The following is a 72,089-nucleotide window of genomic DNA, read 5'->3' on the forward strand; positions in this document are numbered from 1 at the left end:
GCTGCCATCCTGCGCCCGTTCTGTCATGTGCTGCTGCCATCCTGCGCCCGTTCTGTCATGTGCTGCTGCCATCCTGCGCCCGTTCTGTCATGTGCTGCTGCCATCCTGCGCCCGTTCTGTCATGTGCTGCTGCCATCCTGCGCCCGTTCTGTCATGTGCTGCTGCCATCCTGCGGCCGTTCTGTCATGTGCTGCTGCCATCCTGCGCCCGTTCTGTCATGTGCTGCTGCCATCCTGCGCCCGTTCTGTCATGTGCTGCTGCCATCCTGCGGCCGTTCTGTCATGTGCTGCTGCCATCCTGCGCCCGTTCTGTCATGTGCTGCTGCCATCCTGCGCCCGTTCTGTCATGTGCTGCTGCCATCCTGCGCCCGTTCTGTCATGTGCTGCTCCCATCCTGCGCCCGTTCTGTCATGTGCTGCTGCCATCCTGCGCCCGTTCTGTCATGTGCTGCTGCCATCCTGCGCCCGTTCTGTCATGTGCTGCTGCCATCCTGCGCCCGTTCTGTCATGTGCTGCTGCCATCCTTCGCCCGTTCTGTCATGTGCTGCGGCCATCCTGCGCCCGTTCTGTCATGTGTTGCGGCCATCCTGCGCTCGTTCTATCATGTGCTGCTGCCATCCTGCGCCCGTTCTGTCATGTGCTGCGGCCATCCTGCGCCCGTTCTGACATGTGCTGCTGCCATCCTGCGCCCGTTCTGTCATGTGCTGCTGCCATCCTGCGCCCGTTCTGTCATGTGCTGCTGCCATCCTGCGCCCGTTCTGTCATGTGCTGCTGCCATCCTGCGCCCGTTCTGTCATGTGCTGCTGCCATCCTGCGCCCGTTCTGTCATGTGCTGCTGCCATCCTGCGCCCGTTCTGTCATGTGCTGCTGCCATCCTGCGCCCGTTCTGTCATGTGCTGCTGCCATCCTGCGCCCGTTCTGACATGTGCTGCTGCCATCCTGCGCCCGTTCTGTCATGTGCTGCTGCCATCCTGCGCCCGTTCTGTCATGTGCTGCTGCCATCCTGCGCCCGTTCTGTCATGTGCTGCTGCCATCCTGCGCCCGTTCTGTCATGTGCTGCGGCCATCCTCCGCCCGTTCTGACATGTGCTGCGGCCATCCTGCGCCCGTTCTGTCATGTGCTGGTGCCATCCTGCGCCCGTTCTGTCATGTGCTGCTGCCATCCTGCGCCCGTTCTGTCATGTGCTGCGGCCATCCTGCGCCCGTTCTGTCATGTGCTGCTGCCATCCTGCGCCCGTTCTGTCATGTGCTGCGGCCATCCTGCGCCCGTTCTGACACGGGCTGCGGCCATCCTGCGCCCGTTCTGTCATGTGCTGCTGCCATCCTGCGCCCGTTCTGTCATGTGCTGCTGCCATCCTGCGCCCGTTCTGTCATGTGCTGCTGCCATCCTGCGCCCGTTCTGTCATGTGCTGCGGCCATCCTGCGCCCGTTCTGTCATGTGCTGCGGCCATCCTGCGCCCGTTCTGTCATGTGCTGCGGCCATCCTGCGCCCGTTCTGTCATGTGCTGCGGCCATCCTGCGCCCGTTCTGTCATGTGCTGCGGCCATCCTGCGCCCGTTCTGTCATGTGCTGCTGCCATCCTGCGCCCGTTCTGTCATGTGCTGCTCCCATCCTGCGCCACCATTGTATTATATGCCCCCGAATGCTGCTGCCATATAAAAAAAAAAAAAATACCATACTCACCTATCGTCCGGCTCCACTGCAGGTATGTCTTCAAGAAAATGGCGCCGGAAAGCGGGGACTGCGCAGGCACCGATTCCGGCAGCAGGAATCAGCGCCTGCGCAGTCCGCGCTTTCCGGCGCCATTTTCTTGAAGACACACCTGCAGTGGAGCCGGAGTGTGTCTTCAAGAAAATGGCGCCGGAAAGCGCGGACTGCGCAGGCGCCGATTCCGGCAGCAGGAATCGGCGCCTGCGCAGTCCGCGCCCTCCGGAGCCGGGAGCAGAGGAGCCGGGAGACGGAGCCGCAAGCAGCGCTGGAACCGGGAAAGGTGAGTATACTTACCCTCCCTCCTGGCGGTCCCTGACTCTCCGGTGGAGATCGCGGTATGCGTTCAGTGCTTACGCATACCGCGATCTCCCGGGAGCGTCGCTCTGTGAGGCCCAGACTGCGCCGGCGCTTGCGCTTGCGCAGTCTATAGAGGCTTCGGACAGAGTGACGCTCCCAGCGTTATATTATAGATATACAGTGGGGCAAAAAAGTATTTAGTCAGTCAGCAATAGTGCAAGTTCCACCACTTAAAAAGATGAGAGGCGTCTGTAATTTACATCATAGGTAGACCTCAACTATGGGAGACAAACTGAGAAAAAAAAATCCAGAAAATCACATTGCCTGTTTTTTTAACATTTTATTTGCATATTATGGTGGAAAATAAGTATTTGGTCAGAAACAAAATTTCATCTCAAAACTTTGTAATATATCCTTTGTTGGCAATGACAGAGGTCAAACGTTTTCTGTAAGTCTTCACAAGGTTGCCACACACTGTTGTTGGTATGTTGGCCCATTCCTCCATGCAGATCTCCTCTAGAGCAGTGATGTTTTTGGCTTTTCGCTTGGCAACACGGACTTTCAACTCCCTCCAAAGGTTTTCTACAGGGTTGAGATCTGGAGACTGGCTAGGCCACTCCAGGACCTTGAAATGCTTCTTACGAAGCCACTCCTTCGTTGCCCTGGCGGTGTGCTTTGGATCATTGTCATGTTGAAAGACCCAGCCACGTTTCATCTTCAATGCCCTTGCTGATGGAAGGAGGTTTGCACTCAAAATCTCACGATACATGGCCCCATTCATTCTTTCATGTACCCGGATCAGTGATCCTGGCCCCTTTGCAGAGAAACAGCCCCAAAGCATGATGTTTCCACCACCATGCTTTACAGTAGGTATGGTGTTTGATGGATGCAACTCAGTATTCTTTTTCCTCCAAACACGACAAGTTGTGTTTCTACCAAAAAGTTCCAGTTTGGTTTCATCAGACCATAGGACATTCTCCCAAAACTCCTCTGGATCATCCAAATGCTCTCTAGCAAACTTCAGACGGGCCCAGACATGAACTGGCTTAAGCAGTGGGACACGTCTGGCACTGCAGGATCTGAGTCCATGGTGGCATAGTGTGTTACTTATGGTAGGCCTTGTTACATTGGTCCCAGCTCTCTGCAGTTCATTCACTAGGTCCCCCTGCATGGTTCTGGGATTTTTGCTCACCGTTCTTGTGATCATTCTGACCCCACGGGGTGGGATTTTGCGTGGAGCCCCAGATCGAGGGAGATTATCAGTGGTCTTGCATGTCTTCCATTTTCTAATTATTGCTCCCACTGTTGATTTCTTCACTCCAAGCTGGTTGGCTATTGCAGATTCAGTCTTCCCAGCCTGGTGCAGGGCTACAATTTTGTTTCTGGTGTCCTTTGACAGCTCTTTGGTCTTCACCATAGTGGAGTTTGGAGTCAGACTGTTTGAGGGTGTGCACAGGTGTCTTTTTATACTGATAACAAGTTTAAACAGGTGCCATTACTACAGGTAATGAGTGGAGGAAAGAGGAGACTCTTAAAGAAGAAGTTACAGGTCTGTGAGAGCCAGAAATCTTGATTGTTTGTTTCTGACCAAATACTTATTTTCCACCATAATATGCAAATAAAATGTTAAAAAAACAGACAATGTGATTTTCTGGATTTTTTTTTTCTCAGTTTGTCTCCGATAGTTGAGGTCTACCTATGATGTAAATTACAGACGCCTCTCATCTTTTTAAGTGGTGGAACTTGCACTATTGCTGACTGACTAAATACTTTTTTGCCCCACTGTATATATATATACGTATATATATATATATATATATACGTATATATATATATACGAAGACACAAAAGAGAATAGTAAAACCAAAAACACTCAGTTTGAAAAAAATTGCAGTAATCCGCAAGTGCTAGTAAAAGATGTAAAAAACAGGGTATTTGGTTGATACGTTTTTTGCAAAAAATGTATACTAAGCTGCTCTACCAATCTTCACGGTATACCCTTATCAGAGCAGTCCTAACTAGTGTATGCAATCCCTATCTGATGTATTTAAAAACCTGATCATCTGTATATTACCTGTGTGAACAGGGTTCAGAGAGGAAAAGTCCATGTGTGCATACAGAGTAGAACAGCTTATGTGCAGATAGCCCAGGAGGAGTGGTGGGTACCTCCCCAGTCTTGTAGACACAAGAGAACAATTATGGAAACAGGAACACATGGGCTACTTGCACAGTGAACAAGTCTGTAGAATCATGTTCACACACCACCAAGAAACCTGAAGACACAAAAGAGAATAGTAAAACCAAAAACACTCAGTTTGAAAAAAATTGCAGTAATCCGCAAGTGCTAGTAAAAGATGTAAAAAACAGGGTATTTGGTTGATACGTTTTTTGCAAAAAATGTATACTAAGCTGCTCTACCAATCTTCACGGTATACCCTTATCAGAGCAGTCCTAACTAGTGTATGCAATCCCTATCTGATGTATTTAAAAACCTGATCATCTGTATATTACCTGTGTGAACAGGGTTCAGAGAGGAAAAGTCCATGTGTGCATACAGAGTAGAACAGCTTATGTGCAGATAGCCCAGGAGGAGTGGTGGGTACCTCCCCAGTCTTGTAGACACAAGAGAACAATTATGGAAACAGGAACACATGGGCTACTTGCACAGTGAACAAGTCTGTAGAATCATGTTGCAAAAAACGTATCAACCAAATACCCTGTTTTTTACATCTTTTACTAGCACTTGCGGATTACTGCAATTTTTTTCAAACTGAGTGTTTTTGGTTTTACTATTCTCTTTTGTGTCTTCAGGTTTCTTGGTGGTGTGTGAACATGATTCTACAGACTTGTTCACTGTGCAAGTAGCCCATGTGTTCCTGTTTTCCATAATTGTTCTCTTGTGTCTACAAGACTGGGGAGGTACCCACCACTCCTCCCGGGCTATATGCACATAAGCTGTTCTACTCTGTATGCACACATGGACTTTTCCTCTCTGAACCCTGTTCACACAGGTAATATACAGATGATCAGGTTTTTAAATACATCAGATAGGGATTGCATACACTAGTTAGGACTGCTCTGATAAGGGTATACCGTGAAGATTGGTAGAGCAGCTTAGTATACATTTTTTGCAAAAAACGTATCAACCAAATACCCTGTTTTTTACATCTTTTACTAGCACTTGCGGATTACTGCAATTTTTTTCAAACTGAGTGTTTTTGGTTTTACTATTCTCTTTTGTGTCTTCAGGTTTCTTGGTGGTGTGTGAACATGATTCTACAGACTTGTTCACTGTGCAAGTAGCCCATGTGTTCCTGTTTCCATAATTGTTCTCTTGTGTCTACAAGACTGGGGAGGTACCCACCACTCCTCCTGGGCTATCTGCACATAAGCTGTTCTACTCTGTATGCACACATGGACTTTTCCTCTCTGAACCCTGTTCACACAGGTAATATACAGATGATCAGGTTTTTAAATACATCAGATAGGGATTGCATACACTAGTTAGGACTGCTCTGATAAGGGTATACCGTGAAGATTGGTAGAGCAGCTTAGTATACATTTTTTGCAAAAAACGTATCAACCAAATACACACTTCTAAACCCTTCATCCAATTGTAATGTGAATACCCTCAAATGAAAGCTGAAAGTCTGAACTTCAACTGCATCTGAATTGTTTTGTTTAAAATTCATTGTGGTAATGTCTATAACCAAAACTAGAAAACTGTTGTCTCTGTCCAAATATATATGGACATAACTGTATTAATAGCCTAGAACAGGACCATGGTTATTAGCCCCCCCTCGGCTAAAAACATCTGCCCCCAGCCACCCCAGAAAAGGCGCATATCTATAAAACGCACCAATTCTGGCACTTAGCCTCTCTCTTCCCACTGCCCAACATATGGGGTAATAAGGGGTTAATGTCACCTTTGTATTGTAAGGTGACATTAAGCCCATTAGTAATGGAGAGGTGCAAATAAGACACCTGTCCATTACTAATCCTAAAGTTTGTAAAGGGTTAAATAAACACACACACATGCAGAATAAAGTATTTTAATGAAATGAAAGACCACACAGTTTTGCCATCTTTATACTTCTGCCATTCCAAATGAAGCCCTCGATCTCCTGTAATAAATGAAAAAATAACAAACCAATAATATACCCATACCTGTCCGGCACATAGTCCCACGCCATAATCCATATCTGGGGTATATACAGTTTACAACCGGGAGCGCTGCTAATGCAACCGTCCTGGTTGTAAACTACTGGGGAAAGAATGAAATGCTGGGAGCGGAGCTTCAGAGACGAGCGGTGAAGTCACCGAAGCTGCGCTTCCTGCCGACATGAACTTAAATGAACTCTTGAGCGGGGGAAAATGCCAGCTGATTTTCTCAAGCTGAAGAGTTCATCTCTGGTGCAGAAAATTGCGCGGGAGCCCACGCCAGTTTTTTCCGTGAATACATTCTTTTAGTAAATACATACAGGTCCAAAATTTTACCCACTCATAGTACTAACAGCATTAGACACTGACATATATAAGTCTAGCTGTTCTGCAATGATTTACTGTATGAAAACCATGTCTCTTATCCTGTCGGCTTCTGCAATTATTTCACAGAAGCCGACAAATTAATTACCAGCTTTTCTGCTATCTATCTCTCTTTGAAATATAAAGACATCTATATATATATATATATATGTAGATATATATATATATATATCTGTGTCACTGACATAAATATATATATATATATGTATATACATCTATTCTATGTGTATATATTCTATCTATTCTATTGTAAGCTGTCAGTGTGATTTTACTGTACACTGCACTGATTTGCCGGCTTTTCAAAGGACACTGATGAGTAATTCTCGCAAGTCACACTGATGGTCCGTGTGGTGTGCAAGTTTTTCTCGCACGCATAGACTTGCATTGGCGAGTCTTGGCCGATATATGGTGCAAATCGTAGCATGCTGCGATTTCGTACGCACGTATAATACGGCCGAGCAAAAAACGGATGATGGGAGCTGCCCCATAGATTAACATTGGTCCCAGTGCTATGCGATTTTTTCTCGCATAGCATTCGTCCGTGTTCCTCTCTAGTGTGACTCCAGCCTTATAGGGATACTAGTCAGATTTTAAAAATTTAGCCTGGTCGTTAAGGTCAAAATTGGCTCGTTCACTAAGGGGTTTAATATGTGTTACGGCTGCATTTAAAGTAAGAAAATTGTGACATGAAAATATTCTGTCATTTACATGGTCAGAAAGACATTTTCGTGGTATAAACCCTGTAGAGAACGGAAAATACTAATTTCACAGATATCATTACAGTCTATGTTGGAGGAATATGTTGCCAATCCTGTCGCCATATGTGGCTTTCTTTAATGAATATGATAAGCAAGAGGAACAAATTGAGCAAGTATATAATATAATTGTGAATATTTATGGAAGTTTAACAGATTTCTGACTGTATTAAATAGGTCAGCGACTCCGCTGTAAATACGAAAGGAAATTTGTATAAACTGCTATTTGGTGGACTAACATAACATCAATCTCTAAAACTATCTGCCACTGAGGCTTCTATTTAAACCTCTTTCATTTCCATAATTTACAGTTTCATTTTCTCTACTTAGAATATAGGCAGAGTGAGATACACCAAGATAAATGATGTCATTTGCTGCATTATCTTTTTGGGAACGGAAGGGAAAAAAAAAAATCAAATCTCCATAAATGACAATCAAGGTAAAACCACAGCTCATAAATTAGATCATCTGAAGCTGAAATAAGATTTCTATCAAATACTCTGCAAGTTTGATTTTATAATTAGTCAAGCTTGAACAACTTTAATTGCAGCGGAGATAAAGTTTTCCCTCAAAAGTGACCACAGTGATATTAGTTTTTTTTTTAAATTTAATTTACATTTAGTGTCTGCACCATGGAGGATGCACAGAAGAGGCAATTCATTATTCTGACAAAACATATTCAGATCAGTGTTCTAGCTATAATAAAGGAAATTCCATACAATGTTCTGGTGTAAAATTATAAAAGTTCTCATAATTATGCGCTTTGAAAGGAAATCTGTTATTACCAGGTTTTTTTGCTAGCTAATCTGAGACTAGCATAATGTAGAGGCAGAAACCCGTTTCCAGTGATGTGTCACTTATTGGGCTGCTTGGTGCAGCTTTTATAAAAATCATTGCTTTATCAGCAGGAGATTATCATTAAAGGACTAGTAATCCTGCTGCCAGGGAGATCAACCCCGCCCCCCACCACTGATTGGCAGCTTTCTTCCTATGCACAGTGATCACAGACAGGAGTCAATCAGTGGTGTGGGCGGGGTTATAAAGAGGTCAGCATTCAGAGGACTGCTAGATCTGCAGCTTAAGAGATATATTGCAGGAATCAGGGTCTCTGCCTCAACCTGATGTTGCTCTCAGAAGTGGTAGAAAAAATCTGGTGGCAGATTCCCTTTATAGAGTTGTCCAGCAGGTAAAATTGAATTATGAATTTGATGAAAAAGCAAATATATAATACATGTCTCAATGATCGATGACGATCCCATTCCTGTGTTGACAGGTCCACTGACAATGGTCAATTGAGGGACAAGTGACATGTGCAGCTAATCATTGTATATAAGAGGTCACTGATGCACGCAGTGGATTGCTCTACTGGTCGCATTTTAGGTCATCATCGGTGAAAGTGCAAATTGTCGGGAACCATGTAGTGTCAGAATGAGAGGATCAGTGAGGTAAGGTATTGTTTTTTTTATTCTTAAACTGTTTTGAAGCTTTTGTAAAAGATTTCTACTCGCAATGAATTCTAAAAGATTTGGTACAATCCAAGTGTAATTTTTTAATTCCCAAATTTACCTTTTTTTAGGAGAAAAAATTAATTGAAATCTCCTTCACTGATATCACCGATGTCAAAACACTGGAAAGAGCGCTATATGAGGACAAAAAGCCTATATATTATTAGTTGATTACAATTTTTTTTAATTAAAACACCAATTACATACAAACATGGAGTGCTTGGAACCCCACCAATAAAACATCCCAGTATGCTGATGACTAGTTCAGGCAACCCAGGCCCTCTCTTCCTCAGCAATTGGCTGCTTCCCTATTTGGAAGGTTGGAAGCTCAACTGTTACTCCAATACAAAGTCCCTCTCATCGCGTCTGTGTGGAGTAGGGAAAAAGCAAAAGATCAAAAATGAGCATATACCCTACAGCAAGAAATCAGCAAATCGTAATTGTACATGTAAATAACATACAGTAGGCATAGTGAACGCTATCTTGATTTAAAAGATAAAAAATAAAAGCATAAAAGCCATCCCACCATGACAAGGTGTACCCATTGTCAAACAATGTGAATAGGGGCAGAGCAGGAAAGGGCCAGTCTGAGACAATCATTTATAGGAAGCTAAACAGATGGAATACTTAGCTTAGAAAGGGGGGCCATGAACCTTGATAGGACCGAAAAAAACAAAAATGAGCCCTGTCGGTGGATAATCTTTTCACTGACAGGAATAATGCTCTATTTTCCCATCTCTAGTGGTTTTCCTTTGCTCTCTGATGCAGGTGGGTTAATCTCTTCCTCGTAGGACAGATTACACGGACTGCAGTATAAGGGCTCCTTTTCACTTGTGAGACATACGGCCGTGTCTCGCAGGTTAAAACTCTCTTCTGGCGCCGGCACTTCGGATCAGAGCGTGCAGCTCCATGTATTGCTTGCTATGCGTCCGCACGCTCCGCTCCTGAGTGTCGGCGCCAGAGGAGGGTCTTAACTTGCGAGACACGGACGTATGTCTCGCAAGTGAAAAGGAGCCCTAAGCTGGAGCCTCTTACATAACATTTCACCAAGCAAGCTCAGTGTGTTAACTCTTTATGCTTTGCTTTCCTCACTTTAGACTTCGCTCTTGCTACTCAGTGGCACCCTGTCTGAATATTTTAGAGTTGGGGGGGGTTTCTGCCACAACATTCATTGATTTACATATCATGAATTTGTTGGATCACACATGAGGCACTTTATGTTGCACAGTTGTTACAGCATACATATTAAAACATGGCACTTGATATCACAATGCACACATGTAGGTGTGTATGTATATAAACATGGCATTAGCACAGTGAACTGACAATTTGTTTGAGGGCAGCAAACTCATTTTCAACTCTCTTACACACTAGTCTCTACATAGTAAATAAGTATAAGCAATTTTTCTACTATACTGGAAAGCCAATGAGAGCTTAAAAGGTAATCTGTTGGGGCAGAGAGCATGATTCCAGTTTCACATACTGGAATGCTTGGGTAGTTTTGATAGAATTCCTGTTTTCCCTACTGTAGAAGTAGCAGTGGTCATTTTGCTGAGCTTTGTATAGCCCCACTCACACCACTGATTGGTAGCTTCCTGTGTACATTGTAAGCAAGATGGCAATCAGTGGTGGAAACAGGGTTACATAGATTGACCTTACTGGCCTGCACATGTCAGCTGCTGGCAAGTGCGCGCTTCACCTGCGTGGAGGAAGGGAGCTTCGCCGCCCACCGCAAGAGGTCAGCCAGGTAAGAACTCATGTTTTTTTTTTTTGAGAGCGGTGATCCAGGGGGGCCCGCTGGGGGCAGAATGCTGGACATGCTGGGGGCAGAATGCTGGAGACACTGAGGGCAGAAATGATGGACACAATGGGGGCAGAATGCTGGACACACTGGGGCAGAATGTTGGACACGCTGGGGGCAGAAATGTTGGACACGCTGGGGGCAGAAATGATGGACACGCTGGGGACAGAAATGCTGGGCACACTGGGGTAGAGATGCTGGACAGACTGAGGCAGAATGCTGGACACACTGGGGCAGAATGCTGGACACAATGGAGGCAGAATGCTGGACACGCTGGAGCAGAAATGCTGGACACACTGGGGGCAGATGTTGTGAATTCTGTTGTCGAACTCCCTCCTGTGGTCGTGAATGGTACTTCGGCGAGTTCTGTCTATGGGCTCCCTCTGGTGGCTATGAGTGAAGCTGCTGCTTCTGAGGTTCCTTACACAGGTGACGTGGTTTATCCTTTGGTTGGCTGCTCTATTTAACTCCTCTCAGATCGTTACTCCATGCCAGCTGTCAATGTTTTTGCATTCGTTCAGTTCGCTCCTGGATCTCTCTGGTGACCTGCCTTCTCCTGCAGAAGCTAAGTTCATTATAGTCTTATTTTGTTCTCTGTTTTCTTGTCCAGCTGGTTTTCATGATTTTGTCTTGCTAGCTGGAAGCTCTGGGATGCAGAGTGGTCCCTCCGCACCGTGAGTCGGTGCGGAGATCTTTTTTGCACACTCTGCATGGTCTTTTGTAGGTTTTTGTGCTGATCGCAAAGTTACCTTTCCTATCCTCTGTCTATTTAGTAAGTCTGGCCTCCCTTTGCTGAAACCTGTTTCATTTCTGCGTTTGTGACTTTCATCTTTACTCACAGTCAATATATGTGGGGGGCTTCCTTTACCTTTGGGGAATTTCTCTGAGGCAAGGTAGGCTTTATTTTCTATCTCTAGGGCTAGATACGTCTTAGGCTGTGACGATGCGCCTAGGTCTGGTCAGGAGCGCTCCACGGCTATTTCTAGTGTGTGTGATAGGATTAGGGCTTGCGGTCAGCAGAGCTCCCACATCCCAGAGCTCGTCCTGTATGAGGTTTAACTATCAGGTCATTCCGGGTGCTCCTAACCACCAGGTCATAACAGGCAGAATGCTCGACACACTGTGGCAGAATGCTGGACATGCTGGGGGCAGAATGCTGGACACGCTGGGGGCAGAATCCTGGACAGGCTGGGGGCAGAATGCTGGACACGCTGGGGCAGAATGCTGGACATACTGGGGGCAGAATGCTGGACATACTGGGGCAGAATGGTGGAGACACTGGGGGCAGAATGGTGGAGACATAGGGGCAGAATGGAGATACAGGGCATGATTGGAGACACGGGGCATAATGGAAGACATTGGGGCATGATTAGAGACACTGGGGGCAGGATTGGAGACAGATCGTGCAGGATCGTGGGGCAAGATGGATACGATGGAGACAGATGGCGCAGGATGGGGAGATCATATGGGGCAGGAAGGGGAGATCATATGGGGCAGGATGGGGAGAACATATGGGGCAGGATGGGGAGATCATATGGGGCAGAATGGATACTCATGAGGACAGGATGTGAAAACATCTGGCTGGAGCCAGGAAGGAGACACATGGGGGCTAGGATGGGGAATATTATTACCATAGGGGCTAATTAAGGGATATTATTACTGCAGTGATGTATTTATTTTATTTTTTGAGGATACTGTTTTAAATGGGGGGGAGGTCCTGTTACTGTGTAGAGTGATACTATGTCGCTTTTTTCTTCATGTGGTGTAATGTAGAAGTTGGGAAAAATTAAGTAATATGTTCTGCAAGCGAAACTTGAGATAACTGTGTTATTTTCTGCAGAGACGAGCCCTGGCTGGAAGAAGTGACGGCGGTCTGTGCTGGATGAAAGTTGAAAGATGAAGGACTACACCTAGAGACGTTACTGGTGAGTCAGTGTGTTACCTATGCACTGACACTATACACTGTATACTATATACAGCGGTCCTGTGTATAATGTCACCAGTGATCACCGTATTACCTATACATTATATACAGAGCTCCTGTGTATAATATCACCAGTGATCACTGTATTACCTGTACACAGACACTGCATACTAAGTACAGATCTCCTGTTTATAATGGCACTTATGGTGATAGTATTTTTTTTTTATTACTGATCAGTATTGTAGTATTCAGTCACTATGTGGTGGTAATATGTAGTCTGGACATGGTGTTGCGGTATTTGTCCCTTGTATGTGCTATTTGGTCACATTGTGGTGGTAATATGTGGTCTGGTCATGGTGCGGTGGTATTTGTTCCTTGTATGTGATATTATTCGGTCACTGGTGGTAATATGTGGTCTGGACATGGTGCGGTGGTATTTGTCCCTTGTATGTGCTATTTGGTCACTATGTGGTAGTAATATGGTGTCTGGTCATGGTGTTGTGGTATTTGTTCCTTGTATGTGATATTATTGGTCATTTTAAAAATTGAAAAAATAAATATAAATATACCTAAATTGTATTGCATATTTTAACAAATATTTAATAGGTTACAGTAGAGTAGGGCCGGCCAAAAGTGTCTACCGTGTTATGGTGGCGGCTTAAAAAATCTTTTGGCCAAAACAAAAGCTGCCGGCTATATGTGTGATCTGGTGATGAAAATTGTTAATGTGTGATAGGTGAGAAGTGGAGTTTTTCCAAGAGAGAGCGGTGGGACTGTGGACAGTTTGAGGGGTGGAGCATGGAGGCGGGGCTGGGGCGGAGCCTGGGTGGAGTCTCAAGGGGGCCCCGAAAAATTTGCCAGTATGGGGCCCCGAAATTTCTAGTGGCAGCCCTGAGTGAAGGTGATCAATGAGTGGAACAGGCTGCCATGAGAGGTGGTGAGTTATCCTTCAATGGAAGTCTTCAAACAGAGGCTGGACAGACATCTGTCTGAGATGGTTTAGTGAATCCTGCATTGAGCAGGGGGTTGGACATGATGACCCTGGAGGTCCCTTCCAACTCTCACATTCTATGATTCTTTGAATACTTAGGAGGTTATTTTTGGTACTCATTTTCTCCTAAAGCGTCATAGTCTTAAGCAAGGGATATCCCCTTATTAACTTAGAATTCCCAAGCTGGGTATATAAAAATTAGTTTCTGAACCCAGACAATTTAAGTGTCCACAATGAATAAAGCCTTGGGTCATCGTTGGCTGCTAGCCGGAAAACCTCCCACATAAGATATGAATGTCTTGTAGAGGAAAGGTGCTGCAATTATATAACAAGATAGCAAATATGTCACTTCACTTACATTTACATCATCATCACCCTTAATGTTTGATCAAAACTAAACTGTGCAGCCTATATTTTTATAGCCAGTGAAAATCGCTACCAGCTTTGTTAACCGGGCTCAAAATGTTGTCCTTTGAAGTCTGGTCACTGTGTTTTACAATTCTATTTTAAAAATGTATTAAAGATGTTTAAAAGTGGCAGAAACTTCCCATAAAATCTAAGCAATTCCTAAATCAGGGTGCTGGTCTCAATTTACGCTGCCTGTTAAACAATGCTAGACCTATATAAATCCAGACTAAAATCACAGCTAGTCTGTAAACAAAACCTCCGGAAGTGGGCAGGTTTCTAAAGATTAACTCTTCTTTCCGTCTGTTAAAATAATATTAATAATAATCATTATTCACATATTTATTATCATTATTTTTCTATTATTCTATATTATATATAAGAGTAGTAACACTAGGAAACAATTTCTATATTACAAAACATAAGGGAGGGAGTACCATAAGACACAGGAAATATGAGTCAAGCAAATGGTGCAAATAAAGTAAAGTGAATCAAAAATAAAGTAAAATGTATCATAAAAATTTGACAAAATTGTACATCTAAATTGAAATAAAATGTAGTTTTTAAAGTCAAAATTTTGAATATTTATTTATTTTAATTTATACAGGGCTTCATATAATACTTTTAAAGGGGTTGTCCCATCATTAAATATTACACCTGCTCTATAGATAAGAAAAATATTTGATGTTGAAAAAATGAAGAGTTATGACTAGAGATGAGCGGATTGCTCCGTGCAACTCAGGATCAAGCACCAGGTCAGTGCTCTCTGGCCATGGACAGTGGATGCTCAAATTACTACTTTCCTGGGTCCCAGGCTTGGCTTATAATTAGTCGGGCTGGCAAGATGTCACCAGTGCAGCGCATGCCGCTAAGATGAAATCACTCCATGCTGGTGAATCATACACTCATGAAATTTGTCTAGCTTCTGTCCAGTGTCACAGCGCACTGACCTGGACCATGCACCCGGATTTCATGAGGCAATCCGCTCATCTCTAGTAATGACATTAACTTACATAGCATGGCGCCATCTAATGTTCAAAGTGTAAAGAAATGTGCACAACCATCTACTGAGCTAAGTGCTGCCAGTGACACATGCTCAATCACTCTCTCCACAGTCATTTCTGTGCACTGCCTAGGGTCATTCTCCTGGGTTTTGTGGTCGGCTTCTCTGTCTGTCGAGCCACAACAGACACACCTTTTTCCACGTGTTTCTGGCTGCAGTCTGTTTAGCATAACACAGGTCTTTTCACTTGTCTGCCCTATCACCTTTCAGGTGCAGCTTTATATTCTGGCCCCCTGCTGGCATTTCCTGCTGGTGATGGTCTCTTCTGGATGTTCAGTCATTCTGCTGTAGTTTACAGTCAGTCAGAAAAAATTCCAGCTAGTGGTTTATCTCTTTGCTGTTTCTGTTCTCTACTCCGCACTTATCTTCTGTTCTGTAGCTGTTTAGGAAGTAGGCTGTATATTATCTAACAGTTCGCACTTTTTACTTTCTTGTGTATTCCATGGTTTATTTTACTCACTTTGGGATCTTTTTCTATTCCAGCACACTTTCCCTTCTGTTGGTAATTTGCACTCTGCTCTGCCCTCCAGTTCTTAAGGAGGAATATGAAACACTTGACGGCCTTTCAGGCAGTATAGGTCCGAGTAGCCATCTTCTAGTTGTGTTTAGGGCTTTCTCAGCTCATGCAGGAAACACTAGGCACTGAGGAGTCATGATTTCTAGTCTGTACAGGAACTGGCAGGTTGTGTTTCAATGTTTTAGCTTTACTTATTATCTGGAGTGAGTTGCTATTCTAGCATAACACTTAGCAGAACCAAGAGATACGGTGTGCACTACTATCACAATTGTATCAATATATATATATTAGGAAATGGAGTGCAACACCTAGCCTGTATAGGAATGAATGAACAAAAGGAGAGAAAAAGACTAAACTAATGATGGTCTGCACATCCACTGGGTAAAATGTAAAGAAACCTTTATTCCACCTCAAAACAAACAACATTAAAACCACATAAAATACATATATCTAGCATGACCAATAAACCAACACCCCAAAAAAAAACTCAAGCAAAAATAATGCAGAGAAAGAGAAATCAACACAAAATGCGTTTATAGGGAGCTCAATAGCCCTCTTATACCATTATCATGAAAAATCTAAATGGTAAGACAAGCAAGTATATATGGCAACATACACAGACAACCCACAAAAGAGGAGGGAGTGGTGTGTCAAGGAGATGTAAATGATAGACACACTACACCCTGCTTAGTATGCTGAAAGACAGCAGCATACACATACATGCCACCACGAGGACCCCTGTCATATGTAAAAAACAAAAATAGCACATATGATAACATGTCTCAGCTCCCATGTGCCCAATGAATTGAACACCATAGGGGCAAGTATCGACAGGACCCTGTGTGATTATGTGTCTCTGCTCCAAGATAACCCTGGTATATGATCCCAGATAATATGGGGAAAAAGGTCTAACAAAAGAACCCTGGATGGAGATAGAGGGGAACAGGGAAGGTCCAATGCTTGGCAAAAAAAAGTCAAGAAAAGGGAATATACAACCTGATAAGTAATCACTCGAGGTGGCCTCAGGATAACGAAGAGGCTATCATAACATGAAGGATGTGGGTGGGTAAAGCCCCATGATGAACTCAAGAGAGGCTAAAAAATAAAGCCATACAAGCTTGAACAATAGGGGGTTTGGTGAAGGCCCCACGCGTATCGCTGCCGCCGCAGCTTCATCAGGGGAAGTGACTTTGAGACGGACCCTTCCGGTTTATATACATGCAAAAATAAGATCTAACAACATACCAGTGTGAGACAATGGAGCCAGGAATGAGATGGCAGGGCCAGCTACGTGAGCAGAATCAGGACGCGGGTAATGATCTGATCGCGTCCGGAAGAAAGTGCCGTTGCTATAGTGCAGGCGGACGCATGCGCAATGAAGAAACAGAAATGCAGAGATAGCTAAAGCGCACGCGCTGGTACCAGCAGTGGAGAATAGCACAAATAGGTGGTAGAAGAGAAGGAGCATGTGTGTGCCCAGGCTGCAATAACTGGACCGTCCAAATAGAAGAGCATAACCCCGGGCAAAAAGACTCATATGCGTGTGTCAAGGCTGCAGTCACCAAACAGACAAAAAAATAAATAAAAAGCACACATAAACCAAAATCAAAAGAGTCCTGTGTGGGAAGTTTAATTATGGGGGAGACCTTAAGCGCCCATATGACGAAAGATGGATAAATGATACCTTAAGGCTGTTTGTAATAGGTCTGGCCCTAAATGGAGAACCCTGCAACATCAAAGGATGCATGTCTATGAAGCAGATATATTTTATTGTATTTTATGTTAAAGCACAATAGAATAATGACTAAACACCCCACACATTGCAAAAGCAAAAGGGGTACGGACAAGATAATGTATAATCACCAAATGTGAAGCCAAACCCATAAATACAAAAATACCTATACATATATATGAATATATCCTCAATAGAGGAGTAATAGAATAAAGCCTAATAATCACAATGATCCTTAAAGGTGTGACAATCATATGCTCACGACTACCCTAGAACAGCTTTACAGTATATAGTTAACCATGTAAGGGGGGCGCACCGAGCAAGTGGGTGCACGATCCGTATACCACATACTAGATGCCTTGATGAACTGTAAAAATTGCACTCGAAGGGACTGCAGTATCATCAGTGTAAATTGTATGGACACTAATATATATATATATACCATGATTAGCTTGGATAAAGCATCATCACATACAATCCCAAAAAAGTGTTCCTTTGAAGGTACTGGTAAGGCCATAATAGATGTAATAGCCAGTTGAATACAACACATGAGAACCTCCAACTTTTTAGTCCATATCTGTATTATTATCATATAATGTGTTGAATCGTCCAAAGAAGATAAAGTCGATCGTAGTTGCAAATGATGAGAAGATTCGACATCAAGGGAACATGAATCTTCGTGTACCAAACCGAATCCAACATAGATTCCAAGTGGGTGCCCCCTGCAAAGGAAATCATACAGAGGGAATTTGGTATTATTGTTGAGCAATCCCTGTATGTTAGTTCACCCCAAAAAGCCAGTGAACAGAAGTTCCTCATTTAAACCCATTGACGTTACTGAGCACAATTCGAAAATCCATCTGGATTCGACTTGTAATAACCGCTTCTGTGTAGAACCACCCCGGCCTCCGTAAGGGATTCATTGCCAAAAAATGGGCAGCCACTGGTGTAAGTGTTTTACCCTTTTGCTGATCTGCGGCAGCCAAATGGATGGTAGATATGTGCTTCTGGGCTCTCTTCCTTAATTCTTGGGAAGTTTGCCCCACATATATCTTGTTACAGGGGCAAAGTATAGCATATATTACATCTCTGGACTTACAATTAATGTAGGATTTTAACGGATGATGCCGACAATCGTTTGGGTTAAGGAAAGTATCTCGTGTTGGAATCATAAAGGGGCATATGTTACGGTCCCCACAGGGGAATGATCTCTTGAGAACAATACCCCTATTCAACCGAATGGTTGGTCTGGAGAAATTGCTTCTAGTCAAAAGATTTTGTAAATTGGGCGCTCTTCTTGCCATAATAAGGGGCCTCTCACTGGTAACCTCTGCTGTCTGGGCATCCATTCTGAGGACTGGCCATTGTCTAGATATAATATCCCTCACTTGATGCCAGCTGTTGTTGTAGTCCGTTATGAATCTGGTTTGTTGATCTTGATTTCGTGGCCTAGGTGATAACGATGAAAGACCAGGACAGGGGGAGAAAGAAGATATATTACAAAGTTTCTTATTTTCATGTGCACTATTGAGTCATGAAATGAAAATTAAAATGACTGTTACATTTTAAATTTGGATGGACTTTGTTACATAGTCCCTCATTTTAGAGAAGTTTGCTTTACTCCATAAAACTCCGCTATTTCAGAGTAAACATGGATCTAGGATAAAGTGGACACGGCTTCATTTTTTACTGTCAATCAAGCTGAGTAGGGGGAAATCTCAGAGGAGATCCGCCCAGTGGACTCTTCTCTCTGTGCCTGCACTTTTCTCCAGGTGCCCATCTATTTTTACAATTATGCTTTCTTTGAAGATCTTCGGTGTTTAAACCATAGCTCTTTGTAATAAAGGACTCTATCAGGATTTTTTGCCTCCAGATTTTATATGCCTGCTGTATATAGCGCTGTGGTACTTTTATGGAGCACCAGCTCTGCTATTTTTCTACCCTCTACAATTACACTGCTGGTCCCAGGCATATAAATCCTGAAAGGAATCCCAGGTTACAATTAGTGGTTATGTACTGGTAAAGGAGTTGTCTTCTTTGGACAGTTTTTGTTTGTTAGAAGGGTTTCTTAAAGACAAGCTGTAAGTTGTTCCGCTGAGTAAATCAGCTGTATTGTCTGTTAGATCCTCGCAGAAAGTATTCGATCCCCCGCAGCAACACCACAGAGAAAATGAAGCATTGCACGGATCACAAGAGGAAGGACCTGTCAGCTCTTTTGAAGTGACTTTTTTTATCAGAAACTTTAATAAATTCTGTGTTCTACTTACTTCATGTTGTATTATTCTGCTATTACCATAGGAAAGAAATATATCTTGGTACCGTGTTAGCCAGTAAAAATATTTAGAATTGAGAGTCCTCAGTGGTCTTTCGAGACCTACACAGGTCTTTCGAGACCTGTGTAGTCTCGAATGCTTGCAATTTGTTACCATATTTTCAGTTAGCCATTAAAAGGTATCAACCACTGAGGACTCTCAATTCTAAATATTTTTCTGCTATTACTAAGAATTTACTAATAAATTGACCATTTGGTATAGTTGGGGGTAAGTCCCTGCACAGTCTGACTTTCTAATCCTTGCTGCTAGTATCAGAATGATTATGGACCCACCGCTTTGATAGGAGGAATGTTAACACCCAGTTGTTAATAAATTCATAAATCTCTGGGAAGAATAATGTTGCAAGGCAAAGTGGAGAGTTATGATTAAAGGGGTTGTCCAGGCTTGAGATTTAAGTCTACAGTCACTCAATATGACTCTATACTTGTGAATCCTCACAGCGTGCACAATGCGTACTGACCAAGAGTATGCTATTTGCATACATGTCTTCACTTGACGACTAGATGTGCAAGGTCTTAATCAATGGAAGTGAATTGACACGTATAGTCAGATTGTGGCAAATCGCATACTTTTGGCCAAGTGACCGTCCACTCCTGGAGATTCCTGACAGTATGCACTGTGAGGATTCACAAGTCTGCATTTAGAATAGTTAAGCACTGGTCCGCTTGCGATGCAGTTTTTAACCCATTGTTCTTCAGCTTTACGTGTTCCTAATTCATGCTGCTCATAGATTGCATAGTGAAAACCTCATGACAGATTCCATTTAAACTAGACAACCACTTTAAATTCAAGTATTTGTGCCGGCACTTGCTAATCAGACCACAAATATTTACAAGTTTAGTAAATTATTTATACTGTAAAGTACATTCTGATTTCGGATTACATTTCCCCCAAAGTGTGAATATGACTTATCCCGTCAAGAAATATGAAACTGGGAAACAATGAAATAGAGATGAAAGATACAATTTAATGCAGATCTATGCTGAAATAAAACAATTAAGTATTTCTAATTAATGCATTTTGTACAGTAAATAAATGACCCCCAGCAATTATTACTGTGGATGTATCAGCTCAATCACAGCTCTTAGAGACTATAGCGCAAACTTTGTAACCTGTACAGCCGATGATGGTGATTCATGTCCACCGCTATCATTACAATACTGTTATCATCTGAGTTGAATATGACACTTTTTAAGACCTTTTAAGTAACCTTTTAACAATGTTTCAGTACCAAAGCATTGAGGGCAAATCTCTGCTTTATGCTTGTCAGCCTTAATAGACTGGATGTCACTTTTGCCTGTAAAAAGTGCCTGCACGTTAGCTGTCAGTCAGCTGGTGTGGTGTCAGCTGCGAGCATGGCTGCAGGTAGCAGGATTAGAGGCTAGTTACTGTAGCTGTCAGACTATGGACAACCTGACACCCACACTTTTCACATTTTTTTATTTACTTTTTATCTTATTAGTACTTTAACAATTATAAAGGTAAAACTTCCCAAAACTTAGGTGCAACACGGAAATTCAAGTTCATGTTTTCTAAGATGGATATAATTTTTTTTTATATTACAGCTAATATTCTTATGCTTTTTATGCTTATAATATCCTTTAAACCTTTCATCGGTAATCTTCATTGTATTCTGGGATCCTTTAACCCCTTTACCCCCAAAGGTGGTTTGCACGTTAATGACCAGGCGAATTTTTACAATTTTTACCACTGTCCCTTTATGAGGTTATAACTCTGGAAGGCTTCAACGGATCCTGATGATTCTGACAATGTTTTCTCGTGACATATTGTACTTCATGATAGAGGTAAAATTTCTTTGATATTACCTGCGTCTATTTGTGAAAAAAACTGAAATTTGGCGAAAATTTTTAAAATTTTGCAATTTTCCAACTTTGAATTTTTATGCCCTTAAATCACAGCGATATGTCACACAAAATACTTAATAAGTAACATTTCCCACATGTCTACTTTACATCAGCACAATTTTGGAACCAAATTTTTTTTGTTAGGGAGTTATAAGGGTTAAAAGTTGACCAGCAATTTCTCATTTTTACACCATTTGTTTAGGGACCACATCACGTTTGAAGTCATTTTGAGGGGTCTATATGATAGAAAATACCCAAGTGTGACACCATTCTAAAAACTGCACCCCTCGAGGTGCTCAAAACCACATTCAAGAAGTTTATTAACCATTCAGGTGGTTAACAGGAACTTTTAACTTTTTTTCACAAAAAATTACTTCAGCTCCAATTTGTTTTATTTTACAAGGGTAACAGGAGAAATTGGACCCCAAAAGTTGTTGTACAATTTGTCTTGAGTACACTGACACCTCATATGTTGGGGTAAACCACTGTTTGAGCGCATGGCAGAGCTCGGAAGTGAAGGAGCATATTTGGAATGCAGACTTAGATGGATTGGTCTGCAGGCATCACGTTGCATTTGCATGGTCCCTGATGTACCTAAACAGTAGAAACCCTCACAAGTGACCCCATATTGGAAACTAGACCCCCCAAGTAACTTATCTAGATGTGTTGTGAGAACTTTGAACCCCAAGTGTTTCACTACAGTTTATAACGCAGAGCCATGAAAATAAAAAATCTTATTTCTTTCACAAAAATTATATTTTAGCCCCCGGTTTTGTATTTTCCCAAAAGTAACAGGAGAAATTGGACACCAAAAGTTGTTGTCCAATTTATCCTGAGTGCGCTGATACCCCATATGTAACAGGTAAACCCCTGTTTGGGCACACGGGAGAGCTCGGAAAGGAAGGAGCACTGTTTTACCTTTTCAATGCAGAATTGGCTGGAATTGAGATCTGACGCCATGTCGCGTTTGGAGAGCCCCTGATGTGCCTAAACAATGGAAACCCCCAATTCTAACAGAAACCCTAACCCAAACACATCCCTAACCCTAATCCCAACCTAACCATAGCCCTAACCACACCCCTAACCTGAATATGCCCCTAACCCTAATCCGAACCACACCCTAAACCCAACACACCCCTGACCCTAATCCCAACCATAACCCTAACCACACTCCTAACCCTAATCTCAACCCTAATCCCAACCGTAAATGTAATCCAAACCCTAACTTTAGCCCCAACCCTAACCCTAACTTTATCCCCAACCCTAACCCTAACTTTAGCCCCAACCCTAACTTTAGCCCCAACCCTAACTCTAACAGTAGCCCCAACCCTAACTTTAGCCCCAACCCTAACCCTAACTTTAGCCCCAACCCTAACTTTAGCCCCAACCCTAACTCTAACAGTAGCCCCAACCCTAACTCTAACAGTAGCCCCAACCCTAACCCTAACTTTAGCCACAAACTTAACCTTAACCCTAATGGGAAAATGGAAATAAATAAATTTTTAAAATTGTATTATTTTTTCCCTAACTTAGGGGGTGGGGTAAAGGGGGTTTGATTTACTTTTATAACAGGTTTTTTAACTGATTTTTATGATTGGCAGCCGTCACACACTAAAAGATGCTTTTTATTGCAAAAAATAGTTTTTCCGTCTCCACATTTTGAAAGCTATAATTTTTCCATATTTTGGTCCACAGAGTCACGTGAGGTCTTGTTTTTTGTGGGACGAGTTGATGTATTTATTGGTACCATTTTTGGGCACGTGACATTCTTTGATCGCTTTTTATTCCGATTTTTGTGAGGCAGAATGACCAAAAACCAGCTATTCATGAATTTCTTTTGGGGGAGGCGTTTATACCGTTCCGCGTTTGGTAAAATTGATAAAGCAGTTTTGTTCTTCGGGTCAGTACGATTACAGCAACACCTCATTTATATCATTTTTTTATGTTTTGGCGCTTTTATACGATAAAAACTATTTTATAGAAAAAATAATTATTTTTGCATTTCTTTATTCTGAGGACTATAACTTTTTTCTTTTTCGCTGATGATGCTGTATGGCAGGTGTTTTTTTGCGGGACAAGATGACGTTTTTAGCGGTACCATGGTTATTTATATCTGTCTTTTTGATCGCGTGTTATTCCACTTTTTGTTTGGCAGTATGATAATAAAGCGTTGTTTTTTGCCTTGTTTTTTGCCCTTTTTTTACGGTGTTCACTGAAGGGGTTAACTAGTGGGACAGTTTTATAGGTCAGGTCGTTACGGACGCAGTGATACTAAATATGTGTAATTTTATTGTTTTTTTTTATTTAGATAAAGAAATGTATTTATTGGAAAAAAAAATTTTTTTTCTTTATTTAGGAATTTTTTTTTTTTTACACATGTAAATATTTTTTTTTTACTTTATAACATTGCCCCAGGGGGGGACATCACAGTATAGTGTCAGATCGCTGATCTGACACTTTGCAATGCACTGTGTCAGATCAGCGATCTGACAGGCATTGCAGGGAGGCTTCCCGGCGCCTGCTCTGAGAAGGTGCTTGCAAGCCACCTCCCTGCAGGACCTGGAAGGAGCTCCACGGCCATCTTGGATCTGGGGCCTGCTGGGAGGAGGACATAGGAGACCCTCTGAGCAACGCAATCACATCGCGTTGTTCCGAGGGTTTCAGGGAAGCACACAGGGAGCTCCCAACCTTCGTGATGCATCCCAATGCCACCGGAATGCTGTGATCATGTTTGATTGCAGTGTTACAGGGGATAATGTGCCAGGAGTGGTCAGTGACTGCTTCTGGCACATAGTGCCGGATGTCAGCTGTAATAATCAGCTGACACCCATCGGCAATCGGCCCCGCTCCCCCCGTGAGCGCGGCCGATCACCTATGACGTACTATCCCGTCCCTGGGAATTAAGTCCCAGGTCACCTCAACGGGATAGTACATCATATGGGATTAAGGGGTTAAAGGGATTGTCCAGTCTAAATAGATAGATAGTCTGTCATTACTCTGTGTGACTGAAGACTTATGAATCCCCACAGAGCACGCACTGTGCACTGCGAGGATTCACCGGTTTCTGAGCCGGGACCGGTAGTTATGTACGAGTTATGCATACTCCCATGCAGAACCTAGTGGGCACAACTTTGCTCCATACAAGGGGATTGAGTGAGGCCGCACCCCATGTAGTGACGTGACCATGTAATGGGCCATTCCAGGCTCAGAAACTGGCGAATCACACAAAACACATCATTTTTTGTTAATACCTGTCTAGCTTTAGTTATGTCCTTTGTAATCCGGTTTTAGCTAGTGGGGCATGGAAAGGGTAGAGGGTAGAACTACTAGCAAAATAAAGTAGAGCTCTTTTTACTATACTGTGTGGCTGTGCATGCACTGGCAGAACTTGAAGCTCATGGACCCCAAAGCAAAAATGCAACAGGGCCCCAAAAATCACAGCTCTTTAACCTTAAATTAGTCACATGGTGTACATTGGACCCCAAGTGAGTTTGTTTTCATCAAACTTCCACAAGTATGGAAAAGAGTTAACCATCCATTTTGCTAGCTTCCTAGCTCATGTGCCCCTCTCTACACAGTGCACCGCGAGACACAATGTTGACTACACGTGCCACAGCGAGGTGTTTGCGACTTAAAGTGTAAGTATTCTAGTACGATTAACTGAAGGTTAATAGTAATGGTCATTTCATATGGACCAAAAGTTCCCTTTAGGACACCATATCAGCTCCAGGTCTTGTGACTGGAACCCCTGCACCCACCATAGATATGTCCATGTGTGCATGCTCCAGAAACCAAAGCAAATAGCACACTGATGGGATGTTTCTAGCTGTCTGGGTAGACACAGGGACCATGACAAATGTACTGGTTGCTCTCTGGTTTCCACCTGCATTCTGGCTTCCTCTACACAGCTCTTTCCCACTATTGACACATACAGGGGCTTGTGGAAGTATTCATTCCCTTGGCTTTTTACACATTTTGTTACATTACATCCTGTGTTTAAATATATGTGTAATCTGATTTGGGTGTGATGCATCAGCACTAACTAGTCAAAGTTGGTGAAGTGAAGTGAGAAAAATATAGGCAAAAATTAAATGTGTGGTATAAATTAAATGCAAATTGGAATCCCTGAAGCCCTTAAAATGTTTGGTGCAAGCAATTACCTTTTTAAGTCACATGCTTAGTGAAAGGAAGTCCACCTGTGTGCAATCTAAGTGTCACATGAAAGAAAGTAAAAATGTGGCACATCTATCCAGAAGTTAGTAAAATTAGTTGATCTTTGTTGGAAGTCCATTTAAAATGAGAATAAGTTATGATGCATGAATTAAAATTTTATTAAAATTAAAAAAAATATTTCTTTTTTTTGCTAAGTGCTGTCAGTTTATACACACCTTTACTGAAAGGCCATAGGGGCTGCAACACCATTAAACAAGAGGCATCACTAACCAAAAAAAACACCATGAAGACTAAGGAGATCTCCCAATAAGTCAGGGAAAAAGTTGTTAAGAAGTACAAGTCAGAGTTGGGTTACAAAAAAAATATCCCAATCTCTGATGATCCCCCGGAGCACCATCAAATCCATTATCATCAAATGGAAAAAACATGGTACCACAACAAACCTGCCAAGAAAGGGCCGCCCACCAAAACTCTCAGCCCAAGCAAAGAGGGCATTTATTAAACAGGCAGCACAGAGACGAAATGTAACACTGAAGGAGCTGCAGAGTTCCCAAGCAGAAACTGGAGTATCTCTATTGGAGACAACAATAAGCCGTACACTCCATAGAGGTGGCCTTTATGGTAGAGTGGGCAGAAAAAAGCTTTTACTTACACAAAAATTGTAAAGCTCGTTTTTAGTTTGCCAAAAGACATGTGTGACACTCCCCAAATGTATGATGGGGGGTGTTGTTGTCAGATGAGACTAAATTTGAACTTTTTGGCCATCAAGGTAAACAGTATATCTGGCGCCAAACCAACACAGCTCATCACTCTAAGAACACCATCTCCACAGTGAACCATAGTGGTAGCAGCATCATACTCTGGTGATGTTTTTTTGCAGCAGGGACAGAGAAAATGGTCCTTACCAATGGCAAGATGGATAGTCAAAATACTGGGATATTCTTGAGCAAAATCTGTTTCAGTCTGTCAGTGATTTAAGACTGGGACAAAGGTTTACCTTCCAACAAGACAATGACCCAAAGCATACTGCTAAAGCAACACTCAAGTGGTAAACATGTAATTGTTTTGGAGTGGCCTAGTCAAAGCCCAGACTTTAATCCAATTGAGAATCTGTGGTCAGACATGAAGATTATTATTATTATTTATTTATATAGCACCATTAATTCCATGGTGCTGTACATGAGAAAGGGGTTACATACAGAATTATGGATATCGTTTACAGTAAACAAATTTACAATGACAGACTGGTACAGAGGGGAGAAGACCCTGTCCTTGCAGACTTACATTCTACAGGATAATGCGGAAGAGACAGAAGGTGGGGGCGCAGCAGCTCTGGTGGTGGTGAAGTGACAGCTCTTGTGGTGGAGAGGTGGCAGCTCTGGTGGTGGTGAGGCGGCAGCTCTGGTGGTGGTGAGGTGGCAGCCCTGGTGGTGGTGTGGTGGCAGCTCTGGTGGGGGCGAGGTGGCCGCTCCGGTGGTGGTGAGGTGACAGCTTAGGTGGTGGTGAGGCGGCAGATTAGTCATTGCAGGCTGTAAGCTTTCCTGAAGAGATGTTTTTTCAGGTTCCGTCTGAAGGATCTGAGGGTGGTGGATAGTCAGATGTGTTGAGGTGTGGAATTCCAGAGGATGGGGATATTCAGGAGAAATCTTGGAGGCTGTTGTGTGAGGAACGAATAAGTGTGGAGGAGAGTAGGAGGTCTTGGGAGGACCGGAGATTACATGAGGGAAGATATTGGGAGATTAGTTTAGAGATATACGGAGGGGACAGGTTGTGGATGGCTTTGTAGATCAGTGTTAGTAGTTTGAACTGGATTCATTGGGGAACTAGGAGCCAGTGGAGGGATTGCTGGTCACCAGAGGAAACCATCTAACCTGAAGGAGATGGAGCAGTTTTGCCTTGAGGAATGGGGAAAAATCCCAGTAGTCAGATGTGGAAAGCTCATAGAGACTTATCCAAAGTGACTTGCAGCTATTAATACCACAAAAGGACAAATGCACATGTCTAAGACTACTGAACTAGAGTTTGCATGCCATAACACTTGATATATGCAAGCTACCCAACAATATCGTCTTAACACAGGCTGCCCTATAAGCTTGGTTTGCAGTCATCGGCCCCTCCTGAGAAGAGATTCTGCCAGTTCACTGAACTTTATAAATAAATGTTCTGTGAAAGACATTGATGCACAACTCTGAATACATGAAACAGTACAAGACAAATATAGTGTATATATACGAGGAAAGAAAAACCAACATGCAATCGTTATTTGCAGCTATCAGCTTTACCACTACAGAACTCAAATTTTAATAGCCATTTAAATCATTATAGCAACGCGAGTCAATTCATATCACAGTATAATGGATAGAACATTTGCCTGTATGCTCCCATATAGCATTAGTTGTTGCTTAACCCATTTAGTATATCGATCCATGGTTTATAAACTGAAGGTCATATTTTAATCTAAAATGACTGTAGGCATAAATCTCTGCATTTATTCCACCTAAATTTCATATTGTAACCATAAATCCTTGATTTGTCCTCTTCTGTTGAGTTGTTACAAATTACACTCAGTGGTCAATTTATGATATACACCTGATCAATTCATACAGCAAATCATCCAATCATGTGACAGAAATCCAATGCATAAAACTCATGGAGATGTGGGCAGCCCTCCAGTTTTTGGAAAACTGTAAGGGTTGTAATATATGTGCAATTCAATTAGTAGTCTGAAAATCTATTCAAATCCACAAATTAAAATATCCAGACTAAAAAAAGATTAATGTGAATTTATATTATTCATAACAGAATGTTCCACTGATCACCAGGACCACAGGCTGAATGTAACCCTTATTCTGACTCCATAACTAGGCTGCGAGTGTGGGGCTCGTGAGGCAGTGTTTCTATGGATGTTTGTATGAACCAGAACACCAAGAAACTTCATCAGATAGCTTGACTTGATATCTTGCCAGCAACTCACACAGCTTGTAAGTATCGATCTACTCACTGAGTGCACCGTTCTGCTTCTTCCTGTATCCGACCATCTCTCTGAGCTGCCTCTTGCAAACATTTTTAGCACTGCTATATCCTCTTATTGCTGGAGAACCTTCACCTGGCTTTAGAGGAGATGCTACAGACTCTGATGGAATTTAAAACCACTGTGTCTTGAAGAGTTTTGCTTCCCTGGCCTATCCCCTGTCAGCAGTGGATATATTAGGCAACTCCTCCCTCCACACTTTGCCTGAGCTTAGGTTCTGCTACAGTTCATCTCCAGTTCCCAGTATAGACATACTGTATAATTGTCTTGTCTCTCCTGTCTGTTCCCAACCTGGCCTGTTTACTAGTTCAGTTTGTTTTCTTCCATCCTGAGTTCGGCTTCATATTTTGAACCTGTCCCAACCTCCGCTTGTTTGATCATGTCTCTGTTTTTGCACACTGTACTTTGCAGGTCAGATGCTACAGTTGTAGGGACTGCCCTGGAGTGGTACCTGGTGACAACCCTAATGGCCCAAGCCTAACTTCAATATCAGAGGCTCTAGTACAGACCAGGTAGTCACTTAGTTATTGCCCTCCAGGGTACGCCTGGTCAATTGCGCAGTGGTTCCACACGCAACACCATCACACTTGACTTTAGAGGTGTGTAAAAATATTTCAGAAGAAGGTTATTTCTCAGGCTGATTTCTTGTATTATGCACGGGTAGCAGTATCTGCAATAGCTACAGCAGCAGCAATAGCAGTAGGTGAAAAGACAAATCTCAATCAGAAGGTATTGGAAGTGATGATATGGCCCCCACAGTGCCATAATCTCAAAATAATCAAGCTTGTCTGCAATTACATGAAGAGACAGAAGGAGTTGCACAAAGCTACATCCACAGAAGATCTCTGGTTAGTTCTCGATGATGTTTGGAACAACCTCCATGCTGAATTTCTTCAAAAATTGTTTGCAAATGTACCTAACAGAATTGTTGCTGTCTTGATGGAAAAGGGTGGCACACCAAATATTGATATGATTTAGATTAATCATTTGTTCATTCACTTGCTTTTGCTAGTTGCGAAAGTTGATAAAGACAAACTATTAGCATTGGTACTTTTGAATGCATTCTTCCTTTGCAGCATTTTTTCGACACTTGCCTAAAATTTTGCAGATTACGTTATACAATGAAAACTTTTTTCAAGCTTATATGTTGAACATAGATTCCAAACTTGAAATGAACAGAGCCTTATAGGGGTTTTCATGCAACTTCCTTTCAAACTGGTAGTGGAAATATACGGTATCTCTGCTAATCGATTCATGAGGATCTGGATTGAGCGTTGTCGGATGGGAACCCTGCAAACCACTTCCTATCCGCTGACATCTCCATTACCTTTTCTGATTAGTAGGCCCAGTGCTAGAATGTGTCATGCATCAAGAATGACATTGTTCTGGGCCTACAAATCAGAAAAGGAGACAGGGTGTCCGGCAGGTAAGAGGAGGGTCACAGGGGTACTGACATGGTGGCTGGTCAAGGGCACTACAAATCAATTCACTCATCTCTAATCACTGCAAAACTAAGCAGTTAGGAACTCGGAAGACTTGGAAAACTCCTTTGCCAAAAAAGTGTAGTGTCAGCCATGTTGTTGCTTCCAGAAGCAATAATAATAATAAAAATGTAAATAACATAACTAAATTACCGAATAGGAGAAGTCTGTGCTTTATGCTTTCTCATGTTTTCCGTAAATAGAGCTTAAGTTAATATATGATGAAATATTATACATTTTTTAAATACACCCTTGTCTTAACTCCTCATTTTAAAGATCTTTGTTGTCAGTTGCTTCTAACATTACTTTACGCAATCCCCAGGTGAACTAAGAAGGATAAAATCCACATTATAGCAAATTGTCAGGGCAAGATGAGAGATTTGTGCTGCTACTGATGTATGTAGCTCTTCTCATGTGAGAGCAGGACTACGCACTTTAAGTTTCTCGATAAAATCAGAAATGTTTTCATCTGCTAATAGCAAACAAGAAAAGTATTTGCAGAACGTAATGCTTATGGACACCATACTAAGAGGTCTCCTGATTGTGACCCATTTTATTGGCCAGATAGGGGAATTACTAAAAAAGGATTGTGGTTCTGGAGGACCAAGACCATTACTGCATTATATAGTCAGTCAGTGTTGAACTGGGGTGGCAAGGGCCCACCCACCAGTAACATTGACTTTGTTGATCCACCCATCTGCTACATGCAAATATAATATTACCCTCTTTCACAAATTTGATAATGCTTCTATATAATAATAAACTGAGTAATGTGTTGAATGAATAAGGAGATGCAGCTTTTGTCTGTACATAGTGAATCAAATGTATTGGGCCAAGTACTGCTCATATCGGGGGATATGTGGCTTACTCCTGTACTGGGGCCTACCGGGGGATTTAACTATTCGCCCATGGGCCAGTCTAAGCCTATGAGATTTACAGCTAACACGTAATACTACATAATACATTTTCCCTAAAGCAAAATTCATGGACAACAGCAGCCTCCCTCACTGACGAGGGTGGTTTTCTTCCAAAGCTAAAGCATGATTAGCTGATCACGAGGCTATTTGAAATTTAGAAAGACGAGACAACCTGTAGCATTGAAAATTGCCTAATGAAGTCCATGAGTGGTTACTTAATATGAGTACCGCCGGACCCGGCTCGAGTACCCCAACCTATTCCGCAGCGCTTTACAGTTTTTGCACATTATCATCTCTGTCACCGATGGGGCTCACAATCTAAATTGCCTATCAGTGTGTCTTTGGAATGTGGGAGGATGCTAACCACTGAGCCACCGTGCTTCATTCCAATGCGTTTCAGCACCGGACTGGCGCCTTTCTCAAGATAAAAAAAACAGGACATATTTGTTTTTTTACCTTGAGAAAGGCGTTGAAACACGTTGGTGTGAATAAGGATCTTGCTTTTACTCTCTGGATCTCATCTTTACTGTGAGCGTAGTCTGTATGTCATGATAATCTTTACTTTGCCAAACAGCTATCTGGACGATAGGCTCCTCCAGCCACGGGGCTGCTTCTGTGGCACATCAGGCTTTTACAGGTGTTGTGTACTTTCACAATCCTTAGTGATCACTACCATCACCTACACCCCCATCTTGTTCCCTACTGTACTGCCCTATCTGTGCGCATCTGCACCATCCAGATCTTCTCTATATATTATATTTACAGAAAGTTATCTATATATATAATTGCCTAAGGGTTTTTCTGTCTGTCTGTCTGTCTTTCTGTCTGTCTGTCTGTCCTGGAAATCCCACGTCTCTGATTGGTCGAGGCCGCCAGGCCTCGACCAATCAGAGACGGGCACAGTATCGACTTAGATGTCATAATGGTTGCCATGGCGACGATGATGTCATAAAGGTTGCCTTGACCAATCAGCGACGGGCACAGTTCTGGAATCATCATTGTCCATATACTACGGGGACATGCATATTCTAGAAAACCCGATGCGTTAGAATCGGGCCACAATCTAGTTTAGATATAAAAATGTATAGCTCCTTAACTTGGCTTTCCAAAAACAACATTTTGGGAAAGCCTTCCATCAGTGCTCCTGGTCTCTGTTGACAGGCTGCAGTGGTGGCATCATACTGCAGCTTGTCATATAAGACTGAAAGCATCATCGGAGAGCCATCACTGGAGCAACGTAAGAGGAATAACTGATTTTATTATCTTTAGTTAGAGCAAACTGATGGAGAAACAAAAATTATTTGTGGAAGACCTCTGTAAAGAGGCATGTTAAGGAAATACCAGAAATATTGTTAGGCTTTACAAATAAAAAAGTATATCTATGGAAATGGAAGTGGCCAAACCAATTTGACTGTTTTACTGTAATACAAGCCAATTTGTAAGTTTCTGATTACAATCCTGTTTAATAAGGAAAGCTTTATTCAATGGCATTAATGTATTTTTCTATTTGTTAAACTAATAGAATCTATTGTTTAGAAAAAAAAGGAAGTGAATGCTACATGTACAGAAATTCTAATTGGGTCCACAATTTAGGTTAATATTCCTCAGTATCTCCGCACTTTTTCCCCTTTTGTCCTCCACAACGCCTTATGAAAAGTGCGAGACCTGACGGTAATGATAAGCAGTCATTCACACGTCCTTTGTGTCAAGGCTGAAGCATTAATGCCTTCCTTCATGTAACATTTTGCATAGCCTAAAGCATCTATTAAATTCCTTTGTAAAATTCATGAAACAAAAGTGGTGGGTTGAGTCTAGTGGGAGAGAAAGTAAGCTGCTTATTAGCAAAGAGTCAAAAATACAGAGCCAATTACAGATATGAACAAGAAAGGCTAAGGAGTAGCATAGGGAGTAATTCTTTACTCAGCCCAATGGGCTCAAGTGAGAGGCATCTTGGATAAGAATATAGAAAATATTCTAAGCAGTAATTAAACTCAAATGTTTAGAGTTAGAAACAGCTCTATACCAGCAAAAGAAATGCTCAAGTAAAACAGTTGTCTGGTCTCAGATAGATACTAAATTGGAGGGATTTACAAGAGTTCCCTTAAGGAATGGATGAGAGTAGTCAAGAGAAGCCAGGAGCTCAGGAGATATGTAAAAATCTGTTTGGTATTTCAAATACTATAAATTAGATGAAAAATGAGCTTTTCTACTGAAGAAGTGACATAAAACTGAATAAACCACAATAAGGTTGCCCTTTTTCTGTTATAAACCTGACATTAAGCCTGTCATGTTCAATAGCATTTTAAAAGACCTCATTCTTTACCCTTTGGAATTGAGAAGATTGGCATATGTCATGATTTACTTAACATAAAAATTCTTATTAAACTGCTAGAAAAAGCTGTATAGTTGAGTATATGTTGACCATAGGATGAAATACTGAGTCTATCCAGGCATCTACTTGTCATTTTTGGAACTAAGATGTAATGTTCAATGATGCCTTAAATATATGATTAGCATAACCAATGTATCAGATCTATGGGACATAAAAGTTAATAAAAAATGGAACGTAGTATATTACCTATTTTTATCAAATGTATATAACATACTGTTTCTTACTTTTAGTGTCTAAATCCATTGCTGCTTTTGCCAGATATTGTTCATTATTTACATATGCTATTGAGGTTTTTTTGTGCACCCATGGTGTGGCCGGGGAGCTCAGTGCACTTTCCTAGCTACTTGTTTCCACCTCTTTCGTCACTGCACTTTCCTAGCTACTTGTTTCCACCTCTTTCGTCAGTGCACTTTCCTAGCTACTTGTTTCCATCTATCTCGTCAGTGCACTTTCCTAGCTATTTGTTTCCATCTATCTCATCAGTGCACTTTCCTAGCTACTTGTTTCCATCTATCTCGTCAGTGCACTATCCTAGCTACTTGTTTCCGTCTATCTCGTCAGTGCACTTTCCTAGCTACTTGTTTCAATCTATCTCGACCCTCTTCTTCCTTGATTGACAGGATGGGTTTTTCAGGAAGCAGAGGAGGGCAGAGATAGTGGGAAAACAAAAAGCTGAGAAGCTGCACTGCTCTGTTCAGCAACGCCCAGGGTGCACCTAGTACTTCATTAGCATATTTGACTAACAAATTCTGGCAAACACAGCAATGGATTTAGACACAAAATATATGATTTTTATTAGGGCTTTGCCTCCTGCAAGGTGCTGCTGTGCTTGCTTTGACCAGTCATTTTGTGCTGACAGCCTTTCTTTAACCCCTTCGCGACATGCGCCGTACTAGTACTGCGCTGCCGGCACTGCATTAGTGCCAGCAGCAGTACTAGTACGGCGCACCGATCACCGCGGTCTCGCGCTGAGCGCCGCGGTGATCGGGTGCGGGGGTCAGCTGTATATGACAGCTGACACCCCGCAGCAATGCCCACGATCGGCGCTATCGCCGATCGCGGGCATTTAACCCCTCTGATGCCGCTGTCAGTAGTGACAGCGGCATAGAGGGGGATCGCGCAGGGACGGGGGCTCCCTGCGCTCTCCCACCGGAGCAACGCAATGAGATCGCGTTGCTCCGGTGACCCGGAAGGAGTCCCCGGATCCAAGATGGCCGCCGGACTCCTTCTGGGTCATGAAGTGACCTGGCTAGCCGGCGCCTGCTGAGAGCAGGCGCTGGAAAGCCAGCTAAACTGCATGTCAGATCGTTGATCTGACAGTGTGCTATGCACAGTGTCAGATCAACGATCTGATCTAATACAGAGATGTCCCACCCTGGGACAATGTTAGAAAGTTAAAAAAAAAAAAAAATAGAATGTGTAAAAAAAAATAAAAAAAAAATCCCCAAAAAAAAAACAAAAACATTTCCCAATAAATCCATTTATTTATGTAAAAAAAAAAAAAAACAATAAATGTACACATATTTGGTATCGCCGCGTCCGTAACGACCCGCTCTATAAAACTGTCCCACTAGTTAACCCCTTCAGTGAACACCGCAAAAAAAAAAAAAAAAAACAAGGCAAAAAACAACGCTTTATTATCATACAGGCGAACAAAAAGTGGAATAACACGCGATCAAAACGACGGATATAAATAACCATGGTACCGCTGAAAACGTCATCTTGTCCCGCAAAAAAAAAGCTGCCATACAGCATCATCAGCAGAAAAATAAAAAAGTTATAGCTCTCAGAATAATGCGATGCAAAAACAATTATTTTTTTATATAAAATAGTTTTTATTGTGTAAAAGCGCCAAAACATAAAAAAAATTACATAAATGAGGTATCGCTGTAATCGTACTGACCCGAAGAATAAAACTGCTTTATCCATTTTACCACACGTGGAACGGTATAAACGCCCCCCCTAAAAGAAATTCAGGAATTGCTGGTTTTTGTTCATTCCGCCTCCCAAAAATCGGAATAAAAAGCGATCAAAAAATGTCATCTGCCCGAAAATGTTACCAATAAAAACGTCAACTCGTCCCGCAAAAAACAAAACCTCATATGACTCTGTGGGCCAAAATATGGATAAATTATAGCTCTCAAAATGTGGTGATGCAAAAACTATTTTTTGCAATAAAAAGCGTCTTTTAGTGTGTGACAGCTGCCAATCATAAAAATCCGTCAAAAAAACGCTATAAAAGTAAATCAAACCCCCCTTCATCACCCCCTTAGTTAGGGAAAAATAATAAAATGTAAAAAAATTTATTTATTTCCATTTTCCCATTAGTGCTAGGGTTAGGGCTAGGGTTAGGGCTAGGGCTAGGGTTAGGGCTAGGGTTAGGGCTAGGGTTAGGGCTAGGGCTAGGGTTAGGGTTAGGGCTAGGGTTAGGGTTGGGGTTAGGGTTTCAGTTATAATTGGGGGGTTCCACTGTTTAGGCACATCAGGGGCTCTCCAAACGCGACATGGCGTCCGATCTCAATTCCAGCCAATTCTGCTTTGAAAAAGTAAAACAGGGCTCCTTCCCTTCCGAGTTCTCCTGTGTGCCCAAACAGTGGTTCCCCCCAACATATGGGGTATCAGCGTTCTCAGGACAAGTTGGACAACAACTTTTGGGGTCCAATTTGTCCTGTTACCCTTGGGAAAATAAAAACATAGGGGATAAAATATCATTTTCGTGGAAAAAAAAATATTTTTTATTTTCACAGCTCTGCGTTATAAACTGTAGTGAAACACTTGTTGGTTCAAAGCTCTCACAACACATCTAGATAAGTTCCTTTGGGGGTCTAGTTTCCAATATGGGGTCACTTGTGGGGGGTTTCTACTGTTTAGGTACATCAGGGGCTCTGCAAATGCAACATGACGCCTGCAGACCAATCCATCTAAGTCTGCATTTCAAATGGCGCTCCTTCCCTTTCGAGCTCTGCCGTGCACCCAAACAGTGGTTCCCCCCAACATATGGGGTATCAGCGTTCTCAGGACAAGTTGGACAACAACTTTTGGGGTCCAATTTGTCCTGTTACCCTTGGGAAAATAAAAACATAGGGGATAAAATATCATTTTCGTGGAAAAAAAAATATTTTTTATTTTCACGGCTCTGCGTTATAAACTGTAGTGAAACACTTGTTGGTTCAAAGCTCTCACAACACATCTAGATAAGTTCCTTGGGGGGGTCTAGTTTCCAATATGGGGTCACTTGTGGGGGGTTTCTACTGTTTAGGTACATCAGGGGCTCTGCAAATGCAACATGACGCCTACAGACCAATCCATCTAAGTCTGCATTTCAAATGGCGCTCCTTCCCTTTCGAGCTCTGCTGTGCACCCAAACAGTGGTTCCCCCCAACATATGGGGTATCAGCGTTCTCAGGACAAGTTGGACAACAACTTTTGGGGTCCAATTTGTCCTGTTACCCTTGGGAAAATAAAAACATAGGGGATAAAATATCATTTTCGTGGAAAAAAAATATTTTTTATTTTCACGGCTCTGTGTTATAAACTGTAGTGAAACACTTGTTGGTTCAAAGCTCTCACAACACATCTAGATAAGTTCCTTGGGGGGTCTAGTTTCCAATATGGGGTCACTTGTGGGGGGTTTCTACTGTTTAGGTACATCAGGGGCTCTGCAAATGCAACATGACGCCTACAGACCAATCCATCTAAGTCTGCATTTCAAATGGCGCTCCTTCCCTTCCGAGCTCTGCCGTGCACCCAAACAGTGGTTCCCCCCAACATATGGGGTATCAGCGTTCTCAGGACAAGTTGGACAACAACTTTTGGGGTCCAATTTCTCCTGTTACCCTTGGGAAAAAAAAATTGCGGGCTAAAACATCATTTTGTGGAAAGAAATAATGATTTTTTAATTTTCACAATGCTACATTCTAAACTTTAGTGAAACAATTGGGGGTTAAAAGTGCTCACCACACATCTAGATAAGTTCCTTAGGGGGTCTTCTTTCCAAAATGGGGTCACTTGTGGGGGGTTTCCACTGTTAAGGCACGTCAGGGGCTCTCCAAATGCGACATGGCGTCCGATCTCAATTCCAGTCAATTTTGCATTGAAAAGTCAAATGGCACTCCTTCCCTTCCGAGCTCTGCCATGCGCTCAAACAGTGGTTTATCCCCATATATGAAGTATCGACGTACTCAGGACAAATTGCACAACAACTTTTGGGGTCCAATTTATCCTTTTACCCTTGGGAAAATAAAACATTTGGGGCAAAAAGATCATTTTTTGTGAAAATTAATAAAAAAATTTTTTTTACGGCTCTACATTATAAACTTCTGTGAAGCACTTGGAGGTTCAAAGTGCTCACCACACATCTAGATTAGTTCCTTAGGGGGTCTACTTTCCAAAATGGTGTTACTTGTGAGGGTTTCCACTGTTTAGGCACATCAGGGGCTCTCCAATCGTGACATGGGCTCCGATCTCAATTCCAGCAAATCTTGCATTGAAAAGTCAAATGGCGCTCCTTCCCTTCCGAGCTCTGCCATGTGCCCAAACAGTGGTTTACCCCCACATATGGGGTATCGGCGTACTCAGGACAAATTGTACAACGAATTTTGTGGTCCAATTTCTCCTGTTACCCTTGGTAAAATGAAACAAATTGGACCAGAAGTAAAAATTTTGTGAAAAAAAAGTTAAATGTTCAATTTTTTTAAACATTCAAAAAATTCCTGTGAAGCACCTGAAGGGTTAATAAAGTTTTTGAATGTGGTTTTGAGTACCTTGAGGGGTGCAGTTTTTAGAATGGTGTCACTTTTGGGCATTTTCTGTCATATAGACCCCTCAAAGTCACTTCAAGTGTGAGGTGGTCCGTAAAAAAATGGTTTTGCAAATTTTGTTGCAAAAATGAGAAATCGCTGGTCAACTTTTAACTCTTATAACGTCCTAACAAAAAAAAGTTATGTTTCCAAAATTGTGCTGATGTAAAGCAGACATGTGGGAAATGTTGTTTATTAACTATATTATGTGATATAACTCTCTAATTTAAGGGCATAAAAACTAAGAGTTTGAAAATTGCTAAATTTTCATAATTTCCGACAAATTTTTGTTTTTTTCACAAATAAATGCAAGTCATATCGAAGAAGTTTTACCACTATCATGAAGTACAATATGTCACGAGAAAACAGTGTCAGAATCACCAGGATCCGTTGAAGCGTTTCAGAGTTATGACCTCATAAAGTGACAGTGGTCAGAATTGTAAAAATTGGCCCTGTCACTTAGGTGAAAACAGGCTTTGGGGTGAAGGGGTTAAAGAGTAACTGTCAATTTTATTTTTCTTAATAAATCAACAGTACACTTTAAAATAAGAAATGTTGTAATATACTGTATTACAGAAGTTCACTTCTTTCTCCTCCTAAACTGTTGAATCATTCTGAAAATTCTAAATTTACAAAACAAAAATGTTTTAGTCAATACAAATATTCCCATTACTGAGATAGAAGATGATGGTTGGTTCTCACAAAGTTCTATGGAGAAGTGTAACTGTCGTTTCTGGAGCGGTTGCCGCCGCAGAATGTCTGTGTGTTCCGTTAGCTCCTCCCCCTCTCCATAAAATTTTAAAATCACCAACTGTCATTTCCTATCACAGTAATGGAAAAATCTGCACTCACGGAATACAGATTTTACCCATAAATTGAGAATGCAAGATCAAGAGAAAAGGATATTGAAGCAGATTTATCTGATATGATACGTGACAAAGTTGCTGATTAGCATGTGTACTATTGATTTGTAAAATTAAAAAGAAAACAATGGTTAGTGTTAGATGTAAAAAGGTACGATGTTAAAGTGTTATGGGTGTTAGAACAATCAGCACTAATAGTAAAGAGTGATGAGCAAATATACTCGTTGTTCGCGTGTTTTCCCGAGCACACTCGGGTGGTCTCCCAGTATTTGTTAGTGTTCGGAGATTTAGTTTTCCTTCCTGCAGCTAGATGATTTGCGAGTTGCGACTACTAGACAGCTTGGTTACATGTGGGGATTCCCTAGCAACCAGGCAACCCCCACATGTGCTCTGCCTGGCTAGTAGCTGTAAATCAAGCAGCAGATTGAACAAAAACAAAATCTCCGAACACTAACAAATACTCAGAGATCACCTGAGCATGCTTGAGAAAACCAGAGCAACGAGTATATTCGCTCATCACTAATAGTAAACATTTTTTTCTTAAACATCATGGCCTATTTATGATTTATAATGAATGATTCATGACAGCTATGCCGGATCTACTTCGACAAGATTATTGAGAAATACCGACGGACCTATTGTGTATCATAATGGTTCAGCTTCGCTTTCTGCATTATTTTTGTCAAGCATAGTATTACATTACAGATTGTTATTATTGTAGCATGATATCAATATGGCAATACTAACTTTACTATTGCATTTTTCATTTAAGAAAACAATGGTAATAGAAGTCAATCTGTGCAAAAAGAGTCTACGAAACCTACGACATTATATTAACAGCAAAAATTGAATACTTGTAACTAGGAAGACATAGTGAGTAAATACATAGAAAGTCTTCTGACAAACGACGATTTGTGCCCAATCCTGCCTTCTTTAGAAGGATTCTCAGGAATATACTTTGAAATAAATTTGCATTGATTTGTGGTTGTGTCTAAAATCTGCAAATCTGAGAGGTTAAAAGGAAAATACATCTGACAAGCTATGTTCATTTTCACGTGCTGTGTTCCGACAGAGCCGTATACAACACAATTCTAAATTCTACATCTGCCTGTTTCTTGACCGTGTTATGTGTATTTTTTTTATTTTCCTGAATATGCTCAGTGAGCATGCAGAGATGAGAAAAATGTAAGTTGTTTTTTCCTATTTACTTTCTCTGTATTCTCTTCTTCTACTCCCATTCTGTATTTTTATAGCTTATTTCTGAGGATGTTTGCTACTTAAACTATTAAAAGTTGAACTTTTTTTTCCAAAAATCCTTTTTTAGTTGGACCGCCACTATCCACAATATTATAGGTGTTTCTCACAAAATTAGAATATTATCTAAGTTAATTTATTTCAGTTCTTCAATACAAAAAGTGAATATTATATATTATATAGAGTCATAACAAAAGTGGTTATCTCAGTAAATTAGTATAATTAACAAAAAAACACCTTCCTAAGCATTTAAAAAGGTCCCTTAGTCTGTTTCAGTAGGCTCCACAATCATGGGGAAGACTGCTGACTTGACAGATGTCCAGAAGGTAGTCATTAGCATACTCCACAAAGAGGGCAAGCCACAAACGTTGATTGCTAAAGAAGCTGACTGGAAAGTTGAGTGGAATGGAAAAGTGTGGTAGAAAAAGGTGCATAAGCAACCAGGATAACCGCAGCCTTGAAAGGATTGTTAAGAAAAGCCCATTCAAAAATTGGGGGGCGATTCACAAGGAGTTTGCTCCTGGAATCATTGCTTCAAGAGCCACCACACACAGACGTATTCAGGACATGGGCTACAGGTGTCGCATTCCTTGTGTCAGGCCACTCATGACCAATAGACAATGCCAGAAGCGTCTTACCTGGGCCAAGGAGAAAAAGAACTGGACTGTTGCTCAGTGGTCCAAGGTGTTGTTTTCAGATGAAAGTAAATGTTGCATTTTCATCTGGAAATCAAGGTCCCAGAGTCTGGAGGAAGAGTGGAGAGGCTACAATCCAAGCTACTTGAGGTCTAGTGTGACGTTTCCACAATCAGTGATGTTTTATCAAGACCAAAGTCAGCACAGCCATCTACTAGGAAATTTTAGAGCATTTCATGCTTCCCTCTGCCGACAAGGTTTTTGGAAATGGAAATGTCATTCTCCAGCAGGACTTGGCACCTGTGCACACTGCCAAAAGTACCAATACATAGTTTAAAAACAACAGTATCACTGTGCTTGATTGGCCAGCAAACTCGCCTGACCTTAACCCCATAGAGAATCTATGGGGTATTGTCAAGAGGTTGATGAGAGACACCAGACCCAACAATGCAGACGAGCTGAAGGCTGCTATCAAATGAACCTGGGCTTCCATAACACCTCAGCAGTGCCACAGGCTGATTGCCTCCATACCACGCCGCATTGATGCAGTAATTGATGCAAAAGGAGCCCCGACCAAGTATTGAGTGCATTTACTGAACATACATTTTAGGAGGCCAACATTTCGGATTTTAAAATCATTTTTCAAGCTGGTGTTATAAAGAATTCTAATTTACTTAGATAATGACTTTTGGGTTTTCATTGGCTGTAAGCCATAATCATCAACATTAACAGAAATAAACACTTGAAATAGATCACTCTGTTTGTAATGACTATATAAAATATGATATTCACTTTTTGCATTGAAGAACTGAAATATTCTAATTTTGTGAGAAGCACCTATATATGCATATAGCAAAACATACTTATGCAATGAAGCTAAAAGAAACACAACACAATCAGGATCAGAAATGGCTGAGTGGCTGAACGTTGTGTTAAAAAAATGAACAATTGACTATTTTTTCTACCTCGTTGGAAAATCAATGACATTGTAAAGTATCAAGAGTAGATAAGCATCGACCATGAGACAGCTACTTTTTTATGGTCACCCACTGGCCCATCTTAGTGGAAAAGTATGAATATTACTTATACCTAAAATTTTATTGCTGCAATCAAAATTCTAGATATAAATGGTTATGCTAAATAAATGAGACCAAGACCAACCTTACAGGGGTTTTGTGTTTTCAAACAAACCCTGTTACCAGGTACAGTTTTAAAAAAACAAAGCAAAAAACGGTGCTATTGTAAACAAGAGCTTGTATGCAACGGCGCAGAAGTGGAGGACACAGTGGTATCTTGAACCAAAGATTATTTATTCACTTAACACAAACTGGGTCACTAGAGCACAATGTTACAGGGTTAACAAATTATTGGAATACGTAAAATATTTTACAATATGAATATATCAATTCTTAGCATGGAAGTTGTTTTAATAATTCTAAGAATACAGCTCTATTCTGCAAACAAATAAACAATTACTGTAAATAATGATGTCTCGGTCTAATACCCTGATCTACAATACGTCACAGTCTTTCTTATGGACGTCACCATAATCGCTTAGTAACTATATCTGCAATAATAATCACAGTACAGGCCCTGACGGGTGTAAGTGATACTACTATATTAGGCCGCAAGTCTCTTGCCGATGAGTCGTTTCAATGATGCTTTCCACTAGCCGCCTCCGTCTCCTGAAGCATGGCTGCAGTCCCCTATGTACCATAATATACTCCTCAGGTCACAACTCACACAATTGTCCATATCCCTCTATCTTCACTCATGGTGGTCTTGATCCCTCTGGTCAGTCGGTTGTCTCGATCCCTCTGGTGGACTCTCATCGTCGTCTTGATCCTTCTAGTCAGCCTGTCAATTTCATCCCTCGTGTTGGCTCTTATAGCTCGTCTCGAATCCTCTTAGTCAGCCAGTCATCTGGATCAGTCTGGTTGGCTCTGACTGTCATCTCGATCCCTCTGGTCAGTTGATCATCTCGATCCCTCTAGTCGATTCATAGTCTCAATCTCTCTGGACAGCCGGTTGTCTTGATCCCTCTGGTTGTCTCTCTTCTTTTGAAGACTCTTCTTTACTCAAGACTGAGGCCTCGTTTCACTGATTTGTCTCGTGTTGATGGTTGTGACTATAAACCAGCTCAGATTCTTACATACGTCTGTCTTTATACAGGTTGAGGTATCAACTTCTCACTTTCGCAGCTCTCCTGGGTCTTTTAGATTTCCTAACTGTGACACAGCTGTCACATGACCTGGTGTCTCCTACTCATCCCCCTTACCTTGGAACACATGCTCTGCTTCATGGTTCCTGCTGATATAATCCTTTTCTGCTTTCTCTTTCTTACAACCTATGGTAAGTAGATGGTGGTGTTTAGACACAGAGGCTCAGTTAGGTATCTAACTGTGTGAGTCTCTCATTCTGCACTTCCTTACATTTCCTCACAGTCCCAAGTCTCTGTGCCCAGTGTCTGTGTTGTCTACAGCGCTGACATCACGTTGACAGCTCGCAGCCAATTGGTGAGCTCAGAGGCAGATTGGCTGTAATGCTGTCAACTTAATGTCAGCATTACAGACAACAACAGTATACAGGTAGAGTCCTTGCTGCTGCTACCTTACTTGGCTCCACTATTTGTTCTGCTACATCTCCTAGACTCTGTTACACTCATTAAATGAGCTTGTCAACAGGTCCAGGTTTGCTAAAACTGCTACAAGTTTGCTACAACCGCTGAACTCAGCTACATTCATGAGTGTAATTCCTGACATACCCAGCTCTGCCATGCCACTATATCATCATGAGATAGTCTCCAGAAACAACTCAGCTCTGCTACTTCACAGGTTTCTGCTAAAGCACTCCACTCCATCTCCCTACCAAGTGTCATCTGACCTTCTCAGCTCTGTGAGAAGGTAAGATGACCCTACTCTAATATGTCATTTACCTGACTCTGCTTCATAATCTTCCAGCTACTCTTTTATTGATACAGCCTCCATTTCTCAGTATGTCATACAGCCTCTGGAGACTTTGTTGCTTCTACTAGTTTCCTTTACTGAGTCAACATCATCTGTCCACTCTGCATTTCATTTGCTCATCTGGACTGAGGGCTTCAAGGAACCAACTCTAAAGGTAAGACATAACACTCAATAAGTTTTACTTGTCCAAATTGAAAGACCTTATACTTGATAACTGGCAATTTCAGGTTTCAATACAAAGAATAAGCAAGTGGATAGAAACACTTATTTTTGGGATAAACAAGAACTATTTTTAGGATGAACTTTCACTATCACTTTATACACCCTGTATAGGCAATGTGAAAATGTCCATGGTAAAAGTGTACCTGTCTCATGGCTTTTTTTTTATAGAGAATGTGTTGCAAGGTTTTTGCTGTCTCATCTAAGGGCAGCTTACACTAGAGGCAGAAAACATGATTCAACATATATGTTACTTCCTAGGCTCCTTACTGTAGCTTTGATAAAACATCATTTTATCTGCTGCAGATTTGCTACTCTTCTCAATGATGAGCTTCTCCTATGTAGTCCTTGATATTCATGAGCTCTGCCTTTCAACACACTCAATGACTAATCAACAGTTTTCTGGCAGAACTGTAACACCCCAGGAATCAGGTTGTTACAATGGTGTTGCCTTTCTTTCAGGGAGTGTGCTGCCATGCCTTGAAGCGAGGAAGATCCCTTTAACAGGTGGTACATACATGCAACATTTTATGATTCCAAGCCAGAAGGGGGAGCTCTAAACCCAGTTTCAGGGGAGCTTCCCTAGATATATGTTCTGGCTTGGAGGAGGAGTTGAGTAGTCTAAAGAGGGGGTCGGAGAAAGCTGGAGCCATGCAGCTACGGTGTGCTGCAGTTCCAGACCAGAGAGGAGAAGCAGACAGCGTTGCATCTGTAGAACATGCCAGAGGGAAGAAGCACAACAGAATTAAGGAGCTGGAAGGGAGCTGCGACTGAGCTCCTTGCATGCTGAGGTGCAAGAACCGGACACCGGGAGCCCGAAGCTGTGTGAAACTGTATGTCCCAGAGCAGAACCTCTATGTGTCTGCACCCACACCCCAAGGTACAGCAACATACAGATCCCTGAGGCATGATAGAGACACCTGTTAAAAGGCTTGCGTTGCCTACCATGCAGGTACTGTTTTAGAGCAGGGAAAAAGAGCACCTTGTGTGGATCCTTAGGCAGCAAGGGACTCGCCTTACAGCACAAGAAGAAAGGCTTACAACCTCACCTGAAAGGGGGATCCATAGTCGCTTCTAGGCCGACCGGTCCTCACCAGCACCTGTTACCGGTACCCTGGACTGTGGCCATAAACCACCAGTAAAACAGGTAAAGAGACTGCAACCTTGTGTCCTCTGATTATTTCTGGCACCACACCATCTTTGCCAAATACACCGGGAGTCCTGGGTCCCAGCTTCACCTGTGGGAAGCCGTACCATCATTGCTGCAGTGCCATCACTCCCCAGAGGACACCTTTAAGCAGCATCGGTCACCCCTGACCGAATACCACAGATGGCGTCACAAATATTCTTATTCCTAATAACCCCTTTAAAGATCTTTCCTTTAATTTGGATGCCCAGGGCCACAGACCGGGTTGCTGCCACCCTGACTTCCCCTGTAATGACTACCGGACCCGGTATCGTGTAACCCCTAGGCCCTGGCATGCGCTTCAGAGCGCTGTTAATCAACGGTGCAGGCATAGTACATTACAAAGCACTGGAATGTGTGTCTCTTCCCTTACTTTATGCTGCCCCTCAATTGGAACACATAATTTTGTTAACATATTCTCTTTAAATTCCAAGAGCCGTGCTCCTATTTTAAATATGCTTATTTTTTATGAGAACCCTTTTTACATTGAAGCTGACCTTGTGATCAAATGATCACTGCTGATCTGGCAACACAAACTGGTCCTATATTTCACCTGCAGTGGTCACTGTAAAGGATAAAGGTGGTCCATTAGAATGAATAGCCATCCATATGATATAAAGACAGGATCGGTCAACCAAGAGCTGCTGTTTGCAAAGACTCTCAATTACAGTGGGAGATCTGCCTCATTAGTAGGATGCATAGACAGGGATTATATTGAGGAAATGACTTTCCATCAGGTGAGATCAATCAGGAATGTCATTGAATATGTTATTGGCAGGAGAAGATTATAACTCATATATCTTGTATTATATTGATTTTATTTTATAAAATAATATATACAGTTACATAGTTAATATGCTTGAAAAAAGGCAAATGGCCATCAAGTACAACCGAGGCATGAGAAAGGGTTATGCGTACAACCACAATGCATGATCTGGTCCGTCCCAGAAGAGCTAATGTTTCCCTCCTGATCCCAATTGTTGATCCACTAGACTAAATATTCAAAAAATAATTTTACATAATTCTAATTAATTAGACTGCTCCATAAATTAGCAGTTCTTATCGTAACGAAGACCTGTCTCCTCTGGAGATTGAACTTTTCTTTTTACAGGTGGAAGGAGCACCTCCTTGTCTTTTGAATGGATTTGCATGAAACAACTTTTGAGCATAATTTTTGTATGGCTATTTATGTACAATTTAACCATGTCTCCTCTCGAGACTAAATAAATGTAATTATTTTAATCTTTTCTTTTAAGTAAAATCCTCCATGCCTTTTGTCATTTGTGTGGCTCTGCCTTGCACCTTTTCTAGTTGCACGGCATCTTTTGAATGGATATCCAGAAGTGAACGACATAGTCTAGATGAGGTTGCACCAACATTTTGTAAACTATTATGTCCCTATCTGTTGAGATTACACTTATTTTAATATATGACCACATCCTGCTGGCTTTAGTAGCCACTGATTGACATTGCATGCTGTTATCTATTCTGTGGTCTACAAGAACACCCAGATCCTTCTGTACAAGTGACTCTCCTAGTTTTGCTCCCAATAGAACATATGATACTCATATATTATTAGTCCCCATGTCTATAACTTTACATTTCTCCTCATTTAAACTCATCTGCCAACAGTATTAAAGAGAAACTTACGGTACATTGGTTACGGAAAGTATTCAGACTCCTTTAAATTTTTCACTCTTTGTTTCATTGCAGCCATTTGGTAAATTCAAAAAAGCTCATTTAATTCTCATTAACTCTGCAGCCCATCTTGACTGAAAAAAAACAGAAATGTAGAAATTTTTGCAAATTTAATAAAAAAGAAAAACTGAAATATCGCATGGTATTCAGACCCTTTGCTCAGACACTCATATTTAAGTCACATGCTGTCCATTTCCTTGAGATCCTCCTTGAGATGGTTCTACTCCTTCATTGGAGACCAGCTGTGTTTAATTAAATTGATAGGACTTGATTTGGAAAGGCACACAGTTGTCTATATAAGACCTCACAGCTCATGTCAGACCAAATGAGAATCATGAGATCAAAGGAACTGGCCAAGGAGCTCAGAGACAGAATTCTGGCAAGGCACAGATCTGGCCAAGGTTGCAAAAGAATTTCTGAAGTACTTGAGGTTCCTAAGAGCACAGTATCCTCCATAATCCTTAAATGGAAGAAGTTTGGGACCACCAGAAGTCTTTCTAGATCTGGCCGTCCAGCCAAACTGAGCAATCGTGGGAGAAGAGCTTTGGTGAGAGAGGTAAAGAACAACCTCAAGATCACTGTGGCTGAGCTCCAGAGATGCAGTAGGGAGATGGGAGAAAGTTCCACAAAGTCAACTATCACTGCAACCCTCCACTAGTCGGGCCCTTATGGCAGAGTGGCCCGACGGAAGCCACTCCTTGGTGCCAGATATCTATATATATAATTGTCTAAGGGTTTTTCCGTCCGTCTGTCTGTCTGTCTGTCTGTCCTGGAAATCCCGGCTCTCTGATTGGTCGAGGCCGCAAGGCCTCGACCAATCAGAGACCGGCACAGCATCGACGTAGAAATCCCGCGTCTCTGACGGGCAGAGCGACAATGATGTCATCATGGTTGCCATGGCGACGATGTCATAAAGGTTGCCTCGACCAATCAACGACAGGCACAATCTGCCGCGAATTCTGGAATCATCATTGTCCATATACTACGGGGACATGCATATTCTAGAATACCCGATGCGTTAGAATCGGGCCACAATCTAGTATGAAATAAGAGTCTATGGTCTTATGAGATAAAGATAGACCTTTTTGGTGATAATTCTAAGCAGTATGTGTGGCGAAAACGAGGCACTGCTCATCACCTGCCCAATACAATCCCAACAGTGAAACATGGTGGTGGCAGCATCATGCTATGGGGGTGTTTTTCAGTGCAGGGACAGAACGACTGGTTGTCTTTGAAGGAAACATGAATGCGACCAAGTACAGAGATATCCTGGATGAAAACCTCTTCCAGAGTGCTTTGGACCTCAGACTTGGCCAAAGGTTCACCTTCCAACAAGACAATGACCCTAAGCACACAGCTAAAATAACAAAGGAGTGTCTTCAGAACAACTCTGTGACCATTCTTGACTGACCCAGCCTGAGCCCTGACCTAAACCCACCTTCCTTTGATTGCTCAGAAAACCTCTGAGAAGTGCGCAGCTGGGGCATGAACAGAAAGGAGTACAGATTCAGTAGAAGGCCCGTGCCTCCCTTTTGAAGCAGTACTCCACTCTGTGCGTTTAATCAAGCAGGAGCTTCCAGGGCTGTGCCCTTTTGAGCTATCTATGGGGTCTCATTACCTGTACCCTCATCATTCTACAGGCAATTAAAGGGCGTTAAAAAAAGATTTAAATGAGGGTTGCGAAATAATATTCTAATCCTTCCTCGTCATTGTACAGGAGTTTCTATTCTGGATCTGCTTGCAATAGTCAAGTCATGAGCTCCTATGATTCACACTAATTACCTATCCAGGATCAATTAGATTCACATCATGATGTCTAAGATGAAGCCCTGATTAATTGCAGTCTTTAGAAGGGATTTCTACAGTAATGATCATGCTACTATATCGCTAGGCAAGAAAAATACACCTTCCTACAGACAAAGGCAAGTTATTTTTATTATTTTTACCCCGTGGGCTAAAATATTCCTACTTGTATTTCCCTGCCGTTACACTAACATGTTAACCTAGTTACAGCAATTAGTGCTTCATTAGTAAGGCTAACTAACTGCAGCTTGATCCTGTAATGATTTACCAAGGTTTTCCATATACAAGTGCATAATCAATGTTTTCCAATTACTGCGATCGTGCAACCACTATTTCAAATAAACTAGCTAATAATACAACGCCATTACAGAGGCTGGAGAAGCAGAGGCATTTAATTGCAGTGCGGAGCTTCTTCAGCTTTTAAAATTTTTCACACTAATGAACTGTCATGCAAAAAGTTGTATTGATTTTTACACCACATGACTTCAACCACAAATATGTAATTATCCCTTTTATATCTAGCTGGGGGATTAAAATAATCTATAGTATGTAGCCTTTACTTATCCCTGATAGGTTTAGTGGTCCTTTACCCTTTTCAAAACATTGTAGTTTTTGATGAATGAACTTTAGACATTTCTTTCTATCACTGCCATTTGAGATCTGTCTGCATCCTGCCAGTAAAATGTTATTTTAACAATTGCTGGAGAAAAAAAAAAAGAAAAATTAGAGAGGTTATTAGTTTGCAGATAAACTTCACAGCTTGCAGTTGCTGCTTATTAAAACATACAGAATACAATCTCTAAGCACTGAAAGTACTATTAGGTTTTTTTTATAGTAGGCTGAAGATTGCTTTGTTTTAAATTGTTGGACGTCAAAAATAGAGAAAAATATTGCATAATTAATTATTTTACAAGGAATGTGTCAGCATGTGACCTATTGTTTAAATCTAGATTTTAATTCAATATTTTTTTAGATTTTTTTTATTGTTTCCAATATAACTCTGAGTATACTGAAATCTTGCCTTTTTCAATGTGGCCAATGCAGGAGCAGACACAAACAGAAAATGTCCCTGTGCAAGAAAAATACATGGGCCCTTTGCAGTCCAATAGCTCATCATGATGTACAATTGCACTTGCTTTGAAGGTCAAGGTTGGCCCCCTAACTTCTTGAGACCCTGTGCGACTGCCCTGGTTGCACCAACGGTATGTCCATCCCTGGGTTCATAATAGACTGACACTTTCTGATTTATTTAGACCACTTTTCAGCATCTTATTCTGTTCACAGTCAGGTAATGGCTATTCCACTAGGATCCACTATTTACAATGAGTGATGTCCCCATATCGGTGGACACAGGCAGAAAAGGGCCCCTTTACAATAAAAATATGCTGACCCTTTGGAGCCCAAGAGACCATCATAATATACAATTCCGCCAGCTTTGAAGGTAGAAATGGACCCTCTCACCTTTTGGGCACCTGTGTTGCCGCACAGGTTGACCCGATGATATATCGACCCCTGGGCCACAGATCAGCTCCTTCCTCTCCCTTCATCTGCATAGTTCACAGAGCATCTCCAAAATACTCTTTCATAAAAGTCAATGAATCATCTACAGTCTAGTAAGTATTAGTATATCAGGCATGATGACTACCCCCATAAACAAGTAAAATTAGATGTAAAAAAAATGTGGAAAAAAGATCATATATATTATTGCAGCCAGTGGATGTAGTTGTAATATCTGTATCTGTAATCTTTCCTACATGTAGAGACATGCCTGTGTTGATGGGGCGACAAAGAAAACACACACAGAAATCATTGCAAGACCTTCTGTTAGGACTGGCGGAACGCACCAAGAAAGATATAATAGATGCGTTCGCAGTCTGGGGTCCACCGTGCAGGTAAAAACCTGCTGCTAGTAAATGGCAGCGTAATATGGCGGTGGAAGCGAACCCAGTAAAACCACAGGTCCGCAATACCGCACTAAAGAGTGCAAGCAAGGAGTCAGCGAACACAACCCCAAGACACAGGATTGAAGTCCGATTAGACCACTTGCTGACACAACACCGCAACAGGGTGTGTTAGGCAACTCTTATAATTAGAGCACCGAAGTGCGAACTGTGCCGTGCTGGCAGGCACCACTAAGCACCCAGACGTGGGTCAGGAAGCGCACTACTGGCGCGTGGCGCCGCACTGGCGGTCACAGCAATAGACGTTGATACGTGTGTGACACTTTGAGTGATTAGTCGGGCGCTAGATAGCAGCCATACTCCATACGCGAACAGTCAAACAATAGGGTAGGGGTATTTAATGAACGACTTGCACTCACAACAAACACACGTATTCAATAGTAAGACAATACTAGCGCATGGCCGTGCGGTCATGCGCAGTTTATATAGCAGCAGCACAGGAAGTGGCTACAGTACCTTTGCCCTTCCAAGACCTGCCAAAAGGACCAATGGAATGTGCTGCAGAGCCTGAGCACATGACCCTCGATCTCCAACGGGAGATCTTACCCTGGACATGCTCAGTACGTGCAGACAAGGACTTAGTCCCAGAGAAGTCCGCTCGCTGCTGACCAGCACTGACTTTAATGGCAGAGACTGGAGAAGCAGCAGTAACTCTCAGAACAGAGTGAGAATGAGCAAGACGCTGGGACCGACGCCTTTGCTGAGCAGACTCCACTGCGGCTGGACAAGAATGGGAGACCACAGCGGAGGTGGCTCAAGATTCCCCCTGTGCAGAAGCGGGAACTCGACCCCTAACATTACCCCCCCTCCTAGGGCCCCCCCCTCCTTGGGCCTCGCTACGTTCGAAGGCAGCAATGAGCTGCGGAGCCCGAATGTGCTCAGCAGGCTCCCAAGATCTATCCTCAGGACCGTAACCCCTCCAATCCACCAAATAAAATTTTTTGCCACGAACCACCTTGTACCCCAAGATAGCGTTCACCTCGTAATCGTCCGTAGACGAACCCGACGTCCCAGTAGATGACTCAGAAAACCGGGACATGTAGGTTTAAGGAGGGACACTTGAAAGGTGTCGGTGATACCTAGGCGTGGAGGAAGGGCCAGACGGTAAACCACAGGATTAACCTGTTCGAGGACCTTAAAAGGACCTAAGTAGCGAGGTGCAAACTTGGTAGACTCAACTCGCAGTCTGATGTTACGGGCGGAGAGCCACACCAAGTCGCCAGGAGCAAAGGTTGGAGCGGGTCGCCGATGTGAGTCGGCGGAGGACCTCATTCTCTCCTTGGAAGCCTGAATGGCATCCTGAGTGCGATCCCAAATGTCCCGTGCCTCCACAGCCCAGTCTGCCACCCTGGAATCGGCGGAAGACACGGGCATGGGCACAGGTACCCGCGGATGCTGACCATAGTTAAGGAGGAATGGAGTCTGTCCAGTGGAATCAGCGACGGCATTGTTAAGAGCAAACTCCGCCCACCGTAGCAAAGATGCCCAGTCATCCTGCTTAGCCGAAACAAAATGTCGCAGATATGTGACCAAGGTCTGGTTGGCTCTCTCTACCAACCCATTCGTCTCGGGATGATAAGCCGAAGAGAGATTCAACTCGATACTGAGAAGACGACAAAGCTCTCTCCAGAACCGAGATGCAAACTGGGGACCTCGGTCACTGACAATTTTGTCTGGCATACCGTGAAGATGAAAGATGTGTTTGACAAACAACGCTGCCAAGGCCCGTGCAGAAGGTAACCGGGGAAGCGGCACCAAATGCACCATTTTAGAAAAATGGTCGGTGATTACCCAAATAATGGTACAGCCACGAGACTTGGGCAGACCCACAACAAAATCCATCCCGACCATCTCCCAGGGCCTGTCTGCCACCGGCAGAGGGTATAATAAACCAGCTGGCCGTTGTCGGGAAGACTTATTCTTGGCACAAGAGACACATGCCTGAACGTAGTCTCCGACGTCACGAACCATATGTGGCCACCAGTACGTCCTCGCCAGTAGCTCAGATGTCCTTTTTGCCCCAGAGTGTCCACCCACTCTGGATGAATGAGCCCAAGTGAGAACCTCCGGACGCAAATTGATGGGAACAAAAGTCTTGCCCGGGGGCACAGACTCCAGCGAAACCGGAGCTACAGTTCTCAGACTCTCCGAAGGGACAATGAGCCGAGGCTCGTCCTCCTCCTCCTCAGCTGACACGAAGGAGCGAGAGAGAGCGTCAGCACGAATGTTCTTCTCCCCGGCGAGATAATGTAGGGTAAAGTGGAACCGGGAGAAAAACAAGGACCATCTGGCCTGACGAGAATTCAGCCGCTGGGCTGTTTGTAAATAGACCAAATTCTTGTGATCCGTGAAAACTTGGAATGGGAACCGAGCACCCTCCAAGAGATGTCTCCACTCTGAAAAGGCCAACTTCATTGCCAGCAACTCTCTATCCCCGATGGAGTAATTTCTCTCCGCTGGTGTGAAGGTCTTTGAGAAAAAGAAGCATGGGTGCTTCCGACCCTGAGCATCCTTTTGATAGAGGACTGCTCCAGCACCAACGGATGAGGCATCCACTTCCAAAAGGAATGGCTTACCCACATCGGGACGATGTAAGATAGGAGCACTGGCAAAATGGGACTTTATAGAAGAGAAGGCCTTGGAGACCCCTTCGGACCACGATTTGGGATTCGCTCCCTTCTTGGTGAGGGATACCAAGGGAGCTACCAAAGTTGAGAAGTGGGGAATGAACTGGCGATAGTAATTTATGAACCCCATAAAGCGCTGCACTGCTTTAAGAGAATGGGGTTCCTGCCAGTCCATCACTGCTTGTAGTTTGGCAGGATCCATAGCCAATCCCTGGGCCGAGATGATATAGCCCAGGAAAGGCAAGGACTCCTGTTCAAACACACACTTCTCCAACTTTGCATATAAGGAATTCGCCCGTAAGAGTTCGAAGACTCTGCCAACATCTCTCAGGTGGGAGTCAATATCTGGAGAGAAGATGAGAATATCATCCAGATAGACTACAACCGAGGTGGAAAGCATATCCCGGAAGATATCGTTGACAAAGTCCTGAAAAACGGCTGGGGCATTACAGAGCCCGAAGGGCATCACCAGGTACTCATAGTGCCCATCCCTGGTATTGAAAGCCGTTTTCCATTCGTCCCCCTCACGGATGCGAATCAAGTTGTAGGCACCCCGCAGATCTAATTTGGTGAATATCTTTGCTCCCCTTAGCCTGTCAAAGAGCTCCGATATCAGGGGCAACGGGTACTTATTTTTAATGGTGATAGCATTGAGACCCCTGTAATCGATGCAAGGACGTAATTCCCCGTTCTTCTTCTGTACGAAGAAGAATCCCGCCCCTGCAGGAGACACTGACTTCCTAATGAATCCTCTTGCCAAATTCTCCTGGATGTATTGAGACATAGCCTCCGTCTCAGGGAGAGAGAGGGGATATACCCTTCCCCGAGGAGGTTCAGCTCCAGGCAAGAGGTCAATAGGACAGTCATAGGGGCGATGAGGCGGTAGAGTCTCTGCTGCCTTTTTAGAGAATACATCTGCATAGCACCAATAGTACCTTGGAAGAGATGAAAGGTCTGCGGGTACCTCGGTAGTAGAGACCTGTACACACTCACTCACACACCTGCCCATACAAGACTTACTCCAACCCAATATTCTCCCAGAGGACCACTCAATATGTGGGGAGTGGTAACGGAGCCAGGGTATTCCCAGTAAAATCTCATCCATTCCCTCGGGTAGGACTAGAAGGGAAATAATCTCCTGGTGGGAAGGGGACATGGACAACGAGAATAGAACAGTCTGGTGTGTGATTTGTTGTGGAAGTGTCGACCCATTCACAACTCTAACAGTTACAGGTTTGGCGAGCATAACAAGTGGTACAGCGTGGCGCAGAGCAAAAGCAGAGGACATGAAATTTCCCTCTGCTCCTGAATCCACACAAAGCTCGACTGGTAGAGTGGATGAGTCAAACAGGATTGTCCCTTTAAAGGACAGTTTGGAGGAAAAAGCCGCTGTGTCTAGTGAACCTCCCCCTAAGGTTACTAGACGCGATCGTTTTCCCGACCGCCGTGGACATTTATTAGTGTAATGTCCTCGTTGGTGACAATTATTACAAACCATGGGTACTCGAGCGGCCTGAGACTTAGGTCCCGCTCGAGAAACCTCCATGGGCTCATGGGAGTCGGACGCCAAAACGGAAGATTCAAGAGGTCTGGCGAAGGTGGGAGCCAGCTTAAACCTCTGCCTACACTGGGTCTGCTCTAACCTTCGTTCGTGAAAACGGAGGTCGATGCGGGTAGATAGAGAAATAAGCTCCTCCAGTGTGGCGGGTATCTCCCTGGTGGCTAAGGCGTCCTTCACGTGGTCTGCCAGTCCCCTCCAGAACACCGGAATTAGAACTTTATCCGACCACTCTAACTCCGAGGCTAGAGTCCGGAACTGAATGGCAAACTGACTGACCACGGACGAACCCTGAGTGATTGTCAATAACTGGAGCGCGGTATCGTGTGTAATACGGGGTCCCAAAAAGACCTGCTTCAGAGCGTCCAGAAAGAGCGGAGCACTCTGTACCACATGGTCATCACGCTCCCAAAGTGGCGTTGCCCACTCCAACGCCCTGCCCGACAAGAGAGATAAAATAAATCCCACTTTCGCCCGTTCCGTAGGGGAACGCGCCGCCAGGAGCTCAAGGTGTATGGAGCACTGGCTTACGAATCCGCGACATTGTTTACTGTCACCAGCAAACTTGTCAGGAAGCGGGAGACGGGATAAAGTCGGGGCAGAGGTGGCAGCGGACAAACTGGCTGCGGCTACACTTGCAGCCTGAACAGCGACAGCAGTGACATCCACAGCTGAGGTTGAACGCTCTAGAGCCGCCAACCTTCCCTCCAGCTGCTGGATGTACCGCTGTAAACGCTGATCGTCTGCTATTTACTAGCCAGACCCTTGCGCTAGTATTCTGTTAGGACTGGCGGAACGCACCAAGAAAGATGTAATAGATGCGTTCGCAGTCCGGGGTCCACCGTGCAGGTAAAAACCTGCTGCTAGTAAATGGCAGCGTAATATGGCGGTGGGAGCGAACCCAGTAAAACCACAGGTCCGCAATACCGCACTAAAGAGTGCAAGCAAGGAGTCAGCGAACACAACCCCAAGACACAGGATTGAAGTCCGATTAGACCACTTGCTGACACAACACCGCAACAGGGTGTGTTAGGCAACTCTTATAATTAGAGCACCGAAGTGCGAACTGTGCCGTGCTGGCAGGCACCACTAAGCACCCAGACGTGGGTCAGGAAGCGCACTACTGGCGCGTGGCGCCGCACTGGCGGTCACAGCAATAGACGCTGATACGTGTGTGACACGTTGAGTGATTAGTCGGGCGCTAGATAGCAGCCATACTCCATACGCGAACAGTCATACAATAGGGTAGGGGTATTTAATGAACGACTTGCACTCACAACAAACACACGTATTCAATAGTAAGACAATACTAGCGCATGGCCGTGCGGTCATGCGCAGTTTATATAGCAGCAGCACAGGAAGTGGCTACAGTACCTTTGCCCTTCCAAGACCTGCCAAAAGGACCAATGGAATGTGCTGCAGAGCCTGAGCACATGACCCTCGATCTCCAATGGGAGATCTTACCCTGGACATGCTCAGTACGTGCAGACAAGGACTTAGTCCCAGAGAAGTCCGCTCGCTGCTGACCAGCACTGATTTTAATGGCAGAGACTGGAGAAGCAGCAGCAACTCTCAGAACAGAGTGAGAATGAGCAAGACGCTGGGACCGACGCCTTTGCTGAGCAGACTCCACTGCGGCTGGACAAGAATGGGAGACCGCAGCGGAGGTGGCTCGAGATTCCCCCTGTGCAGAAGCGGGAACTCGACCCCTAACACCTTCTTTTAAAACCTGTACAACTTGACATGTAATAGCAAAAACCTTACTTTATATTTTATAAGCACTATATTAGGAACGTAGCTTGCATATTGCATATTGCACTTAGCATATAGGGCCCTTTCACAATTCCAATGCAGCAACTGGTGAGTAGCGGCAGGTGGCAGCACACAGATTAGCTTGGGTTGCAATAACCTCTATACTACTTTGAGGACTCATACATGTGACAACAATGTCTTGAGCACTGTAGGCCCATTACAAACCTAAGAGCACATAATGCTTTAATATGCATCTATAAATTTCTATCAGTACCATATTTGAGATTCATTCAATATACACGCCTCAACATTGAAATTGAAACACCAAGAAGGATAACTTGTGAAATTATAGAAGTCACAGGATTGATAAACATGTTAATGAAATACAAATGATGAAAAAATATAAACAAATGTTTTCAAAACATCTTGATTTATTCATCAAGATCCGCTGCTGGCAGCTCCTATTATCAACCAATGATGTCCCAGATGTGTGCAATCAGAGGCAAGTCTGGAGACATTGCACGCCTTGAAGGCTGCTCACAGTGACACAAGCAACTTTCTGCCTGGAGTTGTCATGTTGAAAACTGGTCCTGGGACATTTTGGAGAAATGGACATACTGCTGGTTCCAAGACCAAATTGATGTAATACGGAGCTGATAGTGCACCTGTAATGAATACTACAGGGCTCCAGCTACTGTACATTTTGCCACCCTACAAGCTTATCAAGTTATGATATTTCCTCATGAAGGCCTCTTCATGGTGTTGTCCAGTGGTCTCCAAACAAGTCTGTAGCTATCATTGTGTCAAACTCAAAAACTGGTCTCAGCGCTGAAAAAGATATACTTCTTTTTCAGCTTCTATTGCACTATTCCAACCATTGGTTTCTATCTGTAGACCACATGGACAACACCATGTTGAGGCCTTCACGATGAAACATCACCCCCATCCTTCATTTGGGAGAAGTTATTTTAAATGTTGTGGGGTCCATTTTCTCATACTACCCCTTTTGAAAAAGAAACAGTTGGGGCTAAAGTATAACTTTAGTAGACAAATCAGAAAAAACTTACTAAAAAAGAAGCAACACGGCACTCGTACTAATAATCAGTATAGGTGCTCAAGTATGGGATCCAGCCCAGTGATACAAAATCAGAAAAAACTTGGCACTCAAGAAGAATTTTCGTGTAAAGCAGAAGATCCTTTAATGTGCATCCACAAAGATATAAGTTTGAACGTTTTCAGTCCACATCCGGACCTTCATCAGAACAATTTTACTGGTATAGTAGGTAAAGCGTGTATGGGGTCAGTGTTGGTTCCAACTGGATTATTCAACTGGCCTGGATGCAATGGGAGATCCTGTTGATGTCAACGCACGTGGAATGCAGTGGAAGTCGCTCATAGAGACGCCGCATACACGCTTTACCTACTATGCCAGTAAAATTGTTCGGATAAAGGTCCGAATGTGGACCGAAAACGTTCAAGTTTATATCTTTGTGGATGCACATTAAAGGATCTTCTTCTTTACACCAAAATTCTTCTTGACTGCCAAGTTTTTTCTGATTTTGGATTCTTGGGCTGGTTACCCTACTTGAGCACCTATACTGATTATTAGTACGAGTGCCGTGTTTCTTCTTTTTTAGTAGACAAATGTTATTTTTCATTTTACATCGAAATGTCGTAAACATTTAAGAAGCTCCTGTAGGTTCAAAACGGTCACTACACAACTAGGTAAATTCCTTAAAGGGTGTAGTTTCCAAAATTGGGTCACTTGTGGGGAGTTTCTTCTGTTTAGGTACCTTGAAGGTACAGAAAATGTGACATGGTGGCCACAGCCTATTCCAGACAAAATTGTGTTCCAAAAATCAAATAGCGCTACTTCCATTCCAAGATTTGCCATGTACCCAAACAGTAGTTTTCAAATAAGTATTGGGATTTGTCATATGCCGGAGAGATTTCAAAACAAATTTTGTTGTGAACTTTCTCCCATTACCCTTGTGAAAGGAAAAGATTGGTGCTAAAAGAATATTTTTGCACAAAAATATGACATTTTTCATTTCACTTCCCAATGTTATAACCTTTCATAAAGCACTCATGAGTCCAAAAAAGGTAAGGATTCCCCCCAGGACAAATTCCTTGAGATGTGCAATTTCCAAAATGACATCCCTTGTGGTGGTTTCCGTTGTTTTAGCTCTTTAAGGGCTCTGGAAATGTGACATGGTCGTCCAGAATCAATTGTGGCCAAAATTGTGCTAGAATAGTGATGATGTTGATTTCATAAAGGCATGGGAAACAATTACTATTGATAACTCCCTCCATATGATGAATTATCATTTTGATTATGAAACATTTTTCTCCACAGATTTGGTGAAAAATTTACAAAAGGGGTTGTGGCGTCAATGGTAGCAATGACTGGACTGCATCATAAAGGGGTTCATTTTCATGTGGTGATTGTTCTTGCTGTTAATATTTGCCTTCAGAACGACAATTTGTTAACTCCATAGATGAACACTCTTACATTATCTCTGAGTTTACAAATTGTATAACTGGAGTATCTGTCCTAAATTGTATGTGGGTAAAATGATTCAAGAGTTCCAACGACAGATTTCACAACATCTTAGCTCAATAAATATTGAAACGGATACCCCCATAAGTAGGCATATGAGATTCTTTTATAATGAAAGCCCTACTGCCTCATCCTTTAGTGACCAATGGAAATTAATGTTAGGCCTAGGAAGGGCAATCTGGGTAGACTACTTCTTCAGGAGGAGGCAAGATGCATCTATAGGCTCAAATCCAAGTCTCCTCAGGGTTTTAATGAAGGCCTTATCTTCTCAGCATTTTCATAAGTATTTGTGTAGACATAAAGATGTAAATATATATAAAAATACATTTATTAATGGAAATACCTTTATGGTTTGAGGAGTGCTTCATATGTCTGTTATGGCCAAAGAATGAATTTTTCATTTTACATTTAGTTTATTTATCCTAATTTATTTATTCCTTTTCTTATGTCATAAATCATGCCATTGCCTACTGCTGTAGCATATTATATAACGTCATTAGTTTATATTGCATCATATACAGGTGCTTCTCACAAAATTAGAATATCATCAAAAAGTGAATTTATTTCAGTTCTTCAATACAAAAAGTAAAACTCACATGTTATATAGAGTCATTACAAACAGAGTGATCTATTTCAATTGTTTATTTCTCTTAATGTTGATGATTATGGCTTATAGCCAATGAGGATAGTAATGGAGAGGCGTCTTATAGATGCCTCTCCATTACTAACTTGTTTGCTTGATGTCAGCGGCCATAAAACAGCTGACATCAACCCCACAAATGTTAACCCACTTGTTCCCATTTTTCCTCATTTGCATATCATCCATCCTGTTATTTCCATAATTCCATCATTTTGGGTTTTGGTGTGGCAATTACAATGTTGAAGATGAAGAGTAGATCAAGAATACAACAATGTGCATGGCCCTTGAGAATGTAGATTATTTTTTTTTTATTCTCATTTTTTTTAGTTACTTACAGTGAAAGAATTACACTGAAGTGACAGAAAATACATTGTTCCATGAGTACATAGAATATGCAAGAAATGCATACAACTGTAAGCTGAGTTCAGTCTTTAGTATGTAACATTGTTACTGAGACTTATATACCATAACTAAAATAAGAAAAAAAGCCTGTAATGTGTTAACGAACACAACATTGGAATAACTAGAAAGAGGAGACTGCAGATTTTTCATAAGCATATTTTGGGAAAAAATAGCACCATGCATAATTATACAATAATACATTGGACTAGTAAAACATTTTTAACCATAAATCACAACTAACCAAGTCATATGTAACAGGCTTGGACTGGCCCACAGGAGAACAGGGGAATACATTATTATTATTATTATTCGTAATATTTGATAATTTAAAAAATGATCATTTAGTCCCATCGCTGCTTACATTTTTACCTTACTAATATGTTTCCTAGTATTATTGATTTTGATGTTTGTTTTTCTACATTCCTATGTTTCTAGTTCTCAGCATTGTTGAAGGCAACACTTCGAGGGAACTTTACTTTTTTCTTTAAGATTCTCGAACAGTCCTCTGCCCGTGCATCTCAGCCGCTTGGATAAAATTCAGTATATTCGTGACATGCATAAAATAACACTGAGAAATGTAACTGTATCCGGAATAAAAAAAAAAATAAAAAAATGCGACAGCAAAACACAATGCATACTTAAATTTCAGGCATTTCTGTGTTTTGTAAAAAGGTCTCCGGTATAATAAAAGGCTATTAACATGACTGCTGACATGAAGCTATCAGAGTCACGGGTATTGATGAAACTCTCAGCTCTCAATCTGCTGCACAGGAAGTTTATCATGCAGCTGTCAGCTAAGACAGAGCCCACAAACAATGATAGCAGCTGACATTTCCTTTAGCTCATTTACAAAAACACAATGTTTTGGAGGCATTGGAGATTTCTGTAAGCAGACACCATAAAATGTGACTATATAATGTAGCTGGAATTATTCACCGACTGTCACTTAACTCTTATTTTTTTTTTCCTCCGGGCTACTCCTTATTCCTTCTACATAAGGACGTTGCATATATTATTACTGATTATAGTCAGGATATAATGCCTTGTTTATCAGTATTCTTAAAAGGGGTTGCCTATTAGGAATTATCCAACAGTAGGAAGATAATAGTGTCTCAGTATTAGGAACCTAGTAGTTATGTTTTGTTGGAGAATCTGGTACCAAATGTTCTATTTCCCTTCAGCTCCGCCACAGGAGAAATAAAGCATTACATGGTACCTCACTCTACAATGCATGGATATCTTGGATCATGTAGAGCAGTGTTTCCCAAACTCCAGTCCTCATGGACCCCACAGGTCATGTTTTCAGGATTTCCATAGTGTTGCACTGGTGAGAGAATTCCTGAGGGCTTGCTGAAACTTCCACCACCTGTGCAATACTAAGGAAATCCTGAGAACATGACCCGTGGGGTCCGTGAGGACTGGAGTTTGGGAAACACTGATGTAGAGTAAGGGCCACTCTATGTAATTCCTCTTTATCAAGGCTGAGAGCAGGTCAAGGTTCCCGGATGGTAAAACCCCACTATTCACTCAGGACCCGCTTCAGGCCCAATTCATCAGGACCCGCTTGATCATGCCAGTCTTGATGAGGGGGCATGTTGTAGTCAGACGCTCCTGATTTACAAAGAAGTTCACACCTACTCATGAATCTGGAGCATCTGATGAGTGGGGTGCACCAGTCAGGTACTGAGTTAGATTACTGGCACAGGGAACACCACAGTTCGTCATGAAGTAAGCAAGCTGTGGCATCCCATCCCAGCTCCACTCATTTTGCCTGAGCTGGGAGAAACTGGTGTGAAAATTGGCAAAAGTAACACAATTTAGGCACAGTTCTGAGTTACAACTACATTTTGTAACTTTTGGAAACTTTTACACCAGAATTCTGTTATGAAAGCTTTGATGAATCAGGGCCTTTGAGTATAACAGAATGGGTTTTCTAAATCAGGTAGCCCTTTAGAGTACATTTTCTGTTGATTAGTCCTTGTGATATACCATCACTTAGGGATTCTAAAGTGGGCTGGTCCTCAAAAATTGATTGTCCATATATACTGAAATTGAGGAAACAAGATTGCATGAAAGAAGGGTCATTAAAACATAGAAATAATGGTTTGAAAGATATTGAGCTAGAAAAATTCACAGTTTCCTAGTTGGCGCCCATTACCTGGATCCTATGTAGCTATCAAACCTGAGTTCCTCAAACCTGTTTGCACAGGAAAGGAATACGAAGCTGAACATGAGCAACATCACTCCTTAGGTTATCAAGGTCTTTACTATTCACCACTTCATAACTCTTGAACACCAAAAATTCAATTATTTATCCCTTGACGGCAGTGGATGAGCAGACATATACAGTTCCATTCATCCTTCCATTACTGTTTAACAGATCACGAATAAATTTTCATTGACTTTTTTGCGCACTATTTTCTCAAAACTTATTAAAATAAAAAATCTTGTTTCAAGTACCTCATTCTACCAATATCTAAATCATTATTTAAAGAGGTGTTTTTAAGTTTGCAAGTTATCTACTTTCCACAGGATAGGTGATAACTTTCCACTTGCTGGAGTTCTGATCACAGTGGTCCCAGCAATCCCAAGAATCTAGTTTCTGAAGGGTCCTGGTTGAAGGTCAATCATACTGCTCTATTCATTCTAATGGTAGTGCCAAAGATTAGCTCGGCAAATTCCATTACTCCCATTAAGAGTAAATGGAGTGTTAGCGCACATGATCCACCACTGCTCCATTCATTGGGGCTGTTTGGAGCACTGGCTCTTGGGATCACTGAGGGCAGTGGTGGTCAGACGCCCAGTGATTGGAAAGTTATCCAATGGATAGGAGATAACTTTTAAACTACTTTTATCTACTCTTCACAGAGGTCAAAGAGGGGAAGAAACTATTAAAATATGAATAGTTTAGAAGTATAGTAAAGTGCAAGAATTATTGGTGCCTGTTATTACGGTATTTTTCCTCCAGAAGTTATCCACAAATGTGTAAGCCAACTTCTGTGTAAACCTGCCTGTGAGGATCTGTTGTTCTGAAGCTCTTCTGATGCCAGCATCTAAATGCAAAGTTCAGTCGCACCTTAAAAATAAATCACTAAAGTAAACAGTGTCACATAATTGCTTTAGTGGAAACCTATAAATCCCCTAAAGCAATCAGCAAATTGTTTCTCTTGCTTCATTTTGATGTTACATGAATATCTCCCTGTAAGTTAACTCTAGTCGTAAAAAGAACTGTAATGGTTCCACAGGGTAGAAGATAATGAATCAATCTAGAAAAGAGTAATGAGTAATAGCTAAATGATGGCTGATCTTTCAAACAAATCCAGTCTGAACTTCAAAACTGAAATTGATTCCAAGCATAGACTATAAAGTTAAATTGATCTATTGCCAATTCTACTAATAAAATTGATTCTAAATGCATTGCCTCTTAGCTGTCACTGATTAATTCTCGGGCATGAATGCACTCTCAGAGTTATAGAAGATGTCTTCTATTTAAAATTGCAAATGCAATCTCACAAACTGATTCGGATGTGTAATAGGATGATAAGACGCTAAAGACGAAAGCTTGGAGGAAACAATTATATGAATATACAGTATTACAAAAAGTAGCAGTAAACAGTAAGATTGAACTGGATGTTCTGCAATGCAATAATCCTGGTATAATGTCCTTCATCCTTGGTCCCTTCCTGGTATAATGTCTTCCTTTCCTGGTATAATGTCCTCCATCCTGGGCTGCTTCCAGGTATAATGTCTTCCTTTCCTTGTATAATGTCCTCCATCATAGGCTCCTTTCTGGTATAATGATCCTCATCCTGTTCCCCTTTCATGAATATATGTCTCTCATCCCGGTTCAATGCCCCCCATCCTGGACCCCTTCCAGGAATATATGTTCCTCATCCTAATGTAATGCCCCCCATTCTGGGCTCCTTCCAGTAGCATATGTCCCCCATCCTGGGCCCCTTCCAGTCAAGTATGTGACCCATCATGGTATAATGTCCCCAATTCTGGACTTCCTCCTGTAATAATGCCATGCTCTAAACTTCTTCTTCAACAAATGTAAAAAAAATAAATGGTTCTTCTCACCTTCCCTAGCTCCCGCAGTATCCTCTCCCGCAGCCAGCACAGAAGCTGCCAGTTAGGTTTATCGTGCAAGCAACTGGCAATAAATGACGTAACTGCCATGCACTGCCAGTGACATCAGTTGCCGGCCGTTGATTGGCCGGCAGTGTGCATTGCAGTGCAAGGAGTCGGCGGTTCTCTGCTCCGGAATACATTTCTACTGAATGTGCATCCTCAAAGGATATATATTGTTACTGGTGCAGCTGAGAGTGTGAAGGGGCAGGGGCAGGCTGGTGTTAAAAGCAGCCATTCCAGCCATTCTATTGTTAGGTAGAACAAAGAAGGACCTTTTATTATTTAAACTGAGTACCTCCTTTAATCGCTGCTGCTTCACAGGTTCTGGAACAATTTTTCTTTTTCTTCTGTGCCCATCCATTCTAAAGTTATGCCCCCTAGTAAGAATGCCGCAAATTTTCCCTTTAACCAACTGGGCTTACACCACAGAATTTCTCTCTGGCCACGGCAAGTTATTAACAAAATAAGAGGCTATGGATATTGGCCCTCTCTTGCCTAAAAATAGCAGCTCTTTTAGATGTGCCAGTTCTGGCGCTTTGATAGGATTTTCTAATTGCCCTAGTGCAGTGGCAAGTGGGGTAATATTTGTGATGTTGATGTCAGCTGACATCAAGCCCACAGGTTAGTAATGGTAAAGCGTCTACAAGACACCATTCCTAACCCCTTAATTTAAATGTACTAAAAACATACACAAAGTAAAGTCCTGTAAGTAAAGTCCTTTTGCATCATGCCACCGCTCAGCCAAGCAATCCAAATATAGCAGAGTTGGAGCACGTCGTGAAACAAATGGATTGTCATCGGACAGGAGAGGAATATGGTGTTTTTTAAGTTTTAATTTTACATTAATAAATGGGTAAAAGAGGGTGGGGAGTATTTCTTTCAAATAATAGAGTCTGTGTTTTTATTTCAAATGAAGGATTTTTCTGTGTCTGTATTTTTATTACAATTGACTATGGGCATGTCTTGTAGACACCTATCCATTACAGACCTGTGGGCTTGATGTCAGTTGACACTAGAAAGCTGACATCAACCTCACAAATATTACCCCACTTGCCTTTGCACCAGAGCAAGTGGAAATAGCCAGGCAAAGCATCAGAATTGGCTCATCTAATAGATTCCCTTTTTCTGGGACAACTGTGGACTGCTATTTTTAGGCAGGGGAGGGCCAATATCCATGGCCCCTTCCCATTCTGAGAATACCAGCCCCCAGCTGTCTGCGTTAGCATGGCTGGTTGTCAAAAATGTAGGGGGATTCCGCAACATTTTTTTTAATGATTTATTTAAGTAATTAAAAAAACAGGATGTGGACCCCTCTATTTTTAATAACCAACCAAGATACCACTGACAGCCGAGGGATGCAGCCCTCAGCTGTCTGCTTTAGCTTGGCTGGTTATTAAAAATGGGAGAGACCCCACATAATTTTTTTATTATTTATTTATATACACTGGAGCCACGCCTGAGTTCATAGCAGCTGGTCCTCATGCTGCGCAGAGCCAATGCTGGAAAGATGGATGACTGCATGTCCGACACTAGAAATCAGCAGTTCAGCACTCAAGCTACAGTGAGACCCTGTGGCTGCGAACTCAGATAACCTTAAAGGTAATCTTATTATGGGAAGGAGCCAATAGCATTAAAGGTTAACAGAGTTCACCCGCCGGGTCTCCAGGCAGCTGGATGGACCGGAAAACTCATAGGAAACACTGCAGGAACACATGGAGGCTCTAAACTAAGGTTATCTTTTAAAAAAAAGTTAAAAAACAGCTTGGGATTTCCAGGAATTTTCATAACCAGCTGAGGGAAAGCTGATGGCTGGAAGCTGATGTTAATATTCTGGGAAAGAGCCAATAGCCGTAAAGATTCCCAGGCTATTACTATCAGCTCTCAGCTGTTTCCTTAGCCTTTACAGGTTATTATAGGGGAGACTCCTCCAAAAAATAATGAGGGGCCCCCTACAGTACTGTGCAAATTAATTGGGACAAAGCAAAAATGAAACACATATTTTTTTTATTTTCTGACTAAAACCAGTCAAACCACATTTTGTTACTCAAGGTTGTACACTCTCACCTGTTCAAAGCAGTGAAAACTGGTTTGAATCACTGACTGGTAACCAACTTACGATTTTACTTAAAAAAGGCTATGTCCCAAGTAATTTGCACAGCACTGTATATTTACTTACCTAGAAAGACTAAACAGAAAGCTGCGGACTAATATTAATAGCTTAGGAAAGGGCCATGGATATTAGCCCCCTCCCAGAATAAGAACATCAGCCGTCATGCCCCAGAAATTATGCATCCATAAGATGTACCAATTGTGGCACTTAGCCTCGCTCCTCCCACTTGCCTTGGTGAAGTGGCAAATGGGCTAATATTTGTGGGGTTGATGTCAGTAATGTCAGCTGACATCAAGCTCAGGTGTTAGTAAAAGAGATGTATCTATAAGATGCCGCATTACTAATCCTGCAATGAAAATTAAATAAAGACATACACAGAAAAAAGTTCTGTAATTAAAATAAACACACAAAAAAATCCTTTATTTGAAATAAACACTCCCCACTCTCTTTTACCCATTTAAAAATAATAAAACCCCATATTCCCCACCTGTCTGACGCTAATCCATTTGTCCCACAAAAGGCCGAGCTGTGCTTCATCTTGATTGCATGACTGAGTGGTGGCATGATGCGACCGCTCAGCTGTAAATCCAGGAGACACTGAGCTGAGCCTTAGAGCTGCTGCCTGTGATTGGTGGTAACCTCAATGACATCATCACAGGTCACTGAACCTGCGTGCACAGGCTGAGCTCCATGTCTCCTAAATGCATGGCTGAGCAGTACATCATACCAATGCTCAGCCATGCAATCCATATGAGAAATATGAAGGTCAGAGGCGAAAGTGAAAGTAGAGAAAGAATTCTATTAATAAGTACCCAAGAATGAAGTACACGGTTGCCACAGGAAAGAGATTGAAGGTGACACAGGGTCAGGTGAAACCAGTGAAGATCCATGAACAGCACCACTAGCAGCGCCAGTAGAAAATTCAGGAACAATACAAGTAGCAGCGACAGTAGAAGACCATAAGCAGCGCCAATAGAATACCGCAAGCAGCGCCAGTAGAAGACCGTGACCAGATCTGAACTGGCTGTAGCACAGGACCATTACTTTCAGCGCAGACGTGCAGTACAGTGTGTGGGTTGGGGTGACGTGCTTCAGGAAATGGAGACAACCAGTGCGACAAGCACACTGTATACCCAGTGACTTGCCTATCTAGGACTTGCTAGGACCCCCACTAGGGCCAAAGAAGTGTACAAAGACTACGACAGGGATGGCTCTAGTACTGAGAGTGGCACCAGTTAAACCGAGGAAGAGGAAGAGGACTTGAACTTGTATTTATACTTTGTAAGGCTGCAGTAGCATCGTACGCAGTGAAGAGGCAGGGAACACAAAGTTCCAACACAAAGTCTCTTTAATGTGCATCCTCACAGCATTAAAGGTGCATAGCATTTTTATAGTACATGACATTAAAATTCATTACATACAGTTAATCTCATCTCAGTGCCTATTTCATAGCACTACACATTATACGGCTTTAGATTGCAGTCCCTAATCAGGCCAGACTTCCCTTGTCCAGTTTCCCTGGGGGATCGCACACCATATTAAAGTCTCCAAACACACAGTTTTACATGTTGCAGACACTACACACACCAGCCCTCCTCTGACTAGTTCTCGTAGGTGTCCTTCATCGCTGTATCACAGTCTCTTTACTCCCACAGCCGTACACAGTCCAAGATATCCTCCGGATAGCAGCCAGGCACCATATCCACCTGTTTGCAATCGTTTCACATGCTAGTCCTCTTTGGGGCACTGGACATCCACCTCCGGGCACAGGACTGTTATGAATAGGTAATTCAGAATCACAATGGACCTTGAAGTTCAGAGCACACAAAGTGACCTGACAATAACCAAAAAACATAGGACGAGCTCTGAGACGTGGGAACTCTGCTGACCGCAATCCCTAATCCTATCACACCACACTAGAGGTAGCCGTGGATTGCGCCTAACGCTCCCTATGCAACTCGGCACAGCCTGAGAAACTAGCTAGCCCTGAAGACAGAAAAATAAGCCTACCTTGCCTCAGAGAAATTCCCCAAAGGAAAAGGCAGCCCCCCACATATAATGACTGTGAGTTAAGATGAAAATACAAACACAGAGATGAAATAGATTTAGCAAAGTGAGGCCCGACTTACTGAATAGACCGAGGATAGGAAAGATAGCTTTGCGGTCAACACAAAAACCTACAAACAACCACGCAGAGGGGCAAAAAGACCTTCCGCACCGACTAACGGTACGAAGGTGCTCCCTCTGCGTCTCAGAGCTTCCAGCAAGCAAGAAAAACAAATAAAGCAAGCTGGACAGAAAATATAGCAAACAAAAGTAACACAAGCAGAACTTAGCTTATGCTGAGCAGACAGGCCACAGGAACGATCCAGGAGGAAGCAAGACCAATACTAGAACATTGACTGGAGGCCAGGATCAAAGCACTAGGTGGAGTTAAATAGAGCAGCACCTAACGACTTAACCTCATCACCTGAGGAAGGAAACTCAGAAGCCGCAGTACCACTCACATCCACCAATGGAAGCCCATAGACAGAATCAGCCGAAGTACCACTTGTGACCACAGGAGGGAGCTCGACCACAGAATTCACAACAGTACCCCCCCTTGAGGAGGGGTCACCGAACCCTCACCAGAGCCCCCAGGCCGACCAGGATGAGCCATATGAAAGGCACGAACAAGATCGGCAGCATGGACATCAGAGGCAAAGACCCAGGAATTATCTTCCTGACCATAACCCTTCCACTTAACCAGATACTGGAGTTTCCGTCTCGAAACACGAGAATCCAAAATCTTCTCCACTATATACTCCAACTCCCCCTCCACCAAAACCGGGGCAGGAGGATCAACAGATGGAACCATAGGTGCCACGTATCTCCGCAACAATGACCTATGGAATACGTTATGGATGGAAAAAGAATCTGGAAGGGTCAAACGAAAAGACACAGGATTAAGAACCTCAGAAATCCTATACGGACCAATGAAACAAGGCTTAAACTTAGGAGAGGAAACCTTCATAGGAATATAACGAGATGACAACCAAACCAAATCCCCAACACGAAGTCGGGGACCCACACAGCGTCTGCGATTAGCGAAACGTTGAGCCTTCTCCTGGGACAAGGTCAAATTGTCCACTACATGAGTCCAAATCCGCTGCAACCTGTCCACCACAATATCCACACCAGGACAGTCCGAAGACTCAACCTGCCCTGAAGAGAAACGAGGATGGAAACCAGAATTGCAGAAAAACGGCGAAACCAAGGTAGCCGAGCTGGCCCAATTATTAAGGGCGAACTCAGCCAACGGCAAAAAGGACACCCAATCATCCTGATCAGAAACAAAACATCTCAGATATGTTTCCAAGGTCTGATTGGTTCGTTCAGTCTGGCCATTTGTCTGAGGATGGAAAGCCGAGGAAAAAGACAAATCAATGCCCATCCTAGCACAAAAGGCTCGTCAAAACCTCGAAACAAACTGGGAACCTCTGTCAGAAACGATGTTCTCTGGAATGCCATGTAAACGAACCACATGCTGGAAGAACAATGGCACCAAATCAGAGGAGGAAGGTAATTTAGACAAGGGTACCAAATGGATCATCTTAGAGAAGCGATCACAAACTACCCAAATGACCGACATTTTTTGAGAGACGGGGAGATCCGAAATAAAATCCATAGAGATATGTGTCCAAGGCCTCTTCGGGACCGGCAAGGGCAAAAGCAACCCACTGGCACGAGAACAGCAGGGCTTAGCCCGAGCACAAATCCCACAGGACTGCACAAAAGAACGCACATCCCGCGACACAACACAGGGGCAGAAGAAAAACGACGCTTTAACTCTTGAAAAGCTTCCACAGCAGCAGAAGACCAATTGACCACATCAGCACCCTTCTTGGTCAAATCGGTCAATGGTTTAGCAATACTAGAAAAATTACAGATGAAGCGACGATAAAAATTTGTTAGGACTGGCGGAACGCACCAAGAGAGATGATATAGATGCGTTCGCAGTCCGGGGTCCACCGTGCAGGTGAAACCTGCTGCTAGGAAATGACAGACAATATGGCGGTATTCAAAAGTATACACGCGTGGGTTAAACCTCACCCAGCGTGAAGAAAGCGATCCTGTTGCGTCACAGGACCGCGGTACTGCACATAGAGCGCGAGCAAGTGGTCAGCGAACTAAACCCCAACAGGGATTGTAGTCCGATTAGACCCTTGCTGGCACTACACCGCAACTGGGTGTGAAAGGAATATATAATTAAGGCACCGAAGTGCGAACTGTGCCGTGCTGGCAGGCACCACTAAGCACCCAGACGTGGGTCAGGAAGCGCACACTGGCGCGTGGCACCGCACTGGCGGTCACAGCAGTAGACGCTGACACGTGTGTGACACGTTGAGTGATAAGTCGGGCGCTAGATAGCAGCCATACTCCAACGCGAACAATCATACAATAGGGTAGGGGTATTTAAAGAACGACTTGCACTCACAACAAACACACGTATTAAATTGTACACTAGCGCATGGCCGTGCGGTCATGCGCAGTTTATATAGTTGCAGGACAGGAAGCGGCCACAGAAACTTTGCCCTTCCAAGACCTGCCAAGAGGACCAATAGAATGCGCTGCAGAGTCTGAGCACATGACCCTCGATCTCCAACGGGAGATCTTGCCCTGGGCATGCTCAGTGTGCGCAGACAAGGACTTAGTCCCAGAGAAGTCCACTCGCTGCTGACCAGTATAGGCTTTACAGGCAGAAGCTGGAGAAGCAGCAGTAACTCTTCTCACAGAGTCAGACTGAGCGAGACGCTGGGATCGACGTCCCTGCTGAGCAGGCTCCACTGCGGCTGGAGGAGAATGGGAGACCGCAGCGGAGACGGATCGAGATTCCCCCTGTGAAGCAGAGGAAACTCGACTCCTAACATTACCCCCCCTCTTAGGGCCCCCCCTCTTTGGGCCTCGCTACGTTCTAAGGCAGCAATGAGCTGTGGGGCCCGAATGTTTTCAGCAGGCTCCCATGACCTGTTCTCTGGACCATAACCCTTCCAATCCACCAGATAGAACTTTTTGCCGCGTACCACCTTACACCCCAAAATAGCGTTCACCTCGTAATCGTCCGTAGACGAACCCGATGTCCCGGCAGATGACTCGGAAAACCGGGACATGTATACGGGTTTCAAGAGGGACACATGAAAGGTGTCGGTGATACCCAAGCGTGGAGGAAGAGCCAGGCGGTAGACCACAGGATTAACCTGTTCGAGAACCTTGAAGGGACCCAAGTAGCGAGGCGCAAACTTAGTGGACTCAACTCGCAGCCTGATGTTACGGGCGGAGAGCCACACCAAGTCGCCAGGAGCAAAGGTCGGAGCGGGGCGCCGATGAACATCGGCGGAGGACCTCATTCTCTCCTTGGAAGCCCGAATGGCATCCTGAGTGCGATCCCAAATGTCCCGTGCCTCCACAGCCCAGTCTGCCACCCTGGAATCGGCGGAAGACACGGGCATGG

Source organism: Ranitomeya imitator, chromosome 7 (genome assembly GCF_032444005.1).
Source record: "Ranitomeya imitator isolate aRanImi1 chromosome 7, aRanImi1.pri, whole genome shotgun sequence".
NCBI classification, from domain to species: domain Eukaryota; kingdom Metazoa; phylum Chordata; class Amphibia; order Anura; family Dendrobatidae; genus Ranitomeya; species Ranitomeya imitator.